General features: G+C 34.7%; 1 protein-coding gene, 1 non-coding gene and 3 pseudogenes across 3 annotated transcripts; 1 reads left to right on the forward strand and 4 right to left on the reverse strand.

Annotated features, from left to right (window-relative positions):
- Positions 1-11,347: 11,347 nt before the first annotated feature.
- On the reverse strand, positions 11,348-24,152 carry LOC120119358 (annotated as a pseudogene).
- A 7,387-nt stretch (positions 24,153-31,539) lies between these two features.
- On the forward strand, positions 31,540-35,294 carry LOC120119970 (annotated as a pseudogene).
- Positions 35,295-36,012: 718 nt separating this feature from the next.
- LOC120119199 lies at positions 36,013-37,046 on the reverse strand (annotated as a pseudogene).
- Positions 37,047-38,946: 1,900 nt separating this feature from the next.
- On the reverse strand, positions 38,947-39,028 carry TRNAS-AGA. The gene has a single exon. It is a non-coding gene; the product is annotated as a tRNA-Ser (tRNA).
- A 15,679-nt stretch (positions 39,029-54,707) lies between these two features.
- Positions 54,708-56,417, reverse strand: LOC120119920 (auxin-responsive protein IAA12-like). 2 transcript variants are annotated; one of them, XM_039139710.1, is made up of 5 exons: positions 55,952-56,417; positions 55,571-55,845; positions 55,371-55,482; positions 55,107-55,168; positions 54,708-55,013 (listed from the first exon to the last, which is right to left on the reverse strand). In XM_039139710.1, the coding sequence occupies exons 1-5, from the start codon at positions 56,284-56,286 to the stop codon at positions 54,964-54,966; spliced, it is 834 nt and encodes a 277-aa protein (XP_038995641.1). In that variant the 5' UTR covers positions 56,287-56,417; the 3' UTR covers positions 54,708-54,963. The 2 variants fall into 2 exon arrangements, with proteins under 2 accessions (XP_038995641.1, XP_038995642.1); XM_039139711.1 differs by having other exon boundaries at positions 55,087-55,168.
- Between the last annotated feature and the right edge of the window lie 2,999 nt (positions 56,418-59,416).

Here is a 59,416-nt window from a genome sequence, read left to right on the forward strand (position 1 = left end):
AATGAGCTTCATATATTCCTTGTTCGTTGACGTATCACCCGTTGGACAAAGAAATATCCCGACAAGTACAATAGAACTCGGGCCTTCGCTCATCCCCAAGTAAGATCCACTTTTGATATCCTCTTCAACTTCAGTATATGTCACCTTATGATTCAAACCATATTTGGAGGCAAGTGCTTTCCAGTTCTTACTCCTACAGACTTCTATAACACTTTTGCCTTTGTTTTGTACCCCCAATACGGCTGCAGAAGTCGATACCCCAGAGGGAATGAATAATCACCATACTTAGCCATACATTGACTGACGTCAAATTGTGCCATCAAGGATCGACACAATTCCCTCCGAATAGGTCGATCCCTTACTCCGATCACGATCCAAAACCTATTTCTCCCAGCACATTCAACTGACCCTTCTCCTTAAGGTTTGATTATAAATTCACCCTTTTAATGCTGCATCTTGTCGACACTTCCTACATTTTTTAACAATATATAATGTTATAGTTCTTATATATTTGTATCAACGTATTTACAAGTTTAATGAATACCTTATTTTCATGTGCTTTCCTCCGTTCTTTGTATTCTTACTATCATCCTTGACTGTGTGATGTAAGGTTCCTTTTCAGCATCACTCATGAATTCCATTTGGACCTCACATCTTTTTTCACCAATATTAAACATAAACGTTCTTAATCAATACATTAACACTAAATACTAATACTACTCAATGTCAATTTCATTTACATACCGAACCGCTCTGGTGCCATCTCCCTTCATCCTTTTGCATTCGGCCATACTGTTAACATTTAAAATTTGTAATCAATTTAAGTTATACTTTAATCCAATTACCATTTCAACAATAATAACAAAAAGACATTGATACTTACTAGAAGTACATATATCCACCCTTGGTTGCTTTCGAGTCTCGGCCTCAATTTCAAGTCATCTGCTCCACCAACAATTTTCCAACCCATTGACTCCATTTTCCTTCATATATCAGTTACGCAAATCAAATTATTTGTTACATACACTTTTCAATATACAAATATAGATAACTACTTGTGGTAAAACGGTTTTCTTCAAAAGAATTTGAATGGCCACACCAAAATGTGTCGGCACATTTATACAACCTATAATATCATTTTCTACCTATAATATTTAATAAAAGTATCGACATTATTTTTTCCTTGAATATCTATTTCTACCTGCAATCGGTCTCAAATGCTTCCTTACTCCAAAACCCCAACAACACATAAAAAACCCTATCGCGATTACTGTAATAATAAAAATTAGGGTTTCGACAACATACTTTTCGATTCGACTGCAGCAACAACAAACAAACTTCGCTTTAGAAACGCCTTCTGAAATGCAGCAACAATTACTCTTCGATTTCAAAAACTCGTCCGTTCTATCTTTTTCAGAGGATATTTAGCTATGGCCTTTATATTTCATCGGATATGTTATTATATTTAATCGATACAAATACAAAAGTGTCGATACTTTTATGTCAGGTGTCGTACTTTCGAAAGGATAATTACTATTTCTTTGAAAGTGTCGATAATTATTACACGTACTTACGAAAGTGTCGACACTTTCAATATATCCGGTATCATTTTACCGGTTTATCATTTTGTTACCGGTTTTATCATATTTTTACCTGTTATATCGTTGTGGATCGATATTTTTTAAAGTATCGACACATTATAGGCGCTATAATGCTTCTCTTTTAAATTCACAAAGTGTCGATCCTTATATAACGTATCGACACTTTTAAATTTACCGGTTTTATCATTTTGTTACCGGTTTTATCATATTTTACCTGTATATGTTTGGATCGATATATTTTTAAAAGTATCGACACTTTTTAGGATTTAAAACTGCTTTTAAAGTTATGTAATTTATGTTTCAATTTATTTAATAGTGTTTCATGTTTTCCACCTACAATTAATTTAATAATTTTTACACAAAATATATTTGATTGTTTTGATATTTATAAATATTATTTAGAATTTAAATTTAACATATTAACCAATATATATAAATATGTTTTCAACAGTGAAATAAGTATGGACATTTTATAAAATGATATATACTTTTTGAAAGTTATGTAATTTATGTTTCAATTTTTTTAATAGTTTTCATGTTTCCACCTACAATATTAATTTAATAATTTCATTTACACAAAAAATTATTTGATTGTTTGATATTTTATAATATTATTTAGATTTTAAATTTAACAATATTAACTAAAGATAATAATAAATATTTCACAGTGAAATAAGTATGGACACTTTTATAAAAAGGATAGATAATTTACAATATAACAGGTAAAAATATGACAAAACCAGATTCATTATGACAAAACCGGTAAAATTTACTTGATATGTTAAACGTATGGACACTTTTTAAAAAGGATAGATACTTACCGATAATCAAAGTTACCGGTTACCAATTTTTTAATAGTTTTCATATTTTCTACCTAAAACATTATAGTTGTCAACATAATAGTACGCTAAACCGAATTTATTAAATACATTTTAATGTATCCGGTAATGCTGTATATTAGCCGTATATTAACCCGCCTTTCCTGAGACAATCCCATCTGGTTGGATCGTCCGGTGAAACCCAAATCTATACTAAAATAATTAAATTTTCTTTGGGTAAAATAAATGAATGTTATTAATATTTGAAAAAAAAATTCAATAGAATTTAAAATAACAAATTAATCAATAATTTTATAAATTTATAATAAATTAATCATTCGACGTTAATAATTGTCAACCTGAATGATGAAAAATATATTTAGTACGTTAACCGCTTACCTGACGAGGTTGACTGTAACATAAGAAATTGGTGTTTTTTTCGAAAAATCACCGGTGATCGGTATATTTATCGATCTAACACCGGTCAAATTATATTTCCCGATCTAACACCCGTAGCAGTAAAATGCGCCTCTGCCCTGCGCTATATGCTGATTTGGTGTCACGTGGGGTATAGCGTGTCCCCTGTACCGCGCTATACGATGACATGGGTTACACATGTGTATAGCACGCCCCCTGATCCGCGCTATATGCCATGTAGGGGTATAGCACGGATCAGGGGCCGCGCTATACGCCATGTATCGAAATTATATTTAATTTGGTCTCTGGTCTGCGGTATATCTTTTATGAATAATTACATATAGCGCGGTGCAGGTACCGCGCCTTATATGGTTATAAATACCCTCCTCAGCCGGTTAAGTTTCTCACATCTCCTCGCATCTCTCCTCTCAACTTATAAATTAATACAACAATTCCGTCAATGAGTAATAATTCATGCAATCTTCTCATATTTGATTTAGAAGTTCGTACGATTTTTCGTTATAAGGTAATTTTGTTATAATTTTTTAATTATACTTATTTATTATCATTATTTGAAAAAATATTATACTAATTATTTCAATTAATTTTTATGTTTGTAAATTGAAACGGGAGCATACGTCGAAATAGTTTTGCGGTGCAAGTAATAATAATATTATATTATTTAATTATTTACGTTGATGTGTAAAAAATTTATTGTGTATTTTTGTTCATATAATTATTTAATCAGGTTTGTTTCAGTTATTTTTTTTGCAGATATAATATTGTCGCACTTTTAAACTCAAAGAATGGTGCGACTTTCAGCTATTGTTTATTATGATGGTGAAATTCGAGAAGATGAAATCAGCGTTGTTTTCGTATCAAATGAGTTTGTTAAAATATCATTCAAGAGAAACATAACTCTTGAGGAGCTGATAACGAAGATTTTGAGGAAGATTCATGTTGGAAGTAGTAGAAGAATGTCGTCGTTGCAATACAGATTTCCAACATCATCGTTGCCATTAACTTAACAGCGTTCGAAATTCGAACAATGATGATTTCAAATGATGGTTGAAGCTCAAAGTAATTATTCAGACGCCGCTATTGAGATGTATGCACATTTGTTCAAGTGCGTGTTATTAGGGTCAATCATTAAGCTCCCACTATGGGCTGGCTGAATAAGTTGATCAAGTTGACAGCCCGACTACAGTAATGTGTAATGATTTTAATACCATAATGGGGAGACATTCATCCGCAACTCCTTACGATATGTACCGAGATGGGTCCACGAACAATTCATATGGCAACACCGTGTCCAGTTCAAGGGGAAGACATTCATCTGCAAATTTCTTTGACCTTAATATGGAGATGTCATCGACGCAACAATCTGTTCAGTTTCCATTTGACACGATGACTTCAAGCTCCAGGGGGAGGCATTCGACTGCGAGCTTTTTCGATCTCAATGTCGATATGCCTTCTAGTTCAAGGGGAAGACATGCAAGTAGTAGGTTCTTTGACTTAAATATGGAGCACATGGAGGAACCATCATCTCCACCAGAAGAACCGCTTCGTGAGCCTGGTGCTGAGACTGGACTATTCATTCACCTAGAATCACCGCAATTCAACTCCGATGATGATGATGTAGATGAAGTTCTAGGAAATGTGACACAAACTGACCCTCCTATACACATGTATGAAGCTGATTATGTGCAATGTACGGGCCAGAATTTGCGGATATGCCTTATCTCGGTGACTATGGATATTACTCATCAATAAATAATGGTGAGTTATCTTTAGGCATGGAGTTTTCAAGCAAATAAGAAGCGATGATGGCTATCAAAAATTACAATATACGTAATTCTGTTTAGTCCAGAGTCAACCGATCGACGACCGAAAAATATGTATGCTATTGTGCCCGACGCGAAAACGGATGCAATTGGATGGTTCGCATATCGAAAATAAAGAGGAAAAACAACATATGGGAACTAACAATATACAACGGTCCTCACACATGTTGTGCTTGAGGGGTCAACTAAGATCATCCCAACTTGGACTCTGAAATGATATGCCAAGCCATCATGCCCATCGTAAAAGCAAGCTCTCATATAACTGTTGTAGTGTTGATTTCAGTTATACAATCGTAGTATGGGTACACTGTCTCCTATAAAAAAGCTTGGTTGGCAAAACAAAATGCCATTGTCAAACTTCATGGTGAATGAGATGCATCTTACAATGAACTTCCAGGTTGGTTTAGGCTGGTGCAGACGTTGAATCCTGGGACAATTGTGGACTTCGAAACCTCCTATGCATACCATAATGATCGAGTTCTTCGCGATCGAAGCTAATTTACGGGTTTTTGGAGTTACCCACAGTGCGTTAATGCTGCCAATACTGCAAGCCTGTGTCCAGATCGACGGGACTTTCTTGTATGGAAAATACAAGCAAGTTTATTGGCAGTTGTCCAAGATGGCAATCGCAACATTCTTCAGTTGCTTTTTCTCTTGTCGAAGGAGAAGATACAGATTCTTGAGCTTTTTTCCTCCGAAATTTAAGTGCATATGTTATCACGAGGGAAAACATCTGTGTCATTTCAGATCGCGGAGCTGGGATCAAAGCAGCAATGAAGTACTTTAATTAGTATTTACTTCAAGTTAATGATAACCAAATTGGTATTTGAATATAATTTTAAATACAAATTACAATAAGTAAATGATAACTAAATTACAATAACTAATATTAAATGATAATAAACAAAATTAACTGAAATAAATTAAAAAAAAGTCTAACAAAAATAACAAAATAAAGTAAGTATTAAATGAGAAATAATAAAAAAGTATAATCTAACAAAATAAAGTAAATACAAATATAAAAAAAATCTATCGATGCCTGCGACGCGAATGTGTTCCGCAGGGCGGTGGCTGTCAGTCTCGAGGAGGATTTCTTCATATCACTGGTTCTGACTCCTCGCTGTCATCATTATCACCATCGTCGTCGTCGTCGTGAGCAGATACATTAGGTTGATGAGGAGATGACGATAAAGCACCTCCATAGAATAAGGACCTAGAGGTGTATAACTGACTATCCCATCGGCCTGCGAAAACCAGACATCGCTTAGTGTGAAACTGTACAGGAGGTGTCTGTGCGGCCATGGGTGATGAGGCTGAACCCGCCAAATATCCAGCATGAACTCCAAGTCGATCTGTAAACATAGACCCATAGCCTCCAGGAGGGGTCATCTGTGACCGTGGCGGCGGCGGGGTCATAAAACCAGGTGAAGGCGGCGACATCTGGTAATGGAAAGGCGAGGGCGACATCATAAATGTCTGCGATGGCTGCTGTGAATATCCTGATGGTGTAGCTGAGGATGAACCAGAAGCACCTGCTCTCCGTCCACGAGTCAGGGGATGATGGTGCTGTGTCAGATCACGTCTCTGTCAACGTCACGGAAAGGTGTGCCCTCGTGCATCCTTGGGAAGTAGAAACGGTTTCCCGCTACTGTTGAACCACTCATAATAACCGTCAGCATACATCAAGAAGTCAGTAAAAATGGGCTCTCTACGGGGAAGGCGCCGATATCGATCCTCCCACAACACGACCCACTCATGATGCCTCACCGGCCAATCTGTATCTGTCTTGCCGCGTCTATCTAAGCTATGCAACTCGTCCATATTACAAGGTGCTTCCGGAATTGGTTGAAAACAACCAAACTGCCGGAGCACGCGATCAGTGAAGTGTCACTCGACGGTCGCATAACAGATCAGAGGGACCATCGCCATCCAAACATCTTATGGACCCCTCAACTCAGGTGGGATCACCGCCCTCACATCATCAGTAGAATATGACTGATGAGTGTTCAGAATCGTTAATATTTATTCATTATTTCTTCGATTTTGTGAAGTTATTGCTGCTTATTGGTGTGTTATGTCATTTTCGTGCGTCCTTACTTTCCAGAATTGGTGAAAACGGGCGAATTCTGCATTTTTTTATTATTGGTCACAGCTGGAGACATGGGCACGACTCTGGGCACGACGCGGTCTGACATGGCAGTTTCTAAAAGGTCCAGTCAGCGGCGGTTTCTAGGAGACTTCGTCTGCACGCCTTCTGGAAGATTGACGAGCAGAGTTGCATTAGGAGACTAGTTAAGTTTGAATTTAAATTAAAACAATTATCTTTTGTATTATTTTATTTCTTGTTTATCCTTTAGGCTTTGAGAGGCTATAAATACCCACTTGGGGTAAGCCTAAACGAATCATTCAGAATACATTCTTCTTTTCTCTAGTTTTATAAAAGTTTTCTTTTCCTTTTCAAGTTCATTTATTTTCTTTATTTTCAAGTTTTATTTTTATGCTAAGTATGACTTTTGTCATGCTTAGCTAATTTCATAAGCCGAGAGCTGTTGCGGATTCAATTCCAACGGGAGAATTGAAACGTCCCTTAATATCTTCGGAATCTCTGTCTCAATCTCTGTGCTTATTTTTCAAAATCAAAACATTTTCAAATCGAAGATTGACTTTGGTTAAGAAGTTGTTGCGATTAAACGTGTGGGAGGAGATTCGCTTATAGAAAGTAATTCGACTTCCTGGGAACACTTGGCGAGATAGCTTCTCCAAGAGGGAATTGAAATCGGAATTGACGGTTTAGAAACAACAATCCGAGTCGGTCGCACAACTTAAACGGTATTTGATCTACGACAATAGATGTTGTTAGAATCAACTACCGAAGCCGGAATCAAGATAGCCTAGGGTATTCGGTAACAAGATAGAGTCACAAGGATAGCCCTTGTAGACAAAGTAACCGACGTGAATTCCGAAGAGAAAATCTTATTCGATGATCTAAAGGAAATTGAATCAAAGCGAAGCTTGAGGCTACTTTTACCGTATTATTCACAATCATCTTCTATTTTTACTTTAATTACTTTTATTTAATCACTTTATTATCTTTTACTAAATCCCCCATTTTTATGTTTCACGCTGGCATAAATAATTCACACATAAATTTAATTTTCTAAGTCCCTGTGGATTGACCCTACTTCTCTACGCTACGAATTTCCTTTAATATTATCCGAGAAGAAGGAATTTATTTGACATCAAAACGACAGTTGTCAAACACTATTCAAACTAAAAAAAATATATAATTTTATCAAATAATAATCTATATATAACTATATCTAAAATCGAATTTTAACATTAATATTCATACATGGGTCAGCCTTCTGATCGATTAGCACCCTAATTTTTTCTAAATCATCAGGTAGCTCTTGATAGTTTTTCCTATCAGTAAACCACCTATTCAAGGAAAAAAATTATTATACGCTGTATAAAATTATTAATATACAAAATCAGCTTTATAATTACCTCAGAAGTAGTGAAAATACGAATGGGTTCTTCACAATGGGACATAAAAAGGGCAATCGTACCATGCCCAAGACTGCAGCAGTAGGAGACATCCGCCGATAGCATAACGCATGTAGTCAGTGACTCCACACATCTCCCTGTACAACAAAGCCAAAACTGCCGAGCCCCAACTGAATGATCCGGCGAGATGAAAGTCGCTAAGATGTCGCAACCACATGCAGTGAACTAGGTTGCGCGATTTGTCCGACATTAGCAACCCTCCTATCAACTGCCATATGCATGCTGTGCATACATTAACCTCATCCTCAGAGGCGTCTGCGCTCAACTCCCGAAAATTGACATCTAACCATTAACGGTATCCTACCTCGATAAACTTTCCAGGACATGTCTAGATTTCCCGCACAAAGTAGTCCAAGAACCGGAAACTATCCCTGATATCACATCCATCCACCGAAAGCCCAGGTGCATAGAAACATCCTCAAGCGTGATAGTGCACTCTCCGCACGAAAGATGGAATGTGTGGGTTTCCGGCCTCCACCGCTCTACTAAGACAGAAATAAGGTCTGGTTCTATCTTACAGTGACCCTGATATCTGCCTATGTAACCAAATTCAACATCTACTAAATATAGCAAGACACGACTAGGTATCACTAACTTAAGATTCCTAATAAAATGATCTAATACACGGTCCTTCTCCTAAAAATAAATAATTACAAAAATTAATTCTTAATCTATAATCATGAATTAAATAAATCAACTAACTATTACTAATAATTTAAATTAAATTAAAACGTTAAAATGTTACCATATCAGTAAAGTGCCGAGATATATGATTTCCATCCAAGCGAAGCAGACTGTCTTCCATTATATATCTGCAAAAAAAATATTTAGTAAAATATTAAATAAAGAAAATACTTAAATAATTAAATACATAATATTAAAAATATAAAATATACCTTAACGATAGAGTATTTGAGAGAAATTGAGAAAATTTGAGAGAATTTGGTGTGATGAAAATGATTGATGATGAGAGTATTTATAGGGTGGATTGAGGTGTGAACGAGTGGGTAATTAAAGGTATAGCGCGCGTCCTGTACCGCGTTATACCCCACGTGTTAGATAACCAGGTATAGCGTGGCCCCTGATCCGCGCTATACCCCTACGTGGCGTATAGCGCGGATCAGAGGGCGTGCTATACACACGTGTAACTCATGTCAGCGTATAGCGCGGTACAGGGGACGCGTTATACCCCACGTGACGCCAAATCAACATATAACGCGGGGCAGGGAGCACGATTTACTTCTACGGGTGTTAGATTGAGAAATATAATCTGACCAATATTAAATCGATAAATATATCGATCACCGGTGATTTTTCGAGAAAAACGCCCGAGAAACCCACTCACCGATAACCTTTTCAATGTTGACTGCCACGTTGATTGTGTCTTTTTTATTGAACTTCTAATAAATTTGGATCTTCTTTTTATATTTCCTCTACCTATTCTGAAATTAGTCACTATGCTGTTGATTATAGCCCTATAGGTAAACGGTTGTTCCTGAGCAAAAAATAGTTGGATAAATCCAGAAATCTATGACTTGAGGGTTGAAACTGTTCCAATTCTTTTGGAATTAGGAGCTAAGGAATTGGACTAGGGGTGTAAACGAGTCGAGTCGAGTTCAAGTATTGCTGAGCTCGACTCGACTCGAAAATTCTGAAATAGAGCTCGACTCGACTCGAAAACTCGCGAGCTTAAAATTTTAAAGCTCGACTCGAACTCGAAATCCTGAACTGAAGCTCGTGAGCAGCTCGAAAATGCTCGAAATGAAAGAAAAATTCTTAAACTTAACTCGATTGAAGCTTCAAACTCAAACTCGAACATAAACCTTAAATACATAAAAATCTTATTGTATTTTTAAAAAAAATCAATACATAAATATTAATATTATTAATAATTTTTTTCTAAAATAATAAAATCTTAATATATTATATTTTCGAGCTGCTCACGAGCTTTTTAAGTCGAATTAACGAGTAGCTCGTTTCGGCTCGTTAAGAACTCGAGTCGAGCTCGAGCTTGAGTCGAATCCATTCGATCCGAGTATTTATCGAGCCTTAATCGAGTTGATCTCGAGTAGCTCGCGATCTGTCTCGTCTCACTTACAACCCTAAATTGGACTATACTACTGTGTCTAACTACATTACTTCACAATAGCTTGGTTGCTGTCATCACATGTTTATTTAACTTATGATAGTAAGCTTAATCCGAAGCATTGTTAGACATAATGTTGAATCATAGGCTTTAAGAGAATGCATATTCCATCTATAATCATGTTCAAAGTTTTGGTGCTCGTTATGGTTTTGGAAGTTCCCCTTTTCAACCACATGCTATTCATGGATACTGCTAATGAATTTATTTAGGGTAAATTACATTAATGTTGAGTGTCCATAGTTGCAAAGTGGTAGTCTATGGAGTCTTTCCTCTTCACTTGTAAAATGTCCCCCCCCCAAGAGATGAATAGGTTTTAGGGACAATGAAACTTTAAATTGCGAAAATAGAATTTAAGGATTTTATTTAAAGTTAAAGTGGTGACCGATCAATAAGTATTGAGTTTCTAAGGTGACAAAAGATATGCTTTTCATTACTCACGTTAATGATCGTTAATGTCGAGTGAATGATTTGTTATAAATCGATATTGTTAGTGATCGATTCATTAATTTTAAAATTTCAACATAAAAAAATAAAAACTTACTTAAATACTAATAATCATTTATGTAATTTACCTAAAAATTATATAAAATCTTCGGTTAAGCTATGCGAGAAGAATAAAACCACGCAACACAGTAATAATGATTAATGATGGATGTATCTACCAATAAAATCATAAGCACAAAATTTGATGTGTATTTTAACAGAGTCCGCGCAGTTATTTAAAAAATCTCAAATTGAATTTAGTTTAGACAACTTTAGGTAAATATTACTTGAAAATAATCAAGGGTTAACAATAATTTTTAAAATAATCAATTTCAATTATAGTGTAAATTTTATTTACGTTTTAAAATAACTACTACACAGCATCACAAATAAAGTGGTGCTACAATGGAATGTCTTGGGTCACAATTATTTTCCAGAGTTTGGGTTGTTCAATAAGACCATTATTTTCGGTTATAAACAACCCATATTTCCCTGCTTCATTTGCAATTAAATCCCATAGTTGCAGCATCCAAAAAAGAATACTTAAAATTAGTACATGTTTTATGCAAATCGGAACAACAAAAACTGAAAGATATATCAAATTGACCAGTAAATAAAGACAAAACCGTAGGTGGAAGCACTTGCATCCTTTTTTCCCTGTAACACTCATTAAGACATCGAGTGGGGGCAACCCGAAAACTTGTATGCTGTCGAATGGTATTCAAATCTAATCCTTGACTTCATTTCGGACATCTTGAAGCCAGGCATATCGAATGAAGATGCAAACTTTCACGTCAGCCTGAGCTCTTGGATCTCTTGTTGTTGTCCAAACCTTTGTTGAAGTCCTTCAGAGCTTACCGTAGCTTCTGGATGTTCAAAGTGATTGTCACAGCTCGGTGGAGGAACTCACCGATCTGTTCGAAGTCCTTCTCAACCAAACCCCTTGAGTCATGGCAGGGGCACCTGTCATCGATCCACAATTGCTTCAATTGTTGGTACAAGGTCATTTAATAAAAATTGACCAAACTTTCAAGTGTTGAGAGTTGATTTCACTTGAGAAGATCCAGAGTAATTCAAGATCAGATATTAATTAAAGCAATACTTCTTACCAATTCTTACACCTCCTGGAGCCAAGGCACTGCTGTCACCGAAAACAGCATCTTGTTAACAGTGATGTTGCAGAGGTCACAAAGCTTCTCAACCTTGTTGCCTGTAAGGATAATGATAAATTCAGTAATTATCAATCGAAGACAATGTTCAACAACCAAGAGACCTAGCAATTCAACAGACATACCAGTCAATCCAAGAGGACGGAGATCCCAAAGAACAAGGTGGTTCTCAGTTCCACCAGTAACAAGCTGGTATCCCTTGCTCATCAGGTACTTTCCGAGGGCAGCGGCATTGGCCTTAACTTTTTAGCATATCCTTAAACCCAGGTGACATGGATTGTTTCAAGGCAACAGCCAGAGCACCAATTTGGTGATTGTGAGGACCACCCTGAAGGGATGGGAAAACAGAGAAGTTGATCTTGTCTTCGAAGTCATACACTGCACCTTCGGGTGGCCCTTCTTTGGCGGCTTTGGTCCCTGCGGTAGAAGATCATACAGCCCTTGGACCCCTCAAGCTCTTGTGTGGTGGTTGTTACAATGTCACAGAACTCAAAAGGGTTTGCCGCCCTACTCGAACAATAGAATCCATAAAATTAATAGTGAAATTCTATTACTGCATTAAGGAATCTAATAGCGCAAAAACAATTACTCAAAAACTTCAGATATCTTCATGCTGAAACTAATATTGTGGGGCTATTTTTACATTCAAAAAAGAAACTTTGAAAATGACCTAACAGAAATAATTTGATGGGGAAATCATATTTAGATCCACCCATATCACCATGTTAAAAGAAGCTTTATTAGAAACAGGGATGAACAAAGTGCTGACGCGGTGGTCACCATCCTAAAAATTTCATATTCCCGTATAATTTAGATATTTTCTATTGATAATTTATTTGGAGCAATATAAATCATGCATCAGTCCCCTATGAAACCTATTCAGACTGAACCACATTAATTCTCAGATCTGGTTAATGTTTTAACGATAAAATATTAACCAATGAAATAGATTCCACTATAGATCTAAATATTCACCTCAAAATTCATGAGAAGAGTACTAAGTTTAACACATATTCTTACAGTTCAATTCGCATACTAAAAATGCACTGCATGTATGCATTAAAGACAGAATAAACCATAGAGAGACATAATTGTAATGTAATTGTTTAATTAAGATCTATAACATAAGCTACCGCCAATACGTCAAAATCCCAAATCCAGAATCTAACATCATTCTGAATGACAAAAAATCCATAAAAAATTATAACATATAAACAATTGAAATCCCAAATAAAAACCCAAATCCAAAACCAATCAGTATCATGCAAGATCAAAAATATAAGAAACAAATAAGACCCAACTAAAACAATACCTGAGCAGCAACCAGGCCACTAATGTGAGCCATATCACACAACAAGAGAGCACCGCACTTATCAGCGACGGTCCTGAACTTAGCGTAATCCCAGTCCCTAGGATACGCACTTCCACCGCAAATGATAAGCTTAGGCCTGAAATCCAAAGCCTTCTCTTCCAACTTATCATAGTCAATAAACCAGTGGTGGAGTTCACCTTGTAAGGTAAACTCTCGAAGTAAATCGATGTAGCCGAAATCTTCTTCCCACCGAGGTATAATACCCATGGGTCAAGTGACCACCGGAAGGCAGATCAAGACCCATGATCCTATCATGGGCTCGAGAACCGCCGTGTAAGCGGCGAAGTTAGCCGGGGAACCAGAGTAAGGCTGGACATTGACACCCCATTTGGTTGGGTCGAGATGGAAAGCCTCGAGAGCGCGAGATCTGCAGAGGTTCTCGATCTCATCGATGAACTCGTTTCCACCGTAGTAACGGTTACCGGGCATTCCCTCGGAGTATTTGTTGGTTAGGGCACTGCCGAGGGCTTCGATGACGGCGAAGGAAGTGAAGTTCTCGGAGGCGATGAGCTCGATTCCGCGGCATTGGCGGCGCTTCTCCTTCTCGATCAGGTCGTGGATTTCGGGATCGACGGATTCAAGGGAGGAATTGCCCCAACTGTTCACTGGATCCATTGGGTATCGGACTTTTTTTTTTTACAGAAAAATGAAGAAAATTGGAAGTGAAGAGAAAATGGCGAAGAAAAGGTGGGAAGCGGTTGAAGCTTATAAAATAGTTCGATGAAGTTATGAAAGTACCACTTTAACCTTTTCTCTTTTTTCCTCATTTTTGTATTTTATTACAATTAAATTGGTTGTTGGTTGGTAATGCTTAAAATTATAATATTTTAATGAATAATGACAGGTTTGGACCCTATACCTTATTGAATCTTTTAATATGGCACATTTACGTTAAAAATATCAATTTTAATACCTAAATTTTAGTTCCATCTACTAACGTGGTACCCCCGCTAACGAACATGTCAAATAATAATGAATATTTAGTTTAATGGTATTTGATGTCTTCAAACCTTTTTTAAAAAATTAATATGATTCTCGATTTTTACGCAATTTAAAAAAATAATTTGATTCTTTGACCGACAAAATAAAATGTTGGTTTTTACGATACTGATATAACAATTTATTATGTTGGTGTGTCATTTTATGATGTTGATGCGATGGTCTACTGTGACTAATGACGTGATAAATAAGTTAAATTGATTTTTTATCAAAGAATCAGGGCCAAATTAATTTTTCTAAGATTCAATGATTTATTTAATTTTTAAAAAATAAAAACTATTTTAAATTTAAATAAAATATATTAAATTATTTAAAAAATATAATAAATACTAAAATTTAAAATTAAATTAGTAAAAATTTAATAATATTGTAAGTAAATTTTATTAATTTAAGGTTAATTACAATATATTATTTATTTGAAAGATTCTCAACTCATTTAACAATAAACTTAAACTCCTTACATACAATGTGCTCAAACCTAATATCTCTAAAGATAACAATCATCATTTTGACCACTGAAGTAAATTAATTCATATAAAAATATTATAAATAATAAAAAAATATTAAAAGTTTTTTTTTAAAATAAAATATATCAGTTATACTAAATTCATTAAAAATATTTTGAAAAGCATATATTGTATATAATATATACATGTAACATATAGTCATATCATCAACAATTGTACAACATATTTTTGATGGAATATCAAACTTATGAATTTTGTATCTAAATATTTAGAAAATTAAAAAAGTCTCGTGCACACATCTAATCATAATCCAAATAATTTTATTGTGTGCAAAGGTTTGCGTAAGTCCTATTCTTAGATCCTTGCACATCATATAATTAGTTAGTATAAAGGAATGCTTAAAATTTTCTAAAATGTGATTAGATATGTATTAAAGCGAATAATTTGTGATGCTTCCTACCTATACTTAAATGTAAAATTCATAAATGTTGATGATATAAATATATGCTAATGAAATCATGTTTAATATGTGTATATGTATGATATCTAGGAATAATATTGACTTCTTTAACTATTAAGGTAAGTTAGTTCGTACTAATTTTATTAATTTGTTTTTTTGGATAAGTAGAGTTTTTATTTATCCAAAAGGAAGCAGCAAGCTGCTACAAGGTACATTACAATCAACTAAATCAGATTTCAACCAAGATACAACCTCCTATTTACATTATCCAATCTGTTCATATGACTCCTATACATTTGATTCTAACTGCCACTCTAATTCTATCAACAATTTCCTCGACGTCACACACTCTAAAATGTCTGTGATTTCGTTCGTCCCATAGAAGTAATAAAACCAGTCCAAGCTATCTTGAATTCGAACTAGAAGGGATTTACCTTTCAAATTCAATGTCACCCAGTGCAAGCATCATTCCAGCAGTGCAATATCTGGAGTTGGAGCCCACAGGTTCTCAAAATAGTACCCCAAACCTCTTTCGTAAAAGAACATTCTAGCAAAAGATGATTACGGGATTCCTGGCCAGCATCGTATAACCCACATACATTATCATCGCCATGCCAAATCTGGCTAATCTCCTTTATTGGCAGCCTATCAAGATCACCATCCAAGCTATAAAAGATTTAGGAATATGAGTTGTGAACCAAATAAGCCTATGCCATCAACATTGTCATTCCTAACGCGAACATTATCCCAAATCCAACCACCTTTGATCAGTGTCAAATTAGTAGCTGGCCAAAACAGTCTTCTAGCTTACTCCCTTAGCTTTATCAGTTATTGAGAATTTAGTTGAAATGGGGTTTGCAACTAACATTCCATAATCCATAGTTTTAAAACAATAACCTTTGATACATGCAATCCATCATCACAAATTTTCCTAACAAGCATAAGGCAACAAGCATTTCTCCAATCTGTTAACTTCCTAGCCCAAACCACCTTCAGATTTTAGACTACAAATTTGACTTCAGCTCACTCTAGGCCCTTTTGCTTGAATATCATTACCCTTCCAAAAAAAACCTCATGCAAAGCTTTTCAATATCTTTAATAACACCTTTGGGCAAGACAAGTTGTCTACTCCAATAGCCAAAAATGTTGAACAAAACAGATTTAACAAGTTGAAGTGTCCCCTCAAAGCTTAGATGTCTGTTAGACCATTTATTAATCCAACTCTTAATTTTAACAAGTAAAGCCGAGCAGTCTTTATTTGTAAGTTTACGAGTAACCAAAGGCACTCCTAGGTATCTAAAAGGTAGCTGGCTAATTTTGAAACCACTAGTTAATCAAATCTATTCCAAACTATTCACAGACACCCCACAAGCAAAAAAACTCAGATTTCATGGCATTTAATCTTAAACGAGATAGTTCATAGAACCTGTCAAGAATGCTAACAACCCCCATAACATAATCAAGAGACCCATGACAGAACAAGAGTAGATCATCATCAAAGCAAAAATGGGTAAGGCAAATTTTCTTGCATTTTGGATAAACTTAAAGACACCATTCTTTGTAGCAACATTCAACAGAATTGAAAGCACATTCATCACAATAACAAAGAGGTATGGAGACAATGGGTCCCCTTGCCTCAGTCCTCTTTCTCTCATAAAATACCCTACCAAACTACCATTTAATGAAATAGAATACCTAGGAGTAGTCACACATGCTTTAATCCATCCATAAAAAATCGCAGGCAGACCCAAAGCTTCAAGAACATTCAATAAGGAATCCCAACAAACTGAATCAAAAGTTTTTTGGAGATCTATTTTCAAAGAAAATCTAGTATAAAGGTTTTTCCTAAAGTATCCTCTAACAATCTCCTGAGCAAGCAATGTATTTTCAGCAATATTTCAACTTTTTACAAATGCTGATTGGTTTTGAGAAATCATACCAGGAAAATAGACTGCCAGCCTAGTGACCAAAATCCTAGTAATTGTTTTGTAAATTATTGAGCAGCAAGAAATAGGCCTAAAGTCATTGGCCATACAAGCATTCTAGGACTTAGGCACCAAAGCAATTGTGGTGGCATTACAAGCATGAGTGAAGAAATACCTCCCAATCTTTGCAAACATCTCCCATTCTTTGAAAGCCATGAAGCGTATCCATCATGCCCTAAGCTTTTATCCTTCCACTGCCTGAAAAGTGCTTCCTTAATCTCCTTGTCTGTGATCTCACCAACAAGGAATACATCAGCTCCATCAGACAAGGAGTAATTCAGCAGGGATTTCTACCATTCCACAAAACAACCCTTCACCAGAGGGTCAGGGGTGCCAATGAGTCTCTTGAAAAAATTAACTAGTTCAGTAGCCATGCCATCAAAAGATTCATAAAACTTCTCATTCTCATCTTTAATAATTATGATGGTGTTCCTTTTCTTATTTGACTCAACTCTCTGATGAAAAATTTAGTGTTCAAGTCTCCTTCTTACAGCCAGTGAGCTTTTGCTTTTTGTATATAAAACTCAGATTCTACATCTTCCAATTCAATTAATTCTACATGAATCGTTTCTCCTCAGTCACTCTTCTATGATCAACTTGGCCAAGATTATGAATTTGGATAGATTTCAGTTCAGCTCTTTTACTAGCCACTCTACCAAAGATGTCTGAAAAATAGTTCTTGTTGAACTCCCTTAACAAAGGTTTTAACCTTTTCCTCTTGTAGAACAGAATTTGCATAGTATTTCTAGTACATTGTTCTTACCAAGAATCCCTAACTACCCTAAAAAAATTATCATTTGCAGTTCAAAAATTAAAAAATTTAAAAGGCTTAGGCCTATGGACTTGAGCACTTCTTTGAGACCAAATTATGGCAGGACAGTGATCAGAGACTCCATGAGCTTGAAACTCCACAAATAATTCAGGGAACTCCAGTAACCATTGAGAATTTATAAGAACTCTATCCAGTTTTTGAGCCAAATAAGAGTTTTCTTGCTTATTTGACCAAGTGAACAGAGGGCTAGAGAAAGGGTGATCATACAACTCCAAATCCACCAAGCATCCTTTAAAATCCTCCATGTCAGAACTGTTATGCAATCCCAAAGAATCAAAAACTGAACTTTCTTGTGCATTGGCAACAACATTGAAATCACCCCAATAATCCATGGGAGAGAACCAATGTCAGCTTTTAGATTCTTCAAATGCTCCCAAAGACCCCTCCTAGCCAGTCCATTATTACTGCCATACACAGTAGTAATAACCATGCAATGGCCAGTTACATCTCCAACAATAGTAAGGGTCTGATCACAGCCTTTTAAGAAAGAAAATGCCAGCCCTTTTCTCTACAGCACCCAAAGTCTGCCTCCATCAGAGAAATCATAATTAGCAGCAAAATTCCAATCAGCACTCAAAACTTCAAAAACCTTTGAGAATTAGCAATTCGAACTCTGGTTTCCATAAAACAGATTACATCAACACACAAAGCCTCCATCTCCTAATAACTTCTCTTAGTTTAAGGTTATATTGACCCCCCTAACATTCCAAAAACTAATGATCATTTGTTAGGTATAGAGGTGTCCACTACCAACACACAACTTACCTCTAAACCCTTAGCCCTATCCACATGCTCTTTCTTTTTTGTCTTGATTTCATTAAGGAGAATATCAACTTCCAAGGTTGCTGACCTAGTCTTCCTTGGCCCATCAAGAACACCACCTCCAGCAAGAGTATCCAATTTGCTTGATGAACCAACATTATCATTCTTTTTCCCTCTAGCCTTCCTCTTTTGGTTCAAGGAATCTTGTATAAAGGGAAATCTCCACCACAGTTTATATATTACGAATGATTTTATCTCAGCATCCACCAGATCACCACTACCAGAAACTTTCTTAACATGGTTAGTATGTCAGCATTCCCAGGAGATTGAGTGTGATCAACAACACTCTCCATTACTTAAGCTCACTACCTGAATAGTAGGGTCAGGCAGCAGATCACCAGTACCACTTGATCATCTTTCCCAGGACTATCTGCCATAATCTTTTCCACATGAGTGGTAGAAGTAGGCTCCTGAAGAGCAAGAACAGATACCTCCTCAACAGTACTAATTGTAAGCTGGTAGCCCTCTGCATCTCATTACTTGATTGAGCCTTCTGTACAATAGAAGAAGATGGAGCCAAAGGAAAACTAGAGTGGCCAACCAACCCCTCTTTACCAGCATTACCAAAAGCACTTGAATTCACATTCTTCCTCCAAAAATGAGTATCCTTAGTTTCCTTGGTTTTCGAAGAGGCTTTTAGCACTTCAGCATAGCTACTTGCTAAATGGCCAAAAGTATTACACTGCAAACAAATCTTAGGAAACCAATGAGCATACACCCTAATTTTTGCAATAGTGTCATCCCTTAAGACTACATGGATCACCTCATGGATCACTGCCCCAGCTTCTACCTCAACACAAACTTTGGCGAATTCGAGCCTTTTCTTTAAAGCAGTAACAGAATCCATATACAATGGATTGCCATAACACTAGCAATAACTAAGACCTACTCGAAAAAGAGCTCTAAGGGGACATTGTATAATTGAACCCAGACATGCATGCGTTTAAGATCAAAATCAAGTTTCCTTAAGTTTAGTTCCCATTTTCTTAACACAAGTGACTTGTTTTGGATGTGCCAAGGGCCATTGTCAAGCACCCAATCCTTCAATTCCAAATTAGAGAATGAAAAAACGTAAAGATTGTGCCCAGCCAAGCTTACCTTAACATGCTAAGCTTTCCCCCAAAGAATCTCAGCAATGCGCTGCATGGAGCTAAAGTTGGGAGCGTCTCCAATGAACTGCCCAACCACAGCACAATCCCATTCAACAATTCCCTCTTCAATTACAGTAACATGAGGCTTTACAGTAGAAATTCCCTCCAATACTTCAGGCGGAAAGTACTCTAGGGATTGCTCCTTCGTTCCTCGAAAAAGTTTTCTCCAACCGAGCTCGGAAGACAAGGAATCCATAGAATTCAAGAAATAATTGAAAAAACAGACCAGTTACAACCAAAATCAGGAAGAAAACCTAGCAATCAGCAACGAAGAAGACGGAGATCTAAGTGCCCATTAGACCTACTATCAAGCGCCCAGAGTAGTTCCATCGCAGCTTTTTTAATTTGATTATATAAATATGATTAATTTATTCTTATGTCTATATGATATATATATATATACACACACGCTTTTAAATACATGGTTGGTAGGTTTCCTTACTAAAAAATGAGAACTATGGTTACTTCCGTCGTAACCAACTTCATCTTTATTCTATTATAGTTACATCCAATCAAGTTTTTTTTTCACATGTTCAAGTGTATGTTATCAATATATAGTATTTGAAAGCGTGCCCTTTGATTTTTATCATATTTGTAGCTCACTGTCTAAAATGAGTGGACGATGTCCTCACCATTGCATCTCATGTCGTTATTAAGGGGTGGGTAAAGCTTTGCACAACATAACAAACGTTTCCCTCTCTTCTACATTTTTTTGGGGTAAAGTACGTATTAATCATTTATCTATTCCATAATTTATATTAGTCATCAGATTAATTAAAATAAATCAAACTAACATTATGCATTGTTTTTGTTTTGATCACACCTATTGTTAAAATATTAACGATGATATTGATATCTTATCACATGATAATATCACATCATGATTGAAAAATAAAAAAATTATTACGTCAATATATTGTTTATTTTTTAATAGTAAGTGAGTAACAAAATTAAAACGTAAAGTTCAACGTGATTTTTGAATAAAAAAATAGTTGAGTAACCAACAAAAAATTGAAGTAATAAGTATGTGACTAAATCACTAGTTTATCCCTTTTTTTATGTTGGGTGCCTAATAGCCAAATGGGTTGTTCGTGTTGAGTGGCAACTCAGTCATTTCATTGTTCTCAAAACCACCTACCTCCTTCCTCCAATATCATTATATAGGCTTAATCAGAAATAAGTGTAAACTATAATGTTTTTTAAAGGTGTTTAATTTTTTATTCATCTATGTATTAATGATACAAACGTTATCATTTTAAGTGATTCGATTATAATGTTAGGACACTGTTACCTTTAAAATTAAATTAAAAAACTTACAAATATTTATTATATTATAAAAAAATTATTTTTCTCAATTCCAAAACCCTTAAATCATTAAAAAATCCCTTAAATCAATTCCAAATCCTTAACACTAACTTCAAATCCCAACAATAATCGATGCCTCTCACGTCATCAATTCCACCGATGTTGTCTCCCTTTCGAATGGCATCGTCATTGTCGTCGCTCATTCTCGGATCGCGTAAATGTTGCGATTATTTCCTCAAATATCTTATCATTGATCTATTTAAATCGCGTCATCGATGTTTTTGTCACGTGGGTGTCTTTGGTGGAGGCGTAGTCGGGATAGTTCAATCGACAGAATTTTTTTAAAGATTTATAAAAATATTGTTTTTTTAAATATTACTTGAAGATGACACATCCTCATATGGTAGAATTTAATGGAATTATAGTCCGGACACCTAAAATGTTAACGATGGTAGCTTTAGGCACCTGGATAAATTTTAAAAAAAATTAGGTTCATATTTGGAAAAAAATATATAATTTAAACACTTATTTTCTAATTAAGCCCATTATATAATACATAAATAATTTAAATTATGTTTCTAACCCGTATATTATATTATATTTAATTTAAAATTTAGTTTTTGATCTTCTTAATGAAATAATTAAATGATTTAAACTCTCAAATCGAAAGATATTGTATATTTAAACATGTTGAACTTCTAATTAATTTTTCTATTATTATAATATATCGGTAAGTTAAAATAACTAATATCACACTAATTTGATCGAATGTTCATATATTTATAAAATAATTTCAAACGTGATATCAATGTGACGAGATAAATTAAGAAAATCAACGTATTGTAATTAATTGATGATATATACAATGAAAATAAAATAAATAATGATAATTAATACAATAATCAAACCTTGAATCTGAAACTAACAAAAGAACTAGAAGCATAATTTAACCTATAAAATTTTGGAGGTGATATAATTATATTTGTATTAATTTGATATAAGTACAAAATAATATATGTTTAATGATAATTCTCAACCTTTTAACGTTGAACGTTCATATTTTTATAATTTTTTGTGCTCGAATTTGACTCTTTAAAAAATGACAATAAATTTTTTATCACGAAAATCACCTACTTTTGTGTTATATCAAACATGTAAAATATTAAAAGGCTGTTGTGAACACCGTAAAGCATACCTTTTGGGGTTGGTGGTGGAATGGTATCACTTTCAGTTTTCAAAGATTGGTTGCCTAATTTCAAAACTCTCCACCCAAAATGGTTTACCAGTTCCCTTTTATTATTAATTAAATAACAAGACAAAGATATCAAGAAATAATACCCAAATCTTGAATATAATAATTAGATTAATTTGTTGTTTAATGTTAAGTAGGATGGCGAAGCCTTACAATCCTCACCAACCCACTAACACTAGGAAGGCGGCCAGAAAATTTTCTCAAATTATTAATTCCTTTTACTGAAGAATAATGAGTTATAAAGCTTTAATTCTCCATTTTTCTTCGGAGAATTCAACTTTTCGCTTGAAATTAGGATTCAAATGTACAATAACTATAGTTTTATTTTTTTAATATTTGTAAAGAAGTCGGCATGTGAAAATTTAATAACTTATAGTTGGATCCATAATTTAAACATGATTATTTTCGGGTAAAATACACAAGTGATCATTCGATTATATGTATTATTTTTGAGTCTATTAACTATTAAAAAATTAAAAACGATCACTCAATTATTCATATGTTCCAAACTAGTTATTTTCTTTTAAAAATTGACGCCGTCTGAGCTAGACGTTAGTTTGTTCATTGGTACATGATAAAACTAATTCTAAAATCGTTTTGATCTGTATTTTTTGAACGAATCTTTGTTTACATTATGGTGTCAAGTAAATACTTGAAACATTAGACGCCAAGTTAATGCTTGAAACATTATATCGTCAAGTCAGTGCTTGGAACAATGACAGTGGTAATAGACATCATTAAAATAATTTTAGCATATCTTAGTCAGCAAGTTAACGTCTAGCTCAGATGGTCGTTAGTTTTTAACGAAAAATGACGAGTTTGAAACATAAGAATAAACAAATGATAATTATGTAATTTTTAATAGTCAAAAGATTCTATAAAATAATGTCTATATTGAGGATCATTTTATAACTTTTAATAGTCGAATATCCAACAAAAATACTCTATAATCAATGGATCATCTGTACACTTTACCCTTAATGTTAAGTCGTTAAAGTGTATCAATTGAAATAAATTATGGCTTGCAATTTATAAAGTATGTTAGCATTTAGCAATGAGGATGGGGAAATAGTAATTTTAGGTAAAAATGCATGAGAGGTCCCTTTATTTTTGAAAAAAAATTAATGATACCCTTATATTATTTTCTCTCTCAATATGGCTCGCCAATCAGAAATAAACCCCACATGGTCCTTTGACAAACATTTTTCGTCTTTGACCGTTACGATATTGACGTGACAATCTACGATGTTTGAAAATGTGGCGGATAACATGATAGATGGATATGCTAAATTGGTAACTCAAACATGACAGATGGACTGTCGCATCAGTATCGTAGACTGCCACATCAGCATCGTGAACTGTCACGTCGGCACCGAAACAGTCAAACTACGAAAAACACTGGTCAAAAGAATATCTTGAGTTTATTTTCTAAGTTAGAGAACCACAATAAAAGAAAAAAAATGAGGATCACGTTGATTTTTTAAAAAAGTACATAGACCTTTGATGCATTTTCTCTTTTTTATCAAGAGAGAATTTAGAGAGTTTCTTGAGAGTTATTTTCTCTTTTTTTATCAAGAGAGAATTGTCATTGTTTTCTCCTTGTTAGATCGAGAGAAGTTGAAATTCCTATTTTCTCATAGTGAAATTCTTCTACATTTGTCGTGGTTTTTTTACCCTATATTATTTAGGGGTTTTCCACGTAAAATTTGTGTCTTCTTTATCTTTATTTTTATTTTCTCAAATTATCAGTTGCGATTTTGCTCTATCCGATAGCCGTATTCCGTAACAATTGGTATTCGAGCTAGATTTGACTGTGTAATATCTACTTATTGTCTATGTGGTTGCCACCAAAAGGTGGATCCTTCAACATAAAAAAGTAAGAAGGTATTACCCATTCTTTGAAGGTTCCAGAGAACTATTCACGATAGTGAAATAGTGGGAGCTATCCGTAATAGAAGTTATGGCAACAAAATTTGATATTAAAAAGTTCAATGGGAGAAATTTCTCATTGTGGAAATTGAAGATGAAGGCCATCCTGAGGAAAGACGGTTTTCTAGCAGCTATCAGTGAAAGGCTAGTAGATTCACACATGTAAATGGATCGAAATGGACGGGAATGCTATGACAAACTTTATATAGCATTAGTAGATGAAGTATTGTCAAGCATCGAGGAGAAAAGACAGCTAAGGAGATATGTAATCATCTCACCAAACTGTACGAGGCCACATCGTTGCACAATAAATTTTCCTTAAGAGGAAATTGTACATCTACGTATGCCAGAATCTACTTCAGTGACGGAGTACTTAAATACACTGAACACTTTATTTTCTCAGCTTACATTCTTAAGATGTACAATAGGAGAACAAGAACGTGTTGAACTTCTACTTAAAAATACCTGATTCGTATGATCAACTCATCATCAACTTGACAAACAGTAATGTCACGTCTAGTCTTCGATGACGTTTCAACTGCTGTTCTACAGAAGAAAATCGGCGTAAGAACAAGGAAGACAAACAAGTAAATCTGCAACAAACAGAAGCGTTGACAACGATGAGAGGGAGATCAACAGAACGTGGCCAAAGCAACAGTCACAGACATGGTAGACAAGTCGAGAAGCAAAAAATTTAAAGTGTTACAACTGTGGAAAGAATGGTCACTTGAAGAAGGATTGTTGGAGTCTAAGTAAAAACTCCAATCCACAAGGCAATACCGCAAACACTTTAGATGAGGAGATGCTATATGTTGTGAAGCGTCAACCACCGTGGAGGTAGAAGAGATTTACATATATATGACTCATTGATTCAGGAGCAACATATCACATGACCTCAAGAAGAGAATGATTTCATCATTATGAACTTGTCTCAGGAGGATTTATATAGTTGCAATGATCATGCCTTAGAGATTGTTGGGTGGGAATCATCAAATTGAAGATGTATGATGGAGCAATTAAAGTTGTTCGAGTGTGCGACACGTGAAAGGCTGAAGAAAAAATTATTATCCTACAGATTGTTGGATAATAATGCAAGCAAGATTGAAACACGGAAATAAATCATGAAGATGTTCCGTGGAGCGCTTGTGGTAATGAAAGGCGAAAAGATAACAATAAACTTGTGCATGCTGAAGAGAGAGACTTTGCTATAAACAGAAGCCTCTGTTTCCTCATGTAGTTCGTATTCTGTAATGCTATGACATCAGAAACTTAGACACATGTCAGAACGAAAATAAAAGTCATTGTAGAGCAAAAGGTATTTCCAGACTTAACAAAGGTATCACTTACTTTGTGTGAGCATTGTATAACAAGTAAGCAGCACCGGTTGAAATTCAACACATCAAATTCTAGAGGTAAAAATGTTCTAGAATTGGTTCATTCTGACGTATGGCAAGCATCAGTTACATCCTAGGCAGAGCAAAATACTTTGTCTTATTGATGACTACTCCAGGAGATGTTGGGTGTAGCCTATTAAAAAAAGTCAGATGTATTTTAACTTTCAAAAACTTCAAGCGCGGTGAAAGTTTATTCTGGAATAAGATCAAATGTTTCCGAACAGATAATGGATGAGAATACACAAGTGAAGAATTCGATGACTTTTGCAGGAAAGAAGGCATCAAAAGATAATTCACAGTGGCGAACACTCCTCAACAAAATGGAGTGGCAGAGTGGATGAACAGAACCTTGTTAGAAATAACAAGAGCAATGTTGAATGTTGTAGGCCTAGAAAAATCATTTTGGGCAGAAGCAGTCAATATCACTTGTTATTTGGTGAATCGAGCTTCATCAACTGCAATAGAGCTGAAGAAACCAATGGAGATGTGGACTGATAAACCAGCTGATTATTCAAACCTCCATATATTTGGAAGTATTGTGTACGTGATGTACAACTCCCAAGAAATTTCAAAGTTGGATCCAAAATCCAGGAAATGCAAATTCTTGTGGTATGCTGATAGTGTAAAAGGGTATCGCTTGTGGGATCCCACTTCTCCAAAATGATCATTAACATGGATGTTATCTTTGTAGAAGATAAGCTACAAAGAAAAGAAGAAGATGATAGCACTGAAAAGTCAGAGACTACACAAATACATGTGGAAAAGGAGTTTGAACAAGGAGATTCTTCTGAAGCATAACCAACACATGATGAACAAGAACCAGAGAGTTCTGAATCTCCAACAACTCGTCAATCAGATCGTGTGAGAAGAAGTCTCAATTGGCACTCAGATTATGTTATAGAATGAAATATTGTATATTGTCTTTTAACAGAGGACAGTGAGCCATCAACATTTCAGGAGGCAATAAACAGCTCAGATGCTTCACTATGGATGATGGCGATGCAAGAAGAAATTAAAGCCCTTTATAAAAATAATACATGGGACCTTGTAACACTACCACAAGGAAGGAAGCCAATATGTAACAAATTGGTCTTTAAATTCAAGCGAAATGATGACGATCAAGTTGAGAGGTATCACACAAGACTGGTGGTCAAAGGATATGCTCAAAAAGAAGGTATTGATTTCAATGAAATCTTTTCTCTTGTGGTTCGACTAACAACAATTCGAGTAATTTTGGCAATATGTGCTACATTGAACTTACATCTAGAGCAACTATATGTTAAAACAACTTTTCTTCATGGAAATATTGAAGAAGAGATTTATATGCTCCAGCCTGAAGGTTTTGAAGAATACAAAAAGAAGAACTTGATTTGCAGGTTGAACAAATCTCTGTACGGTCTAAAGCAGGCGCCGAGGTGTTGGTACAATTGATTTGATTCATTCATTATGTACCTTGGATACAACAGACTTAACGCAGACCCTTGTACTTATTTCAAGAGGTTTGGTGATAATGATTTTGTTATATTGCTGTTGTATGTGGATGACATATTGGTTGCAGAACCCAATAAAGATCATATTGAAGAATTGAATGCATAACTTACTAGGGAATTTGAAATGAAGGACTTTGGATCAGCAAAAGAGATTTTGAGGATGCAAATTCACCGAGACAGAAGTAATATGAAGATTTGGCTTTCACAAAAGAATTACTTGAAGAAGATCTTGTCACGATTCAACATGCAAGATTGTAAGCTAATTTCTACCATTCTTCCTATTAACTTCAAATTATCCTCTAGTATGAGTACTAGCAGTGAAAAAGAGAGGATGGAGATGTCTCGAGTGCCGTATGCATCGACAGTGGGAAGTTTAATGTTCACTATGATATGCATAAGACCAGACATTGCACAATCAGTGGGGATGGTAGTCGGTATATAGTGAATACATGCAAAGAACATTAGAATACAGTAAAGCGGATCCTAAGATACATCAAAATGACCTCAAATATTACATATTATGTTACGGATGATCAAACTTACTAATCAATGGGTATGTAGATTCTGACTATGCAGAGGATTTGGATAAAAACACATCTACTACAAGATATGTGTTCAAAGTTGCTGGTGGAGCTGTAACATGGGTTTCAAAATTGCAGTCAGTTGTGACTACATCCACAACAGAGGTAGAATATGTAGCAGCTACACAAGCCAGTAAAGAAGTAATTTGGTTGAAGATGCTATTGGAGAAGCTTGGGCACAATCAAGAGTATGTCTTTCTGTTTTGTAACAGTCAAAGCGCCTTGCATCTAGCAAGGAATCCAACATTTCATTCAAGGACAAAGCACATACGAGTTCAGTATCATTTCATTCGTGAAAAGATGGAAGAAGAGACGGTAGATATGCAGAAAATCCATACCAAAGACAACATAACAGATTTCATGACGAAGACAACCAATGCTGATAAATTTAGCTGGTGTCGAACCTCTTGTGGCCTGTCAAAAATGTAAGCAACATGAAGGTACAAGATAGAAAGAATGGTGTGAAGATATGATTGTTTCAATCAAATCTTCAAGTGAGAGATTATTATAAGGCAATTTCGGTGGCCAACAATTTCGGTGGAAATGAGCAAGAAATTTCAAAGCCAAACTTTCGGTGCAATTGACACCGAAATTGTTGAAATTCATGGTATGGTAAAATTACTAAATTAGTCCCTGTACTTTAGAATATTTACAAGATTAGTCCTTAAGCTTCAACTTTAAATACTATAACCTATTTAGCTTCAACATCATCCCAAATCATTATAGCTTTCTCCCAATACTAGAGAATTTAGAGAGTTTCTTGAGAGTTATTTTCTCATTTTTATCAAGAGAGAATTGTCATTGTTTTCTCTTTGTTAGATCGAGAGAATTTGTAATTTCTACTTTCTCATATTGAAATTCTTCTAACTTTGCCCGTGGTTTTTTACTCTATGCTATTTAGGGATTTTCCACATAAAATTTGTGTCTTCTTTATCTTCATTTTTATTTTCTCAAATTATCAGTTACGATTTTACTCTATCTAATAGTCGTATTCCGCAATAATTTACGCTCAATTGTAAAATAATTTTTTATCATATTTTCTATTACTAATTTCTTATATTTTTTAATCTTAAATAAGAGTAAAGTAGAATATAATTACCCTATATATTTAGAAGGAGCTCGTAAGTGGAAAGTAGAGTTTTGGCTCATAAGTTCCTGTCGGTGCTGCAAAAGTGAGGTCTAGATCGATGCAAACCCCGTAAATAAAGAGGCAAATATGTAATATTCCTCTTGACCGGCCATCACCGTTTTTGACCTGCCACGCCACACTAAATCTTGTCCGCTATTTTTCTCTTTACATATTTTCAGATATTTTCCATGATCACCGACACGCCCTTCTCTTACTGACTTCTCGTTTTCTTTTAAATATTTTAAGAGTAAACTATAAATTAGTATTTAATATCATTTTTATTTTATTTATTCACCGATTATTATATTTTTAAAATCACATTTATTATTATATTTATTATTTTATTTTGATCGTCTATAATTAAAAATTAACGTAATTACTTATGCTACATATTTTAAATATGTGTTAAGCCCATGTTTTGAGTGGCAATAAGAAATGGGTTCATTTACCGATGACCATTCATGAAGCGTTGAGGGAGTTTAAGACTGAGTTCAATTGTTTTTTTCCTTGCAGGTCTTCTTGCATGGCTGGCCAAAAGGACAAATAAGAGAAAACAAGAGGGTCCGGCGGGGGTTCTTGTGGGGTTATTTGTGCACAGTGGTTAGTGGTTGTGCAAGAAGGGGAAAGGAAAGGGTGGGAGATTGATTTGATGGTCAACAGTTGAAAATATGATGAGAGGATGACAGTGGTTAATGAGACATATTTTTTAGATATTGTAATAAGTGATTTTGGTAATAAAAATGTTTGTGATGAAGATGAGAAAGGAGGAGCAGCAGCTAGGTGAGTATTTGTATATCACCCAAGAATGCTTGTTGTTGATGAGGTGTAGATCTGATCTGTTAAAATGGTTGCTCTTGCTGATAACTTCCGGGAAACTCCATTGCCGAAAGATAAAGAACATCAACAAGAGGATGAACTGGAAGAGTATAATAAGAAGAAGATAAAACTGAAAGTTACGAGAAAGATAAAGAACAACAAGAAGATGAACTGAAGGAACAAGAAGTTAGAAATGAAAGTGAGAAAAAGAGGATCAAGAGGGTGATGTCGTGGAAGTGGAAAGAGAGGAAAACAAAGTTGAATCTTTTGAGGGAGCAGTTGAACACCAAGAAGCTAGTGAAATGTTTGTTTCTTGTGCAGCAACCGAGGAATAATAAATCCCACAAACAAAAGAAGAATAAGACACGCGGGTTTTACACATAGTTCTTTTAGATTTTTTTTTAAATGTCAAATTAGACTTCCGTTTACTAGATTAACAGAGGTTAACAATAAGGGACTTAGATAGATAAATCGATAATGAAAAGGATCAAACACATTTAAGTAAAAATCAAACCAAAGTTAGTCAGACAAAAAATAAAGAGAATTATTGACATAATTTTTCTAAAAATGAATCAAAAGATCTAAATTTATTTTTTATAAAATTATAATAAAATTACAGCTATGAAATTCATATAAATAATAATATTTTTTAATAAAAAATGTTTATATCTAATTGATTATAAGGGTGCATGTGGTTCACGGAATGTAAGATTATTAGTGGGGATGTAAGATTATCAGTGGGGATGTAAGATTATCAGGGAATAAGATTACTGAGAATGTTGTATTTTGTGTTTGATTGGTTTAGCAGAAATGTAAGATTACCGTGTTTGGTTAAAGGAATAAAATTATTAGAATGTATATTTGACCAAATTGTCATTATATATTTAATTTTTAACAAATTAAAAAATATTTATATATTTTATTTAAAAAAATTAAATTCATAAAATTCATATAATTTTTTTATAAAATTGAAAATATAAAAAAGTTTAATAAAAGGGTAAAAATTTATTTTAACCCCTGAACTTCATATAAAATTTTAATTATATTTTTTTTATAAATTTAAATAGTTAAGGATAAATTTATAGTTTACCTTCGTAGAATTTTATTATTAAATGACAGAATAAGGATATTTTGAAGAAAAAAAATTTAAGGGCATTTTAATTTAAACGTCGGTAATCCAACAATACCTAAAGAAAGAGAGGTAATGTCATTCCCAGTAATATATCCAAAAAATCTACTATTTATAATCTTATATTACCGGGAATGAGATTCTCATGCTAACCAAACGAGAGAATGTAAATTTTATTCCTATGATAATCCCATATTCTCCAAACCAAACACCTCTAAGTGAATAAAATTAGAATGGTTAGCCCATTTTGATGGGAGAAAATATTTTAACTGATCTTCCGTTTTATACCTTAAATTAAGCTTCCTTAGCCTGGAACTACCCGATGTACAAAACAAAACACTTTCCTGTTTTGAAAAAGAAATAAAATGGTTTTTCTCCTAAAAATTCCGCCATGAAAGCAGCTTGAAGAACCGTGACTAAATCCCTTGGGCATTTCTCTTTAAACATCAGTAATCACCAAATGGGTTCTACTGTACCTCTTCAAGACCTCAATCTACGGAGATCCTTCCCAAACCACCACCAACAGCATCGCCGGCGTCAAACTTTTAACACCTAAACTTGAACCCAAGCAAGAACCTTTCGACGAAACTCCACCTACCCATTTCCAACAACAAAACTTCCTCTTTTCTCTTTCCCCTTCTACCCTGATTTTCCTTCTAATCCGAAACTGCTTTCCTTCTAACGTTTCCCCTTCCACCGACGACCAAAACGCCTTGTACTCCGAGTATTTCCGAATCTCCGAGCTCTTCCGTTCCTCTTTTGACGAAAACTTACAAAAATATGGCGACGAAGTGCTTGAGCCAGATTCTCGGGCCATAGTACCTGTACCCGAAGAACCGCTACCTAGCTCCGAAGTTACTGCGGCTAACGCCTGCAACCCGGACCAAGCTCTATCCGTCGTCGTTTCACGTCGCAAGGCCGGGAGATCCAATGAGCTGGTTCGGGTGACAAATTTGGGTATCGAAGATGAGATGTATTTTCGGGATGTCGTTAGAAGAACCCGAATGATGTACGATTCCATCCGCATTTTGGCCACCACGGAGGAAGAAAAGAGGACGGGCCCGGGGAGTGGGAGACGCGCGCGGGGAGATTTGAGGGCCGCCGCCGTGATGAGGGACCGGGGGATGTGGTTAAATCGTGATAAAAGAATTGTGGGCGCTATCCCAGGCATTGAAGTAGGAGACTTGTTCTTTTCAGAATGGAGCTTTGTATGATGGGGTTACATGGCTAGTTCAAGCAGGGATCGATTACTTGCCTGGGAGCCAAAGCTCAAATGGACAGCCAATAGCCACCAGCATTATTGTTTCGGGTGGTTACGAGGACGATCAAGATGCCGGCGACACGATAATATACACAGGTCATGGCGGTCGAGATAAGTTTTCGAGGCATGTATGCATCAGAAGCTTGAAGGTGGTAATTTAGCTCTAGAAAGGAGTATGTATCATGGAATTGAGGTGAGAGTTATTAGGGGATTAAATATGAGAACAAAGTTCGGGTAAAGTCTATGTTATGATGGTTTATAAAATTATTGATTGTTGGTTCGATGTGGGGAAGTCCGGTTTCGGTTTATAAATATAGATTGTCGAGATCGATGGGCAACCTGAGATGGGTAGTTCGGTTATTAGGTTTGCCGAGAGTCTTAAGACAAGGCCTTTGTCTGCTAGGACGGGTTTTTTGACTCTTGATATGTCTATGAGAAAAGAGAAAGTTCCGGTTTTTTTTATAACGACATTGATGGTGATCATGATCCTATGTGTTATGATTATCTTGTGAACACAGTGTTTCCTCACATGTATTTAGTCAAGCAAGTAATGGTACGGATGTCAGGTGTTTCGGGATGCACCGAAGGGTGCTTTTGTTCTATGAAGAATGCTGGTGATTTTGCTTATGATTATAATGGTTTCTCATGAGAGGGAAACCAGTGATATTTGAATGTGGGAATTTCTGTCATGCCCACCAACTTGTCGGAACCGGGTTTCACAACACGGGTTGAGAAACAGATTGGAAATATTTAGGTCAAGAGAAACAGGTTGGGGAGTTCGATCCTTGGACTTAATACAGCAGGTGCTTTCGTATGCGAATATACAGGTGTCGTTCTAACTAGGGAGCAAGCGCAAATTTTCTCGATGAATGGCGATACATTGATTTATCCTATCGATTTTCTGAACGATGGACAGAATGGGGGGATTTGTCCAAATATTTTCAGAATATGTGCATCCATCATATCCCTCAATTCCACCATTGGATTTTGCAATGGATGTATCAAGATGAGGAATGTTGCTTGTTTATTAGTCATAGTTCGAGACCAAATGTTCTAGTGCAATATGTGTTGTTTGATCACGATAACTTGATGTTCCTCACCTTGCTTTTTGCAATGGAGAATATCCCTCCTATGAGAGAGCTTAGCATCGACTATGGTAGGCTGAGAATGGACCGGGAAGCTCTCTACTTGTAACTAAATAGCTTGAGGATGTTTTTCGAGTTTGTGGGTGCAGCTGGGCAGTGATACTGGTGCACTGAGGTGAGCTTACTTATAACTGCTGCAAGCTTTCCATTCATATTCTGATTCTTAATTCATACAAGTATCTGTGTGTCCATCTTTTACTTAAAATTACTCTTGGTTTTGTCTTTCTCATGCTTTCTCTTGGGTTAGTTCTCCATTGCTTTCCAAATCAACAATAGAAGTCATGCACTTTTGGTACTAAAAATAAAGAACAAGGTTGAAAAATAGCTTTCCTATAAAAAGTGCTTTTCCAACCAGCTTTTAGAAAAGCTAAGAAAGTTAGCTTTGACTTTTGGATATAAATTAAATAGGCAAAATGTCAAAAAAATACCTCTAGCGTTTGACTAAATAGTCATTTGACTTTATTTTTTTTTTAGCATTTGGCTCACCGTTCATTTGGGGCAGAAGGCCCCCCTCTCTGGATGAAAACCGTTACTTAACATACGACCCTTTATAATGGGTTATTTTACCTAAAATGAAATGTCGAGGGTCAAAATGCTCCATAAAAAAGAATAAGAGCCAAAGACAAACTAAAGAGATTTTGTCCGAGGCCAAAATGCTCCTAAAAGAGAAAGGGCCAAATGATCATTTTGGTAAACATTGGAGGATAATTTTGGCATTATGCCTATAAATCATAAAAATATCATTTAACTTATTTTTTACTATCTAACATAATGTCTAACACAGATATTTTAACTTTTTGAAACGCATTTTAAATTACTGATCACACTTTTTACAACACTTTTGCAAAGCACTTTATCAAAATCCAATAGTAATGTAGAACTGGCCTTAGTCTAGTTGTCTTTCTTGTCGCTTGTTTGAAGGTGCTAGGACCATCATTCCTCCTTCCGTTGTGCAACTCCATAATGTACATATCAAGTAGTCAACCATATAAAAAAAGATAGAACCTTATTTCTGATGCAATCCCTTATCTAAACAAGTATTTTATTTTATATATGCCGTTTGCTTTTATGCGGTTTATGTAATAGGGCCTCGTTAGAAACCCCTTCATAACTCGATCAAACTGAAGTTCATTATTTGAAGGGGGAAAGAGTGCCTGACGTTTTATTAAGAAACCAACAAGTATAATAGCATATCTGAAGATATATTGGAAATATCCCTTGTTCATTTTTTCCCATTTTTAGATTGAAAATGATAGAACCTCATGCATTATAATGTTTCTTTTAATCATACGTTATAATGATTACTGTCGACGGATGCGTTTTATGAAAGCGTTAAACATCAAATGATCCATCTACAAAAGTTATTCACGTCTGTTTGCTCATTTCTGATGATTTTCTACAGGTGGGGATTTGGAGAATTGTTTCATCTGGCTCCTTGAAATTTCTTTGGTTGGTCCTCGTCATTCCCTTTGAATGTTGCTGCCAATGGTGGTAAGATTCGGCTTACCTGCTGCTGCGATCTTACATTTTTATTGCTTCAGTTTCGCAGTGTTTAGAAAAGAGGGGACGTGGTAAATGAAACTTTTAGGAGATTATGGTTTGCTGCTATGCTCTGATGCTGACTACTGTTTATGACCAAAAGCGAACTCTCTTAATGTAACATTATTGTACCTATTAAAACATTATGGTCTAAGATGACTTGCAATGAAATATTGTTAAGAATTTCAGATAGAGGGCAGTTAATAAACAATGACACTTATAAATTTTATTACCTTTGTTAATCAAACATTCGTTAATGTTATCAACATTTGAGAATAATTTTTAACTTGCAACTCCCAAGAGATTTCAACTTAAATCTTAAAGACTTTAAACAATCTCTTCAAAAAAGAAATTGTCGTTATACTTGGTAATTGTCCTAATTCAAGAAATAATTTTTGAGAGGATTATTTTGAGATTTTTTTTCTCCCAACACATCATCTCATTTATTTTGCCAATGTTAAAAGTGAACTTAAAAAATTTGAGACAAACATATAAAACACTTTAGGGGTAAAAATAAATTATAAATAAAAATATTAAAAATATATCTAAAATATATATGAATTTAAAATTTTAAAAACCGGACATGAATATATATCAGACCCATATTTTTAAAAATGTATTCAAAAAATTTGGTAAGTCCTTAAAAAGGCACATCTCCACACCTATATGGCCATACACGAATATACTGTCGAAGATTATGACGATCAAACACAAAAAAAAATGAAAAGTGAGAGCAACATGAAAAAAGATATTTATGTGTTGAGGGTGAAAATGAACTTGGATCAGCGATCTTTTAAACAAAGAACGAGTAATTATTCAAAACCTTCTGTCTTACCAGTATTATGTTCCATAACAGAAGGAGTTGAAACAAGAAGTATGATCCATAATCAAAACCAAGAACAACCAACCTATCAATAATGAACTGCAAGTTCCTTGTACTCTTCACCACCAATGGCTAATTCCATTACATGCTGAGGGTTCACAATCCCACCTTCCTCCAAGAACAAAGTCGGTAAATTCTTCGAAAAACCGCTCACAAGTGCCACTCCGTCCTGGTTAGCAACCACTGGAGTTGAAGATTAGTTCCTCAGGTTCCAAAACACGATCTCCGGCACCCTTTTGTACCCACTCTCATGAACTTCTGTTGTATGACTTCATAATCAGTCTTCCATAGGTTATGCTTGTTCTTCCCCACTCCTTTTGACGCTCCTCCCAAGTCATTTCATCCTCACCGTTACCCTGATTATCCATGTTATCCAAATATTTAGAATGATTCCCATTGGCATCATCAAATTCCATATCACTGAAAACGAATACCCTCTTTATTAGCTGTTCTTCACTGAGCTTTCCCTCCACCACAACTGCTAATATCTGATCGAACACTTTCTGAAAATCCGTGTTACCACCCCACTCCATGTTCCTAACAAACTCGGTCTTGGCTTTAAGAGTGTCTCCTTCAATCAAATGAAGCTCGGGATTTTCACTAAAAGTGTTCACTTTTCCCTTCCAAGGCTCCTCACTGAGCTCAACAATCCAAGTGCCGCCGAAACCTCCATTGGTATCCCTTCCACACTCCCAGAAACATCACTAACCGCAATGCAGTTGGTTAGCTTCCCCTTCTCAGCGACATAGTCCACCATTCTCTTTCACTGTAGCTCCTCCACCTGCTCTCCATCTTTGTCTTTCAATGACCCAATTATTTCGTGTGGAAGCAATGCTCCAGCAGAAATCTTTGCATTCCCGGTCTTTACCTGCTCAAGGTACTCCCGAAACCTCTCATTATCATGCTTTGCGAACAATGACTTATAATTCTACATTGCAACAGATGCCACCCTATTGTAAGGAGGTGTGTTCCATTTATTTGCACTCATGTAAACCTCCGGCAACTGAAGCGCCTCATGCAACGGAACAAGCACTTCGGTATTTGAGGGGTGAGTTCGCATTGTCCGGCTTGGATGGCGAGAGATTCTACGTCTGCAACGGCGGTAGAGGGTGGGTTTAAGGAATGTATCGCCGGCGGGCCCACAAGTCGAGGGCTTGTAGAAATCATTTTGGTTTTGAACAGACAATTCAATGTGAAACGCTATAAGATCATTTTGGTTTTACCTTAACTAAATAAAAAAAATAAAGATCATTATAAATATTTTAATTTTTAATAAATTAATATTTTTAAATATAATATATATTATTATTCTGTTCACACCAAACAAAATTTTTATAAATATACTTTATGAAATTTAATTATAATATAAATTATAAAATGTAATAATATATTACAATTATAAGAATATATTTATATTTATAAATATAATTTTATAATATATATATATATTATAGTTAATATTTTTTTATAAAATATAATTTTATAAATTTCAATTATATTTGAACTTGAATATTATATTTTTATTGATAAATAAGGTGGTGATAAATTCTAAAAGTATTGAGATTTATTTATCTCAAATAAAACGTCCATACTATGAGCCTAAAAGTGTTGAGAATCCGAGACATATGTAAGTCTCCGTCCAGCCTCAAAATCGTCCAACTTTTACAAAAATTAAGATAACAATACAACTAAATTACGGGCTTACACCAACTTAAACGACGGCTCCTCCACAATTAATGATAAATGAGCGTCAACATGTTATTGTTTTCTCCGTTACCTCTTCAGTAATATCATGATCTTCGTAACATACTTAACCTAGAGATGCATCCGTTACAATTTTCTCATTATGCATCAAGAACCCTTTGTTATATATGTAAACATACGAGTCTGTAGTCACTTAAAATAAGTCATCATATTGATTTCCGAGAAGCTCCTTCATAAACTCAATAAATGCTATTTTATAAGAGTCTTGAGTCAAGCCGCTATATGACATTCCCTTGACGAAGAGAGGAAAAATATTATACCCCACTAAAGGTCCTCCATACACACTATTTTCACACCTTAATCATTGGAGAACTCTAAAGCATCCTAAGGCCTCTGACACTAAAAAATTTCGGTAGACATAAAGAGAACACCTATAGAAAAATATCATTGAATGTATAACATCTCTCTAGAAGACACGACTAATTGACGTGACATATGATAAGTGTCAACCGCAGAGTCATAATAACTACTCGTAAGTTAGTAGGCTAAGTGGATATGGTCAGGTGGTACTAAATATGGCTTTGGTAGGTCATATCTCTCGAGAAGACACGACTAATTGACGTGACATATGACAAGTCCCTATGACCTACCAAAGCCATATTTAGTACCACCTGACCATGTCCACTTAGCCTACTAACTTACGGGTAGTTATTATGATCCTGCGGTTGACACTTGTACTAATGATCACTAAAAAAATCTTTTAACCAAGACAAAGAAACGAGACACAACCTAAGTAAAATCACTTCACCTTTGTTCTCCTTTGTCCTACCTTCTTATGGAGTCATATTACTTTGACATCGATCAACGACTAATTAATCATTAATTACAATTTTCTGTCTACATTAGAAGAGGTGAACTACCTATAGCCGTCACAATCTATTTTATCCACACTAACATAATTGTATATTTTTTTGTATATTTTTAATGATTAATGATTAGATTGACAAAAACTTTGAAGGTTGAGGGTTTGAATTTTTTTACCTTTTTATATAATTATCACTTTAATAGTTAAGAGACAAATGAATCAAATATTTAAGAGAAATTATAATCTTGATTTATCTATTTTTAATAATGAAAACTAAAATACAATTCAAGACAATTTCTATAACTGAAAGAAGGTTTACCTAGACTCTTTCTTACAAAAACTTAAATATCTGATAAAAAAAAATCCAAAAAAAGTAAAACCAATTAAAACTCGTGAGCGGCAGGATTCGAACCTGCGCGGGCAGAGCCCACATGATTTCTAGTCATGCCCGATAACCACTCCGGCACGCCCACTCTGTCACCATTTCTGTTAAAAACAGGTTTTAACATTTATTACATTTTGCTTTTCTATTTATTTTAAGTCGGGAAGTGGTGTTTCGGGTTCGGTCTTGATACAGTTTGGGAAGCTGTTTACTGTTTTCAGAACTCTGCAGATCCGTTGTTGGCCAGACAACTAAGCAGGCACTACTCTATGAATTTTTAATCTATGATTTTTTTTTTCTTTTTTTACCTTCAAAATCTTAACTTTTTCAAGTTTTGTTCTAAACATCCTACTTGACACTGCCATTTATTATGTATAATAAATGTATGTTGTAATTGATTCTCATGGTTTAAGGGTGGAATTCAAAATGGATATTCAACAATTTATCTCTCACACAATAGCTCTTCCCCCCCCTGTTTGTCTTTATATCTACGTTTCGTAGGATGTACGTTGGAGCTTGCCGATTACCTGTTTGATGTTTTGCAGAAGAGATGGAGTAAAAAAAAAATATTTACAAAGCACAAGTTTAGTCTTATAATTATGATGATTCGAATGGTCCTTTGTGGGGTCTTGTTCTTCTTTGAGTATTTCCCTATAGATTTATGGGATGCTTTCACGGCAACATGTATGAATGAATTTCATTTGTTCTGGTGTTTCCAAGTTCTCAATATCAATGATAATCTAATTAGCTTTTGTTTTATTTTTAATTAATTTTACATGTTTTTCATTTCTCGATTAAGGGACTCAAAGTGGCTGCTTGTAATCATAATTTACTTCCTGGTAAGACCCCAAGCTGATTCTTTTCTCTCTTTCTTTTAATGTAGAAAACAATTGTTAGTTTTTTTCTTCTTCTTTTATTTTATGTTGTTCTTACTGATATATACTGTTAGGTTGCTTGAATCTTTTTTTTTGTTTGTGTTCCTTTTCTTATCTAGTCATGAATAATCTCTCTTTATTATGAGCTTTTACGAAAACATAACCGGAACGGTGACTGACGCTGATGTATCGGTGGCCATATAGGTGAAAAGGTCACCCCTATAGTATCAAAATTTCGAGTAGTTGAACTAAACAATGTAGATGCATACAGGTGCTAAACGCATATGCTTATCTCTTGTAGTTCATCCATTCCATTCCCCACATTCCAAGATGGCTATTCGTTTGTTGTAGTTAACCATAAAAATAGCTCTACTTCTGTTTTACCATAATATTGGTCCTTACTGCTGCAACATCATTGAATTGTGGCAGCAAATAACCAAGTTTCATGGAGTTTTTCATCTTGTATGCTATATAATCAAGTTGATTGAACAAGGAGCTAATTTGTTTGGAACATGTTTGACGAATTTCCTCATGCTATGACACTGGTGAGGGTTTGTTGATGTGATATCAGTCAATGTAGTTATTGTGTTCTATATTTATATGGCAATGAAGGAACCTACCGATAAGTACGAGCGGGACCGAAGTTTCTCGCTTATGCAAAAGCTAGTGTAAAGAAGCAAGAATAGAATAGCTGAAGCCCTGGTCAAGCCATCACGGGAAGAATGGAGCAATGAGGTTCGATTATTTTGTTGTATATTTAGTTTCATTGCTATGTTTTGGTATTATTCTCGAGTTTCATTTCTGATTTCAAGATTTTTATTGTTAACTTGTTTTGACTTGCATATGATGAGATTATACTGACCATTTCGTTAGCTTAGTATTTACAACAACTCTATTTTTTATAGCCGATAATTACGAATACAATGATTTTATAATACGAACACAATTAAATAGAGAAGAAAGAAGATCTATGATCTGTGTTTGGAGTCCGTGACTATTCTTCTTAACAATGTCATCTTTAAGGTTCGAATATGTGTTTTCTAGGAAATGCAATTACCCACTGTGTAAGAAGAGCTGTATTTATTTGAGTTTATTCATCAAACTAGATGTTTTGAAGGAAAACTCATTCATCTAGGATCTAGCAGTCAAGCTTTTGTATAATCACTCTTCTTTTCATAAATGGAGGTCATTTTTCAATTGTTATGGCTGGATAAATTAATGGGGATGACTCAAATTTAAAGCAAATAATATTATCTCCTTGGACTTGTCTTTCAGCTTTCATGTAGAACCTACAGAAAATGAAACTTCATCAAAATTTGTTCCGAAAACACCAAGTTAAACATCCAGGGGAAGCACAAGGGAGACGAAAACACCTGGAGAGAAAATATACTAGTGCTCGAACCAATAACCTTTTCTATAACCACCAATGTAACTTAGTTTGTGTTATGCGCCCTAGTATTTAAATACATTGGAATTCTTTGAGGTTTAACCAAACTCTTCCTTCATCCTTACAAAGTTCATTTCTCAAATAAAGGTTCATATAGTTTTATCTTTCTCATAATTCAAAAAGTCAAAATATTTATATTTATAGGTCAAATACTTGGTCATCAAGAAATTTTATTTCACGAATCTTCTTACCTATATAATATTTATTTATTAAATAAACTTAATTATCAAATAATCTTTTACCACTAAAATTATATCAAAATCCAACGTGACTATCAATTAGAATTTGAACAATCTCCCCCTTGATATAAATATCGTAAGAACATTAACCTTCAAATCTTAAACAACTTCAAATTTTATTTTTTGTGCAACTGAAAATTCGTTACAATAAAACTGATCTTGTATGTATTCAATCTTGCTAACGCAATCAACAATAACAAATTTCCTCAAAACTAAATAACTACCACGTCATTGTATTCATGGACCACAACTGTGACCCTATTTGTTAAAAACTTTTAAGAGATAAAAATAATTGAAATGATGTCGACATAAAATAATTTCACATAAATATAAAATTTAACGTTGTTCGGTCTAATAGTTCACCAAAAGAAAAATCTATGATAAAAATTGCAAAAAATTCAATCATTTGATAAGCAAACACTAAACTTTGAGTTCAAAAAATCATGTATTTATGCTCCCTAATGTAAAATAATTCTTTTCGTGTGAGCAATATCAGACAAAATTAACATCTTTCATCTCCACTATGATATTCGTTGTTTAAAAGTCAAACGACTTTCCTATTAAAATCACACTGCTAGAATAGAAAACAAACTAGAAAATTAACTTTGTTTGATGTCTTGAGAAGAAAAAGGTAGAGAAGAAGCCATATTGATGGTGAAAGATGATAATAAAACACATATCTAAGCCCGAGAGAAATCGAAAAGTTTAAAAAAAAAAAGTGATAGAAATAGATGTGACTGAAACCGTGATAAAAACGTAATATTTTAAATTAGATGTAACATAAAATGCGACGTTCTTTATAATATTTTCAATTATAACTTAAAATATTACGATAAGGTAAATATTTTAATTGTCTAAAAAAATATCACATTTTAAATTATAATAAAAAATATTAGACAAATATCATATTTTAATTTACATCTTATCTAAAATATTATATATCTTTTATTATTTTCGATCACGGTGCTTTCCATGGCTTTTTAATCTTAAAGTTGCATAGAGGTGCAAGTAAGGAAGGCATAGTTGTTGTATTTCACAGTCAATTAAAAGAAAATAATTATAGAGATGGGACAACCACATCATTATAAGATGGCTCGTAATCACAATCAAAATCAAGGATTGCATAATCTTAAGCACCCAAATATGTCACGTTACATCAACAGGATCTATACTATTTCATTGGATCAAGCACCCAATAAAATCCATATTTTCATTCAATAAATATTAGATTTAAATAAAAATAATCGCCTAAACTATATTTCAAATTACCATTTTAGTATTTAAATAATTTTTCATTAAAAATAGTTGTCTAATATTTTTTCGTTATATTTTTAGATACATACCGTTATAATTTTTATTCTTTTTATTTTTTTAAAAAATAAAAATGATATTTTAAAAAATTAAAAAAATAAAACCCAACCCCGCGTCGGGGTAAACTTACGTAAAAATGCTTTGAAAAAAAATTAATTCACGTGATAATGCCCTCCAAGGAATAATTCGTCAAATGGTGTGAATGATACAGGGGTTAAAGGTCGGGGCGAAGCTTGAAGGTCGCCATACAGTCGGAGCGAACTTGAAGGTCGGGACTTAAAGGTCGCCATGTAGCCGGGGCGATTCCCTCATGAATCAAGACAACTCGCCATGCATTCCCGGCGTGATTCCTTGCAGCTGATTAAAGGAAACAGTTGATGCAGATTTGCGCTGCAAATGTAGCAATAATTCATGAATCATGAAACGACAGCAAATTAAACTATCCGTATAATATATATGTCTAATAACAACAAATATAAATAATATGATTAAATATTGTACAAAAGCAGAGATAACTTTGGATAAAGAGAGGGAAGAAAGCAAATAACGGGAACAAACAAAGAAAAGAAAGATAACGTACAGTTTATTTATTTTAGGAATGAAAGGTTCGAGCCAGGTTAGTGGAGCCAAGGTTAGTGGAGCCAAGGACTTTAGGAAATACAAAAACATCCTACCGACACTGAGGAAAAATTTACTCATCCATTCATATTGTTTTTTGTTTCTAATTTATTGATTGAATAATTTGAATTAAATATTATGAATCCAATGATCCTTTATAATATTATATTTAAATTTTAAATATATTTGAAAACATATTATTTTTTGTACTAGAGCAACCGATAATTATTGATTTTTATATTAATTTCATTATTTCTTTAAATTTCTTTTTTTTCAACTTAAAGAAAAATCCAAAACAGGTCTGGTTTAATTTACGTGAGTTTAGGTGGCCCCCTTCCCTCAAGAATCAACTTAATGTCTCCCTATTACAAGAAATTCAACACAATAAAAGTTTGGCGTTATTTACATCAATAATTAACGTAAATTACACACGTGATGGTGATGCGATAAAGGTGGTCTGTGTTAGGATTAAATTATGGTTTATGAGGCCGGTTTAGCAATTATATTCACGTGATATGGAGCATTATTTTGCTCATGCATGCCTACATGATTCACGTGTTAGCTGCATCTATTGTTTATGATTCACGTGATATGGAGCAACCGATGTAATATGTGAATACGTGAAGGCGATAGTTGAAAAGGATCCAAGGATCTCTTGTTCAGTGTTAGCTGCATCTATTCGAAGCCAATTTGGATATCAAGTAAAATACGGCAAGGTATGGAATGCGAAGATGAAGGCAATGAAGCTAACGTATGGAGATTGGGATACATCGTACAATGAGCTACCACATGAGTTTATAATTGTTTACAAAATCAAATACTAGTCTAATTTAAATATTTAATCCAGAATATGAATACCAAATGAGTTTATAATTATTGTCGATGTCGGGGTGTTGTTGAATGATAATGGCAGGGCGGACGTCTGATGCGTTGTGGCCGTTGCGGTTGCTCAGGAGTATGGTACCCATCCTCATCATTCATTGTGGTTTGCTCTTCCATCTCACTTGCAAACGTTGACCGCATCGCCATACTGGTATTTGACATCATATATGTCATTTGGTCACAGTCATACCTCGACTCAAACATGGGAGAGTATATGGGTGCCTCAGGCTGCACAAACTCTGGTACGTATGCCGGGATAGTAGAATCATCAAATGTGTGATGCACCGATCCCGCATCGCCGAACGGTTGTGGTGCGTTGTTATCTACATCGGTTATTTCTGCTTCAGGTTGTTGAGATGAACTCCCACTCCCACTCGGTAGAGAGTATTCAGCTTTATCAAATCTTTTCTGAAACCTCAAAAATTGTCTCCTTTCTACCCTTGTTGTCAAGAACGGCTTTCCATTATCCCAAAAATAATCAAGGTAAGCCGAAGTCTCAAAATTAAAGTCGTCGTCTTCAATGGGGTCAAGAGTTGGCAAGAATGAAGCCCTATTGTTCCAAGCGTTAATGTATGTTTCATGCTTCTCAACCCAATTCACATTTTTATTACGGCGACCATCAAATTTGTGGAGGTTGTCATGCGTCTCAACCCAATTCACCTGACGACGACCATCTAGGTTTTAGAGGATGTCATGGTCTCATGGACTCTGTGGAATAGGTTGGTGGAAGCCGAATTGCCTCAATACTCTATCCGCAAATAGGATCTCAACAAAAGCAAAATTAATCAATGGTGTAACAGCACACCAATATTGACGCCCATCAAAAACATCGTGTGGCACACACGCCATAATTTCTGCATCTACGTATGGTCTCCAATTAAACTGTAAAATTAAAATAACAATAAAATTGATATAAATAAAATATTATAGTTATATTAAATAATAATAATAACATATTATATATACCTCTTTTTTCCCCTTCATGTCGATCTTCAGCCTGAACTCTTTAATATTATTTTGCACCAATCCTGTGCCTTCAATTTTATGTCTCCATCTGTATATCAATCAAAACAAAAATATGTCAATTTTGTTCAATAATTTTAATAAATATAAATATTTTATAATTAATATTTTATATTAAAATAGAGAATTCATATTACCTTCCGGCAAGTGGAAAGTCAACCGCAGTCCGAATAATCGGTGTCAAAAACGGAAGTCTATGCCAAGCCCATGATTGTAGCAGCATCAGACATCCACCAATCTCTGCTTTATTATTATCATTCACGACTAATGACGCCTTACACATCTCACGATACAAGAACGCCAATATCGCCGATCCCCAGCTGTATTGCCTACTATTCACAAAATTTCTTAAAAATAGAAGATACTGAGTGTGAACATAATTACCGGATTTATCCGACATCAAAATTCCCCCAATCAACTGCAATATATATGCTCGTGTTGCATATATTATTTCTTGTTCCGTACTATTTGGTTGGAGCTGAAATTGATTCTTCAACCATGACAACTTCACACACCACCCTTTACACTCTGGTTTTACTGGCGTTTTCCCAAGAAACGCACTGCAAAGTTCTTCCACTTTTTTATACTCATGTTGCAGTACAACCGGCATCCCATTTGTTTGGACCCCGAGTTGCATTGCCACATCCTCCAAAGTTATCGTACATTCTCCACACGGCAAATGAAATGTGTGCGTTTCTGGTCTCCAACGTTCAATCAATGCACTAATCAAACCTGGGACCAACTTGTATTCTCGCAGAAATGTTACATAGTAAAATACAACCTGTTGCAAGTTTTCTTCTATCAATCGGTGTGACATGGGCGGAATATTTAGCCGATGACGAAGGACTCTCTGCTCGTCCTCCTGCAATTAAATATTTCAAAAAATTTATCACAATCATAAATTAATATTGAAATATTTAATAATAAAAATTCATTAAAAAATTTTATTTTACTAAATAATAATAACACCATTATTCCCAAATGAGTATAAATATGTTCATTGTCAAGTCTCAGCAGTGGAATTTGGTCAGCCATTCCAATGAATCTGTAAAAAAAATTAAACAATCATATTTAAAAAATCATTTAATAAATAATGAACTAACTAATTACAGTTACTACAAGAACAAAAAATAACAAATTATAACTTAAACTAATAAAATTTTTATTATAATCCAACTTAAACTAAAACTAACAAACTAAAATTAATTAACTAGTTTTTTTCATATAAATTAAATGATATATAATAATTTAATATAATTTAAACTATAACTATATTTTAATAAAATAACGGCATATAATAAACCATAGTACATTAATTTAATATGATTCAACAAACAAATTAAATATAATTTTTCAACATTAATCTAACTTAAACTAACAAAGTAATTAACTAACTTTTTGTTATATAATATCACTAACCTAAACTATGCCCACTAATTAAATAAATAAGACTAAACTCACCTAAACATACTTTTGAAAAAAACAATTCACGTGTCCTCTCCAATTAAATAAATAACTATGCCCACTAATGTTCGTTACCTTTCTTTCGTTCTTCTTCCTTTCTCTTCCTTTCTCTTCCTTTCTCTTCAGTCTTCACCTTTCTTTCTTCTTATTACAACCGAACAACTCCCTCACACTGTATATATAGCAACAATAAACCCTACCCGTGAATTATTGCAGAACTAATTTTAATAAACAATAATTTTTGGTCCACCCTTGAGCAGCTGCAATTTGCATCAATTATTGTTGCATTTGCAGCGCAAAACATGCTGCAGTAATATGTCGTGATCAGCTGCCATGAATCACGCCGTGACTGCATGGCGACCTGTGTTGATTTGAGGGAACTACAAGGTCGTCCCGACTGCATGGCGACCTTCAACTGCATGGCGACCAATCTCACCCCTGTATCATTCACACCATTTGACGAATTATTCCTTGGAGGGCATTATCACGTGAATTATTTTTTTTCAAAGCATTTTTACGTAAGTTTACCCCCCGCGTCGTCTCTCTCCCTCCCATCCCCCACCTCCAAAGTAGAAGGGTCACCACTGGCTGAGTTTTGTTCGGTGCAGGACGAGGAACTCAATAGTGGCAGTCATATAATGTACAAACAACTGTAACCATCAAAATCGTCGAAAAACAACAAAGGAAAATTTATAAATCCAACGACCCTTCGAAGTGTTTTTCACGACGATTGGTGCAATTTAACGGCGGGTGAGGGATTAGGTTTTGGTCGCGATGACGAGACGGTTGTGATGGTGTCAACGTTAATGGCTATAGACCGACGGTGGACGATCAATGTTGGAAGAAATAAATTTTAGGGGATTTCAATTTTTTAATTATAATATTAAAATTTTTAAACATAATTTTTTTTTAAATTTTATATACATAACACATGTCAGATAACAGTCAAATTTAACGACCGTTACGATTCAGGCACCTAAAAGTGTAATGTTGAAAACGTTAAGCACCTATTTTCATCGCAAAATTCTTTAGACATCAAAAAATAATTTGAAATATAATTTAGGCACTTGCTTTTGTGGTAAGCCTAAATATTATTTCATTTTATTACATATTAAGATAGTATGAATCTAAACATTATTCGGATATTAACAGCTATTATCTATAAAGTATTCGAAATAGATGCACACATGACCTATGAGAAATACATTATTTGAAGTCATGTACAAATAATGAATTATAAAATCCGAATTAACCCCCATTAAATGTTTATTGTAAAATGCAAAAGATTATAAACAAATTTGACCCGTTGAATTCAATTATTTAAGGTCAAATTGTACTATAAGTTAAAGATATTAATTGAAACATTAAAAATTTATATTTTTTCCAATATCTCAAAAAAGAATTTCTGACTTCATTCATATCATCAATGTAGATACAATTTTGTTTGAATATTTAAATTAGGGTCAAATCTGGGACTTGAATCTGTATAACTATCGGTATTTGATTTATTAATTAACTAATTTAAATCGGTATTATAGAGGTGAGGGAGACTCTTCGAACTCAATTTGTTCCATTCACAAACATCAATATTTGAACCCCTAATATTACTTAAAAAATTTAACTCATCATCCCAGTAGATCAACCGATTGTTGTATAATATTTTTCTTATACTTATATATAATTTCATATAGTTTTTATAATTATTATATATATAGAATATGCATTTAAAACCTTTATTTAATATTTTGATATGTACATATTACTATTTGTATTACATAGAGTTTTAAACTTCTCGTATATTATATATTTATTAATTTATATTATTTGATCTATAAATATTATTTTTGTAAATTGCAATGGATATATGTCACCTATATGGTACATTAAATACATAAGTAATTATATGTTATTTCTTTATTATTCTATATTATATTATGTATTATTTCTTATCTAGTTTTTATTAATTTTCAAATGAATTTAAATATTTTTGAGTCAAAGTTTATATTAATTTTCAAAACTTTAAGTTTCATTGTTTATTTATTAATTAACATTATGCATTATTAACATCGGTATTTCCCCTCATGTCATGCATTTATATTCGGGGTAAAATACACAAATGCTATCTCGATTATAGAAAATTACTCTATTGAGTCATCCAACTATTAAAAGTTATAAAATGATCCTATAATAATAGGAAATTGTTTTGTGAGTCCCTCAACTATTAAAAGTTACAAAATGATCACTAATTTATTCATATTTTTCAAACTCATACATTTTTGTTTAAAAAATGGTGATCCTCTAAGTTGGACGTTAACTTGTTGAGTATGATATGATAAAATATTATCCTATAACTGTTTGAGTTGTATTTTTTTGGATCGACTATTCATTTACATTATGCCTTCGAACCGGTGCTTTGAACATTATATCATTAAGTCAATTCTTGAAACATTATGTCGTCGAGCTAGCGTTTGAAAGCAATAATAACGCCAAAGTCATCATTAAAATATGAATTTATAAAAGATCATAAGTTAAATTTAAACTAAAATTCATAATTTATTATTAATTAAGTATCAAATTTGAACGTTTTGTTAATGTTAATTCTTTACACGTAATCCACTCTAAACACGTTTTGTTTTCGATCTTTGTTTTTCAAGTGGAGACTTGAAAAATTATCTTTTAATTTTTTTAATCGCCTTTTTTTAAATGGTTTTATAAGTGATCTGTAACCCCCAGACCAATGCGGGTAGCCCGATCCGATCCGGGGTGTCACATTTGGGCCACCGGAGTGACCCACCGTAAAAATAGCTGAAATTTTAAAACTTTTATTGAAACGTGTAACTTATAAAATCATTTGCCACTATTTAAAAATAAAACAGATTTACAAACTCGTATATAAATAAAAATACAATTACATGCCCCCTAATCACATATACCATACTCTGCAACAACGCCGGAAGAACTCCCTTACTGAAGTCGATAGATGCACTGGTACAATTCTTTTAACCTGAAAATGTGAGTAATAGAATGAGCTTCGAAAAGCTCAGTAATACAGAACTACCAGATGATACTGATGAACGTGCAGACACAGATAAATATATATTTCCTTATTTTATTCCGAACATGTACAGATTTTTATGCTGAGCAAAGATCCTACTGATATTTCAGGTGGTAACGAACAATGAGCTTTCAGTTCAGAGAAATATTTAGGATGACTGAGTTCAGGAGATCAGAATAGGTTTTCTAGTGTTCCCAAAAACCATGTAACTTTTCAGATCTTTTTAAAACATATATATATATACCCCCATCCCATCACAACATAATGTGTAGGTTCCCCAGAACCATACACCCAACCCAACACAACATATAAGGCCCTGAGCACAAAGCCGAGGTACCTGCGGAAATTCTTCCTTCAACAATACCCCCCAATTAAAACATTTTCCGTCATTAAACGAAGATATCAGAAATCAAAACAGAATTCAGAACAGATATCAGAACAGAATCCAGATCAGAAATCAGAACAGAATTCAGGTCATTTATCAGAACAGAATTCAAGTCGGAAATCAGATAAAATATTTATATGATTAGGGAACACACCAGAGTTTACAGATATTATTCAGAGATGCTAAATAATCTTAGCAGGCAGAGAAACACGGATTTTCAGTATACTGATAAAATACCGGACGTTAGAAATACTATTGGAAAAGTTCAATAACTGACAGAATCATCAGTTATTTAGGATATGATTCATCGGGATCATCTTATTCGTACACTTTTCTGAAGCTCTACGAAATTTGAAGGTATTCAGGATCTTTACAATCTATGACGATTAATCTGATTATCGAACAACTCCAGATGAATAGCTTCTAGAACCAATACTTACCAACTTGTCAATTCATTAACCTTTCAGGGTATTTACTCTTTAATACCAAATATTCTTATCCATAAATCATCATCTGAGTCATCACTGAATAGATCTTAAGGAGACAAACAAATATTCTAATGGTCTTTATTTTATTTCCATGTTTCAACTATACCATGAAATGCTGACGTACTTGATTTGTGGTTCAAAATCCATAGGGATGATATATCATATAAGTTCATCCGAGTTTCCAAACTTATTCCAATCTCTTACTTAATCCTCAGTCATTGAGGTTACTTAGTTCATTTAACATTCAAGTCCAATCTAGTTACTTCGGGATTTTGCCGAATAATTTAAACGTTCCTGAATTTCAGATACATGTTGTACTTCCATTCAATTCAATTTGGTCTTCGTGGTTGATTTGTCGAACAAACGTCCAATTCTTAGTACTGAATACGATCTAGATCTTAGCTGAACTGAATACTTCCAAAATTTGTCATCGAGCCAAACTTGAGAAGACGAACACATGTTCTAGAAATATTTATGTCATTCAGGTATTGACATAGCTTTAAGGTTGATCTATTCACTTAAATTGTTTTCCATTACCTTTAAAGGTAGTCCAATACTTATGCTTACTTGGATTCCTTAATTAATCCAAGACATTTACTTAATTTAGGCCAAAAGGGTATTTTGGTAATCTTGATGTCCAGTTTTATTCCATTCATTTCAGAGCTCGAGGATATCCAATCATTCCTGAGCTTGGTGATATTCTTGGGTCATTTCCATTACAAGGGTATTTTGGTCATTTTACAGATCTACGGTATTTCAATCTTTTCCTTCCATCCGGTCTTATTATTTAATTCAATCTTATCATTTACTTCAGTCCTTTCGAACAATTCTGACAGCAGAATACCCCCTATAAATTATTCTTCAAGTATTTGCTCATTATTCGGATATTTTCGAGTCAAGTGTCTTCTCATATTTTACAACGGAAATCATGAATTTTCTATACAAAGTCATGATCTTAACAATTAAATCTGTACTTAATCGAGTTAAGTACGAATCCCCTAAGTATTTTCTCATTCAGAGTCAACTCAGACTATTCTATCTCTTAAGGGCATTTCCGTAATTTCTTAACTAGATAATTTCGATATTAGCTCTTACCGAAAATAATTATAATTTAGAGATCCTATGATTAATTGATTTCGTGAACACTCTCTGATCTTGAAATGATTTCCTTAACAGACTTCTAATATCCTTCACAAACCCTCATAAGACTAAAAACCGGTTATCCGCATTCCTAATCAAAAATAGCATTTCTTATGCACATCAATAGTTTTTACCAGATCAATATGTCTTTTCAGAGTTATTAACCAACTTCTAGGGATAATTCTTATCATCTTACAACATAAGGGTATTTTCGTAATTTTACCCTACCAGATTATTCTCACAATTTCTCATCCAAGTACTTTTTAACATTTAACCTTTGATGAAATAAATTATAAATTGCAGATACAGGGCTGATTTCTTTATCACTAATCACAAACTTGTAATTTAATCTAACAATTCCTCAATCTCTTATATTAGTCATTCAATCCGTAATCAGTTACAGAATTTCTACCACATCATATCGAGTGTATAAATTATTCAACTCCACCAAAGTGTCCAACATTATCTTGTTCATGCATTTATCAATATAAACATGTTCCATAAGCATAAAGAGGTAGTAAAGTATTACCTCGATTTCCGTGCAATACTGATCGACCATAAAAATTCCATTCGAATGCCTTTGATCCTCAATTCAGCTTCCAATAATTCCTCAGATACATATCAACATAAATTATATCAGAAACGAAGCTTAATTACGATAAACGGATCGAATCGGGTGATAAATCAGTGAAAGAAGGCTTACCGGGTTCGAATTTGGTGAAACGGACTTCGGATTCGGAATTAGGACGTCGAAAGCATAAAATATGACTTTTCGGAAATTTGGAATTTTCGGTCAAAATCAAAGTCAACGGTTTTGACCGGCAATATCAAGGCCTTCGCGTCCGAATTTCGGAAAACGAATTGCGGAATTGGATTTGGAACGTCGAAAACTATCAAGATAGGTATACTCGGTCGAAGTTAAAGGTCGTTTAATGCCCGGTCAAAGCCAGTCAAAGTTTTGGTCAACAGTGGTCAACGGTCAACGGGTCAACGGTAAACGGGTCGGGTCAACGGGTCGAGTCGGGTCAACGGGTCGGGTAAACGGGTCGGGTCGGGTAAACGGGTCGGGTCGGGTTATGACCGGTCAAACCGGTCAACTATGCACCAAAACCGGTCAAACTGGTTATTTTTTCTTCCCCACGCGCAGTGGCGGCGCGTGGGGGCGCGTGAACAATGATAAAATCTCGGAAAAATTTCTAAAAATTATTTTGAGCGATTTAGAGATACTTACAAAGCTCGGTTCACAATTTTGAACGGCGGAGAGCTCGATTTCAACAAATCGTAAACTTTAACCGCTTCACCTCCACACGCGCCGCCACCGTCGGAGAAAAGGGAGGACACCGGTGGACTCCGAACGGCTCAAGGAACACGATGGTGCGGGAGGTGTCGTAAACGGATGACCCGATCGTTGTGAATCGATGAAAAACCAACTAAAATCGAGTTATTACCGACGATACTTCCGACTGAAATTCACGACGAACGGTGATGATTCACGACGAAAGGTTTGAGGGGTTTTGTTCCTCGGTTGACAACGAATACGATGGTGGTTTCGGATCATCGATCGGAGGTCGGACGGCGAGTAGATCGCAGTTGGAAGTTGGGTTGAGGGAAAACTGGAAAATTTCCAGAAAACATACGGGGATTGGGTTTATAACATCTTATATTTAAAAATGGTTAAACTAAGAGTTTAGCCACTGAACTTCCTACACTTCATAAAACGGTCTTCCAACTTTGAAATTTTGCAATTTAATCCTCACTTTCTTCCAAAATACCAATTAAATCCACCACTTTATAATTTCTAAATTTTAGACCCTAAATTGGGGTGTTACATGATCGACCTTACTTAGTTCTAAATAATTATTGTTTCTTATTTATAAAATCGAGTTTTTAAAGAAATATGAAAGTACTCATTTTCAAATAAAAATCGTTGAGCTTAATAATAATTTTGACACTAAGATAACATTTTTTTGTGACTCTAATTAATCTAAACCGATCCAGGTGGTACACTTGATTTTGGTGGATGAGTATCCTAGCGGGAATTTTCTACATACACAAGAACACGAACCTGAGACCTTACTTAAGCGATATCAAACTGTTTATTACTCTGAAAATGACATCTTTAATTTGTTTTACCGTGTCAACCATTATTATCCAAAATCAAAGCCTACATTTGTTCTCGATGACTTATATTAATAAGATTTTCCAACAAATACTCGTACATAAATAGGAAATATTATTCTTTAAATACATTAAAGGATTTAATATAGTCATATCCGATAATATAAGTGCCGATGATTAATATATTCGGGGAACAATTTCATTGTTGTTGGTTGCAACTACAGCACTCAAATTTTAGACAATGATGCTTCTGAAGACAAAAGCAACAATGCATTGTTATATCCACTACCTAAATTTAGGAATATTCATTGTTCGGTTTTAATCGAATTAAACGGTTGAATTAAAACTTAGTTCAATTAATCGGTCATTTGTGCGATTTTAATTGGTTTAACTGATCGAATTAAAATTTAGTTAGATGAATCGATCAACAACACATATGAAACTGCGTTTAGTCACAAAAGAGAGAATTAATCAGATTTTGTAGTCCAAAACCGAGATGACAGAACACTCGAGAAGTTGAAATTTAAAGAAAAACATAGCCAACAAAGAGAATTGAAACACTTTTAAATCAGAATCACACAACATTTCTTTCTATGATCACAAAAATGTAAAAGCCTTTAGCTGCAATTTATAGCAGCAAAACTAAAAACACATATTTACAGTATGACAAAACAGCTTTCAGTCAAAGGTTGCTGGATTGTATGTATGATCATGGCACTGTACAAGAGTGAAAAACTAGATTGAATATCACCTAACAAAACAAAACCAACCAAAAAAACAGCAGCGAGAATCATGTAATGATTCGAGAACTATGACTCTAACAAGTGGCGAGAAACCAATCTCGGGCGTGATATCGATATTCAACTCATCAACTTCTCTAGTTTGCTTTAGCTTCAGTGTTCAACCTGTGGAGTTTTTTTCTTCTTCTTTTCTGTAGATTTCTTTTATGGAAGTTGCAAATGGCTGATGGCGATGATGTGCCTAAATGGGCTTGCTTCTTTGCCTTCCACTGGTTTCGTTGAATCTCGGGGCTGCAATAAATGAAAAACAGGATTTAGAAACTGAAGAAGAACGAAACCGAAAATGAAATCAAGAATCTTTTGCTATGTTCTACTTATACATACCAAGTCCATTAGCCTCAGAGGTCCTCATGATTCGAAGCCTTCGAACGGAGCTGACAAACATCCTGCAACATCACAAGAAACCAACGCATACTATAAGCATCATTAACATGGAAATCGAAAATCAAATCCAACTACTTCCGATTCATTTTCTGGCTGCAGCTGTTGCTTATGATTAAATTTAAGTGTACCAATCAACTTCGTATCTATATGAATGGACAATTACAATTAGGTAAAGCTAGTATCACTTTCATTTATATATCATACCTCCATGGAACATCTCCTACAAGCATCCAGTCCCCCTCTTTGTCTTCATAAGTCAAAACAAATTCAGATGATCCATCCAAAAGCTTAGAAGCCATTGTTAATGGTTCCTTCTCTGCACCGATAAAACCGGGTTTAATCGTATTAGCTTCTCAATACAAAGCAGAGAAAAGAGCAGTACAGCACAACTAAGGAGGAATTACCAAGTGAATTAGCAGATCTAAGGAACATATCTTCAAGTGCCTGAGCCAAGGTCTCATAGGAAGAATGAGAATTCAAATCAACTTTCCTTCCTATTGGAATCCCATCCATATTCACCTTAACAAACCCAAGATGACCTTTCTCATTACCATTGAAATTGTGTTTCTTCTTCAAATCATATTTGGGCTTAACTTCTTCATCACCTCTTTGTGTCTTTGCTTGGTTCACGAAGCTGTTCACCCTATAAGCTCTTATGGGTGGCCACCCCACAACTTGGCTGCTTGCAAAGTCAAACATTAAAATGAAAATATTAATACTAGAAAGAATTTCATCAAACATTAGGCATAGCAGATATTGATAAAAGAATGTGAAACAAGTGTTACCTGACAGCAGTAGGGGAACCACTGTCATGGGAGATAGATTCAGCAGATCTCTTGGTCCCAGAAACAGCAACAGAAGAAGGACCTCCATTGTTGGTTCTTTGAGAAACCACTGAAGAAGGGAAGTCCTTCGCAGTCAAGATTCTACCATTCTCTTCCCATGAAGAATTAGAAGCCTTGGTCTTCCCTGTAGCACCGCCACCAAGGCTCAGCCCCAACTCCAACTCACTCTCAGCCTCAGAAACAACCTCCACTTTAGACAACACCGCAGATTCATTTGTGGAAACCCCAGAAGAACCACCACCGCCATCGCCAAGTAAAACTAATGCGCCTTCCATCACCAAACAAGGAAAGAAACCCAAAGTTCAAGACTGGTTACAAGTGAAGAAAAAAAACAGAATATTTAGCTAGTTTTAACAGAGGGAAATGAAAAAAAAAACAAAAACAAGGCTTTTCCTTCGGGGAAAGAGGAGAGGGCAAAAAGAAGGAAGATGGTGGAGGAAGTGATGATGATGGGGCCTATATGTCTGGTAGTGCGCCTAGCACTCTCACCGGACACCACACTCTTTACTTTAGAAAAAAAAAGACATGTTTTTTTCAATAGACATGATCATGTCTCTTTAGAATCCGGATTTCCTGGTGTTTGTTGAAAAATATAGAGCCGAGAGAGAGAGAGAGAGAGAAACTGTTGCAAAAAATAAAAGTAGGAAAGTTTAAGGAAGATGTGGGTTAATGTCAGATGTTTTTGGTAAAAATATAGAGCCGAGAGAGAGAGAGAGAGAGAGAGAGAGAGAGAGAGAGAGAGAGAGAGAGAGAGAGAGAGAGACTGTTGCAAAAAATAAAAGTAGGAAAGTTTAAGGAAGATGTGGGTTAATGTCAGATGTTTTTGGTCTGATTGTGGACATTCCAGGTCTTCTGGGTTAATGTGAACTGTCGTTTTCTCTTTCGCTTTTTCTTTTTTAGTTCAAAGTATGTTACATTTATTCTTTCTGTATCCCACCATATCCGACTCTTTTTATGACGTTTTATACTGTTAAAAAAAAGAAAATAACCTAAACAAAAAATATTTTATAATATACAATTTTAATTAATTTTTTTTTATTTTTCAAAATGACCAACAAAATCGCAATGCGAAATAAAAATCGCAACGCGATCTCCAGAATCACAAATCAGTTCTCAGAATCGCAATGCGATAGTACAAATTCGCATTGCGATTTTCCAGAATCGCAACGCGAATATGAAAATCGCAACGCGAACATATAAATCGCAACGCGATTCTGACTATCGCAACGAGTATCCGTAAAATCGTAACGCGTATCCGTAAATCGCAACGACAATACGTAAAATAGCAACGCGTATCCGTAAATCGCAACGAAGATACGTAAATCGCAACGCGTATCTGTAAATCGCAACGAGAATACGTAAATCGCAATGCGTATCCGTAAATCGCAATACGAATACGTAAATCGCAATACGAATCTGTAAATCGCAACGAGATTCTGACTATCGCAATACTGAATTTCAAATTTGCAACTCGATTTCTGAATTTGCAACAGGTTTTAATTTCGCAACACAAATGTTTTGGGTATATAACTACGCAGCAGCAGCAACTCATAACCTAAATCCCTAAATCGCAACTCATTCAATCTCCATCTATCACTCTCTCCGGCGACATCCGTTCCTATATCCAACAACATCCTTCCCCATCCGGCAACAGGTTTTAGTTTCGCAGCTCGTTTGTTTAGTAAATTAATTTACAATAATGAAATCATCTAATGTTGATCATGTTTGGATAGATTTGTGTTTTGGAGGGTCATGAGAGAATGTTCACGGTGTTTTACAATATATGCCTTTACCCATGAATCTTCAACTAAAACTGTCATTAAAAAAGTTAACTTATGAAACTCTAATGTTACGTGTTGCAAATAAATTGAATTTAGAGCCCTTAAGTGGATTTAGGCTATCTTATCAGAGAAATGGTAAAGTTTATTTGTTAACCGACAATGAAGATGTTGAACGATTCATTGCTTACATTAGTGTTTCAAGTGATGATGTTACATTGTATGTTGTTGAACCTAGAAGTAGTGAAGTTGGGTCAGTAGCGGGTAGTAATCAACTAAGTTTTTCAACCCCAGTTTATGGTGCTCAAAATTTAATGGTTCCACCACAATTTCATCACCAAGCAAATATTGTTTCACCACATTTCCAATACCAAACACAATCTCAAAACCCACAACCTTTCCCTAATCCAAATCCCAATCAACTTTCAGCACCAAATTCCGGTTTTCGTATTGACCAGTTAGACGATGATGAGCCAACAGAAAAAATTGTGAGTACTAGTCAGTATTCGAAATTTGATCTTGGTCAATACCCGGACTTTGATCTTGGTCAATACTCGGATTTTGATGATTTTTCAGAAGAAGAAACAGACCTTGCGTGTAATGATTTTGATATTGGTCAATACCCGAATTTTGATGATGAAACAGCCGTTGCCGAGGAAGATGTTGTTGATGATAATGAGGAGGAAGTTACGACTGTAAATGAACATGTTGAACATCCATTCTGTAATTCATATAACACTGAAGAAGAAAAAGAAGATGAAGAAATCCCCAGAGAAAAGTCCCCGAAGAAAATGTCACGGGAGTATAACTGGAATATGCCAGAATTACTTCAGATACCGGAAGAAGAGTTGGTAAAGATAGCAGTTGATTGTTACACAAAAATTATTCGTATCAAGAAAGATGATTGTTTTGATACAAAGGAAGACTTGAAGATAGCTTTGTATACGAAATGTGTGGAAGATGGCTATCAACTAAAAGTTAACAAATCAAGCAAAGATCGTTTCGAAACAAGGTGTATGATTGACAAAAACTGTATGTGGCGTATGATTGCAAAGAGGATAAAAGATTGCGAAATGTTTCAAGTTAGGACTTTTATTGATAAACATACATGTTCAAGAACCCAAGTTTTTCCTCACCATAGACAGACAAACAAAAAGGTGTTGGGTGGTTTTCTGGCTGAGTTAATGTTTTTGAATGGTAGGGTATATCGGGGACATGAAATTATGAATGACATGAATGCTCGGTTCAAGATTAGTATCTCATATTCTCAAGCTTGGAGAGCCAAATGTTATGTCTTGGAATTGTTGAGAGGGTCGCCAGAAGCATCGTTTGCCCAACTGCCGGCTTATTGTCACAATTTAAAGCTGAAAAATCCTGGGTCGGTAACTCATATCAAAACAGATAGAGATGAACGCTTTGAGTTACTGTTTATCGCCATTGGTGCTGCGTTTAGTAAATCAATATAATTTTGTTGACTCATTTTTGTTAGTTACATGCATTTTACATTTAAATGATTATATTTCTTGTGTATATGATTTTGTAGATTCGTTCGTTTATTAATTGCATACGCCCAGTTATTATAGTTGACGGAGCACATTTAAAAGGTCGATACCTTGGAGTAAACTTA

Source organism: Hibiscus syriacus, unplaced genomic scaffold, assembly GCF_006381635.1.
Source record: "Hibiscus syriacus cultivar Baekdansim isolate YM2019G1 unplaced genomic scaffold, ASM638163v2 tig00110332_pilon, whole genome shotgun sequence".
Lineage (NCBI taxonomy): Eukaryota > Viridiplantae > Streptophyta > Magnoliopsida > Malvales > Malvaceae > Hibiscus > Hibiscus syriacus.

Excerpts from the sequence above, each read along its gene's own strand:
- LOC120119920 (XM_039139710.1), bottom strand. The coding sequence starts at position 56,286 with ATGGAAGGCGCATTAGTTTTACTTGGCGATGGCGGTGGTGGTTCTTCT. Across the intron at positions 55,169-55,370 it reads GTAGGAGATGTTCCATGGAG|GATGTTTGTCAGCTCCGTTC; the intron begins GTATGATATATA and ends GTGATGTTGCAG. Across the intron at positions 55,014-55,106 it reads CTCTGAGGCTAATGGACTTG|CCCCGAGATTCAACGAAACC; the intron begins GTATGTATAAGT and ends CATTTATTGCAG.